This window comes from Mesocricetus auratus, unplaced genomic scaffold (genome assembly GCF_017639785.1).
Source record: "Mesocricetus auratus isolate SY011 unplaced genomic scaffold, BCM_Maur_2.0 Super-Scaffold_100027, whole genome shotgun sequence".
Lineage (NCBI taxonomy): Eukaryota > Metazoa > Chordata > Mammalia > Rodentia > Cricetidae > Mesocricetus > Mesocricetus auratus.
Window position 1 is genome coordinate 2998897 of NW_024429208.1, and position 61113 is coordinate 3060009.

The window sequence follows — 61113 nt, forward strand, 5'->3', positions numbered from 1 at the left end:
CGCGCGTTTCTCGGTGTCCACGCCGCCGGGCACGAAGCCCGAGCCGGAGTGGGTTGCACGGTGCCCAGCCGTGACCCTGGGGCCTCCAGAACCCGTTTTTGTAGCGCTGGGCCGCGCGCATCGCCGGGCAGGCGCTGTCATCCGGCCGTGTGCACCCCAGACCTTTGGGGCTTTTTTTTGTCTTTTCTTTTTTTTTTGGCGTTGAGCCAATGGTGTCCCCCTCCCCCGCGCCTACCGTTAGTGGCAGCGGGCCTTCCTCCCCGCCCACCGCCCTCCCTGCGTCTGCTCCCCCGGGGCTGGGGTCGCAGGTGTGCGTGCGCCTCCAGGGCCGGGCCCCCGGGTCTCCCGAGCCGGTGAACGGCAGCCACATGATGTCCGCAGTTGAGAAGTGAGCGCTCCGCGCAGTGCTGACCTTCATCTATCACCCTTGGCTGATGGCTGCTGGCCTGCAGATAGGGAGGGCGAGCCCGAGGCCCCCTCCTAGCTCCTTCGCGTTGTCACCCTCCCCGCGGGTCAGGCTCATCTTTTCACGGTCTCTGGAGTTGGCTCCTGGGGGGGCGGTCAAAAGCGCGAGCCTGGGCGTCGGTGACGCACGCCTTTAATCCCAGCGCTTGGGAGGCAGAGGCAGGTGGATCTCTGTGGGTTGGAGGCCAGCCTGGTCTACAGAGGGAGTGCCAGGACAGCCTCCAAAACAACACAGAGAAACCCTGTCTCGAAAAACCAAAAAAAAAGGTGCGAGCCTGGCTCTGGCTATCAGTCCCCACCTGAGGCCGCTCCGCTTTTCCCCCACGCCGAGTTTATGTTGCGTGTCTCTTCGTGACTCTTCTCCCGCGGCAGGGGTTTGTAGTTTAGGGAAACTGGGAGGGGGTGGACAAGCAGCCGTGGGTCCGGCAGTGACTGATGAGTTGTTCTGTGTCGTTGTTGTCCTCTCTCCCAGCTCTTCTGTCGGGAACCTGGTGCCGTCCCTCGCTGCTCCTCAGCCCCCTCTCTTTCCCCTTGCTCTGTCACCCGCTCTGGGACCACTCACCCAAAGACCTCCCTTCTCCCCCCGCCGGCCCAATCATGGCAGAGAACGATGTGGACAACGAGCTCCTGGACTACGAAGACGACGAAGTGGAGACAGCCGCAGGGGGAGATGGGACCGAGGCTCCTGCCAAGAAAGACGTCAAGGGCTCCTATGTCTCCATCCACAGCTCGGGCTTTCGAGACTTCCTGCTCAAGCCAGAGTTGCTCCGGGCCATCGTGGACTGTGGCTTTGAGCATCCGTCAGAGGGTACATTTTATTGCTGGGCAGAGACCTCGTTATGCTTCTTAAAGATGGGGTTTGTGTTTGGGATGTATAGGTCAGGCGAGGAGAGTGTGCCAGATGATAGCTCTAGAAGACGAGTGCTAGCTTTGGTCAGAAAGCTGCTGTTTGCCCTGCGCCCCGCATTTCTTGTTTGCTTTGTCTTGGTGTTTCAGAGAGGGCCTGGCTGGATCTTTTTAGTTCCTGTGTTTTGGGCCAGGCCAACTGAAGTCTTTTTTTTTTTTTTTTTTTTGGTTTTTCGAGACAGGGTTTCTCTGTGGCTTTGGAGGCTGTCCTGGAACTAGCTCTTGTAGACCAGGCTGGTCTCTAACTCACAGAGATCCGCCTGCCTCTGCCTCCAGAGTGCTGAGATTAAAGGCGTGCGCCACCAACGCCTGGTGCCAACTGAGGTCTTAATGATTGCTCTAAAGGTGCTGGCTTCTGGGGCAGGTACCAAGTCCTTCATTTTGTCCAAGGTTGCAGGGTTGTGTAACCGGGTAGGAGAAATGGCCTGTGGTTCATGGGTTGTTAGGAAAGTAGAGACAGCCAGGCACATTGAAGGTGAGCTGTTGGGAGGTGCAAGAGGGTTTTAGTAGCACCAGGGAGGCCTGAAGCTAGGGCACAGCTGAGGCTTGATTTGGGTATAAATGTGACTGGGGGGGGGTAGAGAGAGAGGAGGGGTCGGCCTGAAAGGTGACAGGGACCAGGTAAAATCTGGAGGATCAACTGGGAGGACAGGGGTTTGGTGTGGTGCAAAAAGTCTCTCCTTTTCTCTTGTAGTCCAGCATGAGTGCATCCCTCAGGCCATTCTGGGGATGGACGTCCTGTGCCAGGCCAAGTCGGGCATGGGGAAGACGGCCGTGTTTGTCCTGGCCACGCTGCAGCAGCTGGAGCCGATCACGGGGCAGGTATGTTTGAGGCCACATAACGCTCTCGTGGCTTAATGGCTTAAACCTGAGTTGATGTTGCTGACAGTTTGGCAGATGCTCTTGTGACAGTCACTCTGGAGAGGGGGACAAAGGACTGATATGGTGTTGTCTTCCATTTGTTCCTTGAAGGTGTCTGTGCTGGTGATGTGTCACACTAGGGAGCTGGCTTTTCAGATCAGCAAGGAATATGAGCGCTTCTCAAAGTACATGCCAAATGTCAAGGTAAGGGGCAGGAGCCCGGGACAGGGGAGGTACTGGGAGCTTGTGGGGTGACAGTTGACTGTCCTAAAGCATAGAGCGGCTGTAGGGGACACTGCTGTAGTTGACGAGTTCCTGCAGGCTGCAATGGAACCTTTGTTATGATGACAGGGTCGTCTGTAGCTGTCCTTGCAGGTTCCATGCTGTGACTACATCTGCGTCCCTGAGAGTTCAGTGACACTTTAGGTGATGTTGCTGCTGGTCTCGAACTCACAGAGATCCTCCTGCCTCTGCCTCCCGAGTGCTGGGATTAAAGGCGTGTGCCACCAACGCCCGGCTTTTTTTTTTTTTTTTGCAGAATGTTTTTATTAAATTTTGTGGTATTTAAATCTGATTCCAGGGCCTTGAGCTGCTACAGGAACAGCCTGCTACTCCTGTACCTTGTTTTGGGTTTTTTGTTGTTTGTTGCTTTTCGAGACAGGGTTTCTCTGGCTTTGGAGGCTGTCCTGGAACTCGCTCTGCAGACCAGGCTGGTCTCAAACTCACGGAGATCCGCCTGCCTCTGCATTAAAGGTGTGCGTCACTACCACCCGAATTTTTAAATTTTTATTTTTCTTGCATCCCTTGTTGCGCTATCTTTATTGTTTCTCTTTTTTAAGTTAGTTTTTCAAGACTGGGATTTTCTGTGTGCCCATGGCTGGTGGTGGGGGTGAGCCTGTTATGTTGAGTGCCCTATGCTGCGCCCCCCATCCACAATCAAGTCACCTACATAGTTATAAGTCAGAATTGTCTTACTTTCCCTTTGGTTTGCAACAAAGTGTCCTGGTGGGGCCTGCCTAGTCACTACAGGGTTGTCTGGCTCTTTCCTCAGTAGTCTCTGCAGGGTAAAACCTAAACTAAAGCTAAGTGGATACAAGGTAAAGCTTTTGGGCAGGAATGGTCTGTTATCATAAGCTGTGCTGCCCATTGCTGGTTTGGAATCAGAGTGGGGGAAAGGTCATCATAGAATAAGCTTCGTGGAGACTGGAGAGCTTCTCAGAGGCTTCTCTTCCAGAGGTCTTGAGTTCAATTCCCAGCACCCACATGGTGCCTCACAACCATCTGTAGTGAGATCTGGTGTCCCCTCTGGTGTGCAGACATACATGAAGGCAGAGCACTGTATACATAATAAATCTGTTTTAAAAATAAGCATGTGACAGTGTGCTCCTGGATGGTCCTTCCCCTTGAAACTGGAGGCGTCTGTGTGACACTTGATGTGCTGTTAAAGCTCAGATCCCAGCATTCACCTGGTGGCTTACACAAGGCAGGACTTTAAGGAAGCAGAGGCAGGCATGTTCTCCAGGTCAGCCAGAGCTGCGTAGGTTGGTTTACAGTCAGCTAAGAGTGGACAGTGGTGTCCGGCAGGGTGCACTTGGGCTGCAGAAACAGTTCCAGATAAGCCAGGGCTACGCAGGGAGAGGAAGGAAAGGAGGCTGGGGAGACTGCATCCGTGTCCTTTCCTGTGACACCCCCCCCGCTGGCCCACAGGTGGCGGTGTTTTTTGGCGGTCTGTCCATCAAGAAGGACGAGGAGGTCCTGAAGAAGAACTGTCCGCACATCGTCGTGGGGACGCCTGGCCGGATTCTAGCCCTGGCTCGGAACAAGAGCCTGAACCTGAAGCACATCAAACACTTTATCTTGGACGAGTGTGACAAGATGCTTGAACAGCTCGGTGAGGAGCGGGGCGGGGCCTGGGCTCGGGTGGTTGGAGGGGCCGCCCCTTGGAGCCAAATGATGTTTGTTTGACACGGGAGCACTTGTGTGCGAGGACGACTTGTCATCTATCACCCATGACTGATGGCTCCGCGTCTCTCTCTTACCCTGGTGCAGGAGGTGTCCGCCTGCCACCCCAGCAGCAGTGGTTCTCAGCTTCCCAGTGAGGCAGCCTCCTGGGGCGGGCTGATCCCAGCCATAGATTATTGTTGCTGCTATTTTATAACTAAGTGTGTTACTGTTACGAATCATGTAAATATTTGATAGGGGCCTTGTGAAGGGGTTGTTCCACCTCCCCCCCACCTGCCCGAGGGGTCTCCACCCACAGTTGAGAACCTCTGCAGGATATAGCCTGTGTGGTCAGAATTGGTAGACGAGCAAGTTTCTAGAGTGCAGGTCTGCCATTCATCTGCTGAGTGTTCCCAGGAGGTCATGTCTTCTGGTGGTGCAGTGTGCCACGTGGGGTTAAAGGACAATATTAAGAATTTTGGCCGGGCATTGGTGGTGCACACCTTTAATCCCAGCACTCGGGAGGCAGAGGCAGGTGGATCTCTGTGAGTTCAAGGCCAGCCTGGTCTACAAAGTGAGTTCCAGGACAGCCTCCAAAGCCACAGAGAAACCCTGTCTCAAAAAACCAAAAAAAAAAAAAAAAAGAATTTTGTTGGGGGCTGGAGAGATGGCTCAGAGATTAAGAGCACTGACTGCTCTTCCAGAGGTCCTGAGTTCAATTCCCAGCAACCACATGGTGGCTCACGGCCAGCTGTACTGAGATCTGGTGTCCTCTTCTGGCCTGTGGACATACATGCAGGCAGAACACTGTATGCATGATAAATATAAATTAAAAAATCATTTTGGGCGGCATTGAAGAACTGGCTCATCAGTAAGAGCTCTGGCTGCTCCTTCAGAGGACCTGACTTTGATGCCAGCACCAACATGGCCACTCATAACAGTCTGTAGTTCAAGATCTCATTCCTTTTGGTCTCCATGGGCACCATATAAAAGTGGTGCACAGACCTAAAAATGTGAGCAGAATGCCCCTGCATATTAAACAAATAAAGATTTTCATGGGCTCAGAGCTGGAGAGATAGCTCAGTGACTGAGAACTGGCGCTCTTCAGAGCTGGAGAGAGAGCTCAGTGACTGAGAACTGGCGCTCTTCAGAGGCCCTGGCTCTCATCCCCATACATCCCTCAAGACTGAATGACTGTGACTCCAGTTCCAGGGTCCAAAGCTTCTTGTGCTTCTCTGCAGTAGGCACGCGCACTGTACATAGACATAACATGCCCAGAGCACCTACATACATACTGAAGGTAACTTGGTGGTGGTGCACACCTTCAATCTTGGCATTAACGTGAGCCTGTGGGTCTCTAAATTGGAGGACAGCCTGGTCTCCAGAGCAAGTCAGTGACAGCCAGGACTAAACACTGAAGCTCAGTCTCTAAAAACAAAAGAGCTTTCGTGCCTTTAATCCCAGCTGGATCTTTAGGAATTGCAGGCCAGCCAAGGGCTACATAGTAAGACCTTATCTTTATTTTTTTTGTATTCCAATCCCAGTTCCCCCTCCCTTCTCTCCTCCTGCTCCCCCCTCCTCCCATCCGCTCCTAGTAGAGGGTAAGGCCTCTCCTAGGAAGTCTACTAAGTCTGTCCCATCGTCTCTTTGAGACAGGACCAAGGCAGCACCTGTGTGTCTAGGCTAGGCAAGGTATCTTTCCATATGGAATGGGCTCTACTAAGTCAGTTTGTGCGTTAGAGTTAGATCTTAGACCCACTGCCAGTGGCCTCATATATTGTCCCAGCTGCACTATTGTCACCTATATTCAGAGAGTCTAGTTCAGTCTTATGCAGGTTCCCCTTTGTCAAACCTGAGTCAGTGATCTCTCACCAACTCAGATCAGCTGATTCTGTGGGTTTCCCCATCATAAGACCTTATCCTTAAAACAAAAAACCAGAAAAGGATTTGATTAGTTGAATTTTAGCTGTTCAAGATGTCTATCAGACTAATGGTGCCTGGCCAGACGGGTGTGAGACCAGAGGTGAAGGTGAAGGCCAAGCCTGGACTGACGGCTAGAGCGAGCGAGTGCTTTGTGGGCTGCGGTGTAGGAAGAGCTGGTGGAAGGAGACAGGGCGTGCTGTGTACACACCTCACTGTAGCTCTTAGCCTGGAACCTGCAGTGTGGACCAGGCTGGCAACTCAGATCAGCCTACCTTTACTTCCTGAGTGCTGGGATTACAGATGTGTGCCACCCCACCTGAGAAAATAATTTCAGGGTTAAGTTTATTGTTACTATTTTTATAAGCAATGCTTCATGAATTTTTGTGCCTTCTGTAAGGACCATGCTAACCTGTATAGCTCCAATTTTAGTATGCGTGCTTTCTGTTGTTGTTTTGAGACAGGAGCTTTGGAGCCTGTCCTGGAACTTGTTCTGTAGCCCAGGCTGGCTTCAAACTCAGAGATCTGTCTGTCTCTGCCTCCCGAGTGCTGGGACTAAAGGCATACACCACCTCCTCCCGGTGCAAGCTCTGCGTTTTAATTTTGTGTGTGTTTCCGTAGAGGCCAGTGTCATTGGATTTCCCCTGGAGGTTAAGTCACAGGCAGTTGTGGAACTGGGAACCTAACCCAGTTCTTTTGGAAGAGCAGCGAGTGCTCTAATGACTCGGCCCCTCTCTAGCCGCATACCCCATGTTTCAGGACTACGTTCCTGAGCCTATGGTACATTTTATCCCCATTTTATAAATTTTTACTTAGGCTCAGTTACATTTCTTGACTGAAAAAAGGTGTGGAACCTGACCCCAGTACTTTCCTACAGTCATTGATTTTTCCATGTTACTTTTGTTTGTTTGTTTGAAGCAATCTCAAAACTCAGTACATAGCTCCTGACCCTCCTGCCTCTGCCTCCTAAGTGCTGGGAATACAGGTGTGCACCAGCCAGCCTTACTTGTTCCCGTAGGTAATGGAGAGGAGGCCCACCCTTCCAGAGGGACTTACTGAGTTCCCGTTGGCTGTGGCCTCACTGCACTTAAGTCACAGACTCATCTCCTCCTGCAATTCTTTCCCTGCAGACATGCGTCGGGATGTCCAGGAAATTTTTCGCATGACCCCCCATGAGAAGCAGGTCATGATGTTCAGTGCTACCCTGAGCAAAGAGATCCGGCCAGTCTGCCGCAAGTTCATGCAAGATGTAAATACCCTTCTACCTTCTCTCCCTCCACTCCCCGCCCGCTGCCTCCTCCCCTCGCCCTCCTCCTCCAGACTCCCTTGTCCTTCAAGCACAAGAAGGGAGCTTGTGTCCATCTGGGAGTGACGGCTCCTTGAAGAAAAACACAGAGGCAGAGACAGTTAGTGATAGGGTCTGTGCGCGTGCCAGGGAAACTCCGGAAGACTTGGTCGGGTTAACGTGAGAGCGGGTAGCGTTTGACATTTTTTAATCACAACATTTTTGAACCTCTTCTCCCTGTCGGGGTAGGGCAAGATTTTGTGCCCTATCGCCTGCCCATCGTCTCCTACACCCCCCTCAGCCACACACCTCCAGGTGGCATGGAGCGTTCAGCTGAAGCCTCTGCTCACCGAAACTCAGACATCTCAGTGGCAGGAGAGCCAGAGAGGGACAGTCAGGTGGCAGGGCCTGTCCAGAAGAAGAACAAACAGACAAACAGACAGCACCATGAACCTGCCCCTCCCAACCTCCAAGGGCGGGGGCCTTTGGCCCCTCAGCCCCAAGCCCCCACTCCTTCCTGTCCATACCTCCTTGCGCCCATCGGAGCCTTGGTTGATGTGAGCTGGCAGCAGAGAAGCCCTGAGGCGCGGCGGGGGATTGCAGACCTTCCAGCAGAGGATGGCAGCTGCGGAGGCCACGGGGAGCCTGACCAGGACGCTGAGGACCAAGCCAGCCTCTTTTTCTGTTCCCGGTTTTTTCCTGAACCTAATGTGCTGTACCCCGTTTCCCCATACCTGTTGGGAAGGGTGTCCTGAATGGGGGGTGGATTTTTTCCTCTTTTTACGTTTTTTACGATGGGAAGAGTCGAACGGGAGGCCGAGTGGGTCTCGGTGCCTCCTGCGGTGGGAGGGGTCTCCTTCCCTTGAGAAGATGGCTTTCTCTTGGGCCGGGCTGCTTGGGGCTAGAGTTAGGAGGAGGCTGTGAGACTTATTTGGGGAGTTTCCTTGCCAGTCTGCTTTCTGGAAGAGGCTTCTGTGACCGCACAGTAGTCCATGCTCTGTGTGGGCTGTCTCAAGGCAGAATGGAGAGTGGGGGAAGTCTGTCCTGCAGTTAGCTGGCGTCTGTGTCAATGCTTCTGTCCTCTTCCCTTCCAGGGTTAGGGGTGGGCATACAGATTATTTATAAATGTAAGGTCAAGAAAAAGAAGAGGGCTGCTGGGTGGAGAGGAAGAGAGAAGCCCTGCCCTTAGAGTCCAAGAAAGCAGACGTCCGCAGGGGTGAGGGCTCCAGAGAAAGGGAAGGCCCGAGGGTCAGGAGTCAGAGCTCAGAGGTGCGGGTCCGCAGGGGTGAGGGCTCCAGAGAAAGGGAAGGCCCGAGGGTCAGGAGTCAGCTCAGAGGTGTGGGTCCGGCTGTGGGAGCCCGCACTTCTGTTGTCCCTCGGCTCCAGTGGAGACGGCTCGCTCTGAATTTAGGGAAATCTCTAAAACGGACGTGGTGGTTTGAGTACAAGGTGTCTCTCACCTTGAGCAATGTTTGCCTGTCTTTAATAGCGTTTTAAAGATTTGTGCCCCAACTTCCCGAAGTCCCAGCTTTTGAATGGCTTTTTGGCTGTGTCCATTGCAACCTCCTGGCCTTGGACATTTGCTCAAGTGCAGAGAGGACAGTGGTTGCCCGGGCCGCGTCACTGCCTCTCCTGTGTTGTCCGTGCTCCCCTTGAGCACCATCTCCCATTGCTAGCTCCCTGTCACCTGACACTCTCCTTGCAGCTGGGAGTTTCACCGCTCTGTGCAGAGCTCCTTTCTCCTGCCCGTTCTCAGTGGAGCTTTGGGAAGTTCAGCTGATGCAGGTGCCACAGCATCTGACTGGAAAGGGACCTCCGCAGAGTGTTCTTGTGATGGGGAGGGTTTCAGTCTTCTCCCCATCAGTCCATGGGGTGAATTGGAGATCAGCGCCCTCCACCCCCCAGGTTTAACCCCCCCGCTCTGCCCTCCTCCTGCCCCCACCCTCCCTCCCTCAGCCTATGGAGATCTTCGTGGACGATGAGACCAAGTTGACGCTGCACGGGTTGCAGCAATACTACGTGAAACTGAAGGACAACGAGAAGAACCGGAAGCTCTTTGACCTTCTCGATGTCCTCGAGTTCAACCAGGTCAGTGTCGAGGTCTGTGTGGGCCTGCGCACAGGACGTCTTCAGCCGTGCAGAGGCCTGTGTAGACATAGCCTGTGGTTGAGGAGCCAAGTGTGTGAAGACGTGAGAGGCGCTGAGGTAGAGTGCATGACGACGTGAGTGAGTGGAGGCCATTGGGCTGGGTGCTGGCGTGGTGGCTCTGTGTCTCTTAGGGGCAGCCTGTGCTAGGCCGGCTGCAGAGCCACTGTGGGGCTCTTAGTGTCTGAAGAGGCTCATCTGCCTTTCTAGACTGCAGTCCACATTCCTAGCATTTTCCTGAGGGCGCCTCACCCTTGCGTGTGCCCGGTTGAGGTCTTGTGTCCGTGGCAGCTCGGAGGTCAGGCTGCTGAGAAGTCCAGTTAGGTTCAAGAACAGAAAAAGACATTATGAAGGGACATTTGAGACGGAATAAGGGACTGAGGAACTCATTAGAAATGGGGGGGTGGTGGTGCCACCCACCTTTAATCTTAGCTCTTGGAGGCAGAGGCAGGCAAGCCTCTTGAGTTCAGGCCAACCTGATCTACAGAGTGAGCTCCAGGAAAGCCAGGCTATACAGATTAACCAAAGAACTGACCATGTGTACTCCGGGTGTGCTATTAATACACATGCCTTTAATCCGAAGCACTGTGTAGTCAGAGTCGGGTGGATCTCTGTCAGTTCCAGTATGGGGCCAGCCTGGTCTACATAATGTGTCTTCTGTACAGCACACTCTTCTGGCCTTGGGGCACCTGCATACGTTCACGTCAAACAATCACACACGTACATGCATTCAAAACTTGAGAAGTAAGATCACTGGGGCGGGGCTGGAGACGTGGCTCAGAGCCAGGCAGTGGTGGCTCAAGCCTTTATTCCCAGCCCTCTGGAGGCAGAAGCAGGCAGATCTTTGTGAGTTCAAAGCCAGCCTCAGCTACAGATCAGAAGAAACTGTCTCAAAAAAACAAAACAAACAGTGGCTCACAGGTTAAGAGCACTCTTGTTCTTCTAGGGTTCCCAAGTTCGGTTCTCGGGGCCGACATGTCAGCTCCCACTCCTGTGAGACGCAGCTGCCATGGGGGGAGGATCCAGTGTCCTGGCTCTCCATGGGCACCAGGCATGAGTGTGCCTGCACATACATGCACGCAGAACGAATGCGCGCAGACTTTGAAGAACAGTAAAAGGTGTGCTAGCTCTGGAGCTTGTGCTGACATCACGCCCGTGCCCCCCAGGTGGTGATCTTTGTGAAGTCTGTGCAGCGATGCATCGCCCTGGCCCAGCTTCTGGTGGAGCAGAACTTCCCAGCCATTGCTATCCACCGTGGCATGCCCCAGGAGGAGAGGTGGGTGAGGAACAAGGGTGTGTGCTCTGGGCAGGAAAGGGTGTGGTGAGAAGGAATCTCAACGTCTCCTCTCCTTCCTCACAAAGGCTCTCTCGGTATCAGCAGTTCAAGGATTTCCAGCGGCGGATTCTTGTGGCCACCAACCTGTTTGGCCGAGGCATGGACATTGAGCGTGTGAACATCGCCTTCAACTATGACATGCCAGAGGACTCGGACACCTACCTGCACCGGGTAAGCTGCCCCTCACCCCTTTTGTGTGCACGTGCGCCTGCCCACTTCCCTGTGTCTGTCTCCCCCTAGAGCTTGTGATTTTCCCGTTGTCTGCTCCAGGTGGCCAGAGCAGGCCGGTTTGGCACCAAGGGCTTGGCCATCACATTTGTATCTGATGAGAGCGATGCTAAGATCCTCAATGATGTGCAGGACCGCTTCGAGGTCAACATCAGCGAGCTCCCTGATGAGATCGACATCTCCTCCTACAGTGAGTGCAGTGTGTGAGTGTGTGTGTGTGTGTGTGACTCCCAAGCGTATATTCTGAACCTACAATGCATCTGCGAGTGGGAAGGAGGGAGAAATTTAAATTTCCCTTGTTGATTCTTATTGTAAACCTGGTGTTTCTTTCAGTTGAGCAGACACGGTAGAGGAGAGGAAAGACCCGCTCCGGACTGTGGCCGTCTGTCTCATTAGAAGACACCGGGGATCAGGGTGGAGACAGCTTTGCCCCTGCCGGCCCTCATCCTATCTTGTCCATGCTCCCCTGAGTCCCCATGACTCATACCTGTTCCTGATTTATCATAGTTGTTTGTTTGTGTTTGGTTTTTTTTAACAAAACTAAGAATGAAACAACTGTGTCTGGTGTTTTAAGTCCATCTGTTACGTTGAGGGCTTGACTGGGAGCCTTGTGGGCAGGGTCACAGTGAGGATAGCCCAGACCCAAGAGGCTGTGGCTCCCCAGCTGCCTTGTCTCTCAGGGACACCAGGCTGTGGAGGGAGGGATGGGACAGGGCGTGGGGTACAGAGAACAAGGTCCCTGTCCCGGCCTCTTGTTCGCTCCTTGAGCTTCTGGTTGTCAGGGACCAGGGCCTGGTGCAGCCTCAGCATCTCTTCCTGGGCAGCTCAGCTACGGAGAGGCTGGGGTCCCTGCCTGGGGAGACCAAAAGACACAGCTTCAACCAGGGCAGAGGCCTGAAGCCTGTCTGCATTTCTCTGTTTTGATCTGAGTTCAGAAGGTCATGTGTGATGTTCCTTACCTCAGACAGGGATCTGTATCTGTTCTGCGCTTACTGTGAAGTTCTGGCAAGGTCACTGGGTCCCCTGCAGGGACAGGGACAGGTGGCAGTGTAACAGGCTGGAGGGCCTCCGTGGTAGCTGCCCATCGGCTTCAGGGCCAAGCCTGGATGAAACCCAACCTCAACCCTGGTTTGAGATTCCACACCCTGGCAGTTGAGTTGCTTTAGCTTGCTGGTGTGCAGCCAGGCTCCTCAGCACTAGCAGGCATTCTGAGGGGATGCTCACACCCACGTCCTCACTGGAAGGCTCAGGCTGCCCTGCCTCATAGTGGTTTATGCTTGCTGCGTGTTCCCAGAGTGACCGCTTCCCCTGCTGCACTGTCTAAGGGACTTCCTTGTCCAGTAGGCCTGGCACATGTGTCCTCGTAGCCTTGGCGGGACACTAGTGTGAGGGTCACGCAGTCCTGGGTTGCTGAGCCCTCCACACATACACAAAAGGCTTCCAGATGGATGACGCCAGCTGATAATGGAGGCAATAATGGAGGGGGTACCTTAACTGCCCTTCCCCTGTAACCAGATTGATGACTGCCTTAATTGCCATCATTGAGCCTTCATTCAGTAACTTAAGGAAGCAGATGCAGAGATTCACAGCTGAGCACTGGGCGGACCTGGAGTCCTGTCACAGTGATAATCTGAGCAAAGGGGTCAAGGCCATGAGGAAACCCACAGAGACAGTTCATCCCACCTAGGGAGCTCACCGACTGGACTGAGCGGGGGAACCAGCATAATGTGCATGTCAGTTGGGGGCTTGGGCGGTTTATGGGGCTGCTGGCAGTGGAGCCAATATTAATCCCAAGGGCATGAACTGACTTTTGGATCCCATTCCCTATGGAGGAATACTCAGCCTAGGTACAGGGGGGAGGGTCAGGGTCCTATCCCAAATGATGTGACAGACTTTGATGATTCCCCATGGGATTCCTCATGGGGGTGATGAGGATGGGGTAGGAGAAGTTGGGGGACAGGAGGGAGAGGGAGCTGGGTTGGTATATAAATTAAGATTGATTTAAAAATAATAAGAGGGGCTGGAGAGATGGCTCAGAGGTTAAGAGCACTGACTGTTCTGCCAGAGGTCCTGAGTTCAGTTCCCAGCACAGTTGGCTCACAACCACCTGTAATGAGATCTGGCGTCCTCTTATATGCAGGCAGAACACTGTATATACATAATAAATCTTTTTAAAATATATAAAAAGAAAAAATGCTGGTTTTCTTGTGACTGGGAGCCCCAGTGGGCAGGTGTGGCTCAGAAGGGACAGATGGTATTAATTACTCTTGGTCACCTGGGGGAATGTATTCAGAAAATTGTGCCCCAGCCTGGTCTACAAGAGCTAGTTAGGACAGGCTCCAAAGCCACAGAGAAAAAAAAATTGTGCCCCAGAATGAAAGATTGCTGACAGCCTCACAGCTTCGGTACCCATCCCTGCGTCTCTCTGTACTCCTCTCTGGGTTGGCAAGGGGGACGGTCTCTGCACAGAAGGTCAGTCCAAGGCAGTGGAGAGTCTTTGCCAAGGTCAGGGTCCTCACTGGATATGGCCAAATGCTTCAGGGTAGGTTCTTTTGTTTTTATTCCCGGATTATTGTATGTGTGTGTTGACAGCCATGTATGTAAAATTACCACATGTGTAATGTCCATGGAGCCCAGAAGAGGGCACTGGAGTTACAGATTGTTCTAAACTAGACATCAAACACCATGACCAGAGAAACTTGGGGAGGAAAAGTTTTATTCAGCTGACTTACACAGCACTGTTCGTCACCGAAGAAGTCGGGACAGGAGCTCACACGGGGCAGGAACCCGGAGGCAGGAGCTGACGCAGAGGCCATGGAGGGTGCTGCCCTGGTCACCATGGCTTGTTCAGACTGCTTTCATTTTCCACCCTGTGGTTTTCCAAGGCAGGGTTGTGTTTCTCTGTGTCTGTGCCTAGATGTCTGGGTACTCACTCTGTAGTCCAGCCTGTCCTTGAACTCAGAGATCTGTCTGCCTCTAGCTTTCAAGTGCTAGGACTAAAGGCGTGGACCAGTCTGCCCGGCTCTCATTGTTGGATGTTTTTGCTCTTTTTACTCTTTGGCCTTTTTTTGGGAGCCCACCACCCAGCTCCCAAGTAAATCACACAGGGAGGCTTATTCTTAGTTATGTGTGCCCGGCCTTAGCTTAGCTTGGTTCTAGCCAGCTTTTCTTACCTTACAATAACCTGTCTACGCCGGGCTTTTATCTTTCTTAGTTTCCTTTTCACTCCATAGCTGACTGGGTGCCCCGGTGCCCAGGGGGCTTGGGTGGCCAGGTGGCTGGGTGTGTGGCCCATCTCCCTCCTTGTTTCTTCTATTTATAGCCCCACCTGTCCTTGCCCCGCCTCGCTTTTGGCCGTTTGGGTCTTTATTAGGACCATCAGGTGTTGTAACAGGCAAAGAACCACAGCTTCCCAGAGTTAAATGCAGCATAAACGAAAGTCACACACCTTAAAGTAATATTCCCCAACAGAATTGCAAAGCTTTCCTTGGGAGTCCAAGTACCAGCGTCTGTGAACTCTTGATCAAGGTGCGCAAAGATCACCAGCTGTGGCTTCCTGCCCCTGGACGTTTGTAGCCTGAGAATCACTCGGAACCTACAGAGACCTCGAACCCCGATTAGCTAGCCCCTTCCTCCGCTGTACGTTAAACTTGTGAAGGTTCCAGGTTGCGGAGGTGTCGGTGGCGTTAGGGACACACACCGTACCCCAGCTTCACTGTGTGTGCCCGCCCAGGGCTCCAGGACCAGAGCAGCAGGTGCTACACAGACGATACGGGCTGGCCCAGTCAGGGTAGACACTCCCACCCTGAGGCAGGTGCCCCTGGGTCTTACAAAAAGCAGCTGGCAGCCAGGTGCTGGTCCTTTAATCCCAGCACTTGGGAGGCAGAGGCAGGAGGATCTCTGTGAGTTCGAAGCCAGCCTGGTCTACAGAGCGAGTTCCAGAACGGCCTCCAAAACTACAGAGAAACCCTGTCTCGAAAAAACCAACCAACCAAACAAAAAACCCCAAAAGCAGCTTGCCCAGAAAGCCAGTGAGTGCCAGCCAGTGAGCATGTCTCACGGTCTCTCCGTCAGGCTCTGCCTCAATCCGAGGATGGGCTGGAACCTGCAAGTCAAATAAACCCCTCCCACTCCAAGACGCTTTGGGTCACTGTGTCCAGCGAGGACAGGGAACTGATGGTCAGCTGGGTTGGAGCACTGTCTCAGTCAGGGTTTCTATGGCTGCAGTGAAACGCCAGGGCCAAAACCACGATGGGGAGGAAGGGGTTTGTTCCGGTTACACTTTCCCATCACCGTTCATCATCTAAGGAAGTCAGGACGGGAACCCACACAGGGCAGGAACCTGAGGCAGGAGCTGATGCAGAGGTCACAGAGGGTGCTGCTTCCAGGCTCGCTCCTCATGGCTGCTCAGCCTGCTTTCTTTTCTTTTCTCTAAGATTTATTTATTTATTATGTGTACAGCATTCTGCTTGCATGTGTCCCTGCAGGCCACAAGAGGGCACCAGGTCTCATTACAGATGGTTGTGAGCCACCATGTGGTTGCTGGGAATTGAACCCAGGACCCCTGGAAGAGCAGTCGGTGCTCTTAACCTCTGAGCCATCTCTCCTGCCCTCAGCCTGCTTTCTATAGAACCCAGGACCACCAGCCTAGGGATGGAACCGCCTGCAATGGCCCAGGCCCTCCCCTATTGATGGATAATTGAGAAAGTGCCTTACAGCTGGATGTCCTGGAGGCGTTTCTAATTGACTCATCCTTTCAGATAACTCTAGTTACTGTGTGAAGTTGACACCAAACTCGTTAGCACACATCAGGAGAAGAGTTGCCTGGGCCTGGAAACATCGTCCAGTGTTGGAGAGCACCTGGACTTCTCTTCAGAGGACCTGCGTTTGATTCCCAGCATCCACAGTGGGCTAATGCCCAGACCATGCGTAACACTGCTTCCAGGGGACCTGCCCTCCGGGATACAGCTTATATGTGGCGAACAGACGTGCACGCGTGCAAAACTCCTATAGACACAGAAATAAAAGTGTAAGCATACCAGGCAGTAGGTTAGGAGGCACCTGAGAGACCGCGGGCGTCCACGGAAACAAGGCCGACAGTGCTGGGCTTTTCGTCTTCTCGTTTACACACTTTCAGAGTTGAACTCAGCTCACTTCAGCGCTCAGCCAGGTGAACAGAACACCCTTCTGGCCGAGGCTGTTCCAAAGATGCTGACAGGGAAGGCAGGCGGTCGCAGTCAGCAAAGGAGCATCGCCCACCACACTGCACCTCAGATACAAGTTCACCGACATTTATTTTACCCCGGAAGCTGCCCCGTGAGTGTCGTGGGACATGGGGATCAGTGCAAGCTCTCGCTATACAGTCCTGAGCCGTATTGTATTGTGCTCACAGGGACCTGGGAAGCTGCTCAGAGCCCTGGGCCACTTGGAAGACTCTTAAGGCTCTAAGGCGTGTTAGCCATCAGCCGCTAAGGTGCACGCAAGTACTTCAGTAGTTTGTCGTCATGGCAGCTGTTTTCAGTGCCCTGCTGCTTCAATTAATTAGCTAGTTAATTAATCAATCAATTAGCTAGTGTATGTCGGCACATACTCAGGCTGACAAGATGGTGCTGTAATTAAAGTTGATTGCCACACAAGCCTCGATGGGCGATGCCTGAGTTCCAGTTCTGTTGCCACAAAAAAGATGAAGGGGAGGGTTGGAGAGATGGCTCAGAGGTTAAGAGCACTGACTGCTCTTCCAGAGATCCTGAGTTCAATTCCCAGCACCCACATGGTGACTCACAACCATCTGTAATGAGATCTGGCACCCTAAAGTGTGTGCTATAGTTTATGGGTTTTGTTTTTTTGTTTTTGAGACAGGGCTTCTCTGTATTGTTTTGGAGGCTGTCCTGGAACTCGCTCTGTAGACCAGGCTGGCCTCGAACTCACAGAGATCTGCCTGCCTCTGCCTCCCGAGTGCTGGGATTAAAGGCGTGCGCCACCAATGCCCCGCTGTGTGCTATAATTTTTTTAAAAATGTGAAGGGGAGAACGGGTCCATAGTGCCCTTTGACCTCACACATGCTCCATGACAAGCATACACACGCACATGCACACACACACACATGAGCACACACACACACACACACATGAATTTGGGGTATGGTTTTATTTTTATCTTGTTGTAAATATTTTTGAGACAAGGTTCTGTGTAGCTCCAGTTGTCCTGGAACTCCCTGTGTAGACCAGGGTGGCCTAGAACTTAGAAAGACCTGCCTGCCTCTGACCCCGGGGGCCGAGGCTTTAACAATGCTGATACAGGCTTTAGTAATTCTTTAAAAGTTGTCGTTCCTGATCTAGAATTTCCCAAATTGATTGTAACATTTTGCAATTGTCATGAAAGAGGCACAATCATGAAGGTGTACTTCTGTGACCATGCCCCACGGACCAGAAGAGAGCCACCTGCAGGCCCCCTGTGGAACTGCAGCCACATTTCCAGACCTGTGTTGAGCCCACCTGAGGCTCTGAAGGGCAGCTTGGAGGAAGCAAAGACAATAAGGAGCACTATCAGGGAAGAGGGAAGAGGGTCGCCTTGCCTCTGCCGCGTGATCTTTCCGGAGCTTGCACCCTTTTATACAGCAGGCAAACTGATTCCTAGTTACCTTGTTTTTTTTTTTGGTCTTTTTGTTATTTTGTCTTTTTTTTTTTTTTCCAGAGCTGAGGACCGAACCCAGGGCCTTGCGCTTGCTAGGCAAGCGCTCTACCACTGAGCTAAATCCCCAACCCCAGGCAAACTGATTCCTCCCACCCAGGGAGTGAGGGCGAAGGTGGGCTGTGAGGTTCAGGAAGTAGAGAAACAGCACATTGCTGGGAAAAGTGAAACCGGCAAGATCCACATGTGCTGTCCCCCAGAGTTCCCCTTGAGTCACCGGGTGGCCCAGAGGAGGGTCCTCAGAGTTCAGGGTCTCGGCTGTCATGTCATCACTCGGGTGGGGTGGGCTGCCTTGGAGTCCTGTAAGTAACCCACCGCCCCACTCCTGTAGGTAACCTGACAAGGTTATAATGCTATCCGAAAAAGGAGGTCTATGATATTTATTGAATATATGAATTACTTACAGAAATAGGAGCTCTGGGAATGTGGCTAGCTTCCAAGAGAGACAGAGGGCTTTTGCTCTCTTCCCCTTATATCCTCAGCTGTCCCAGGTGTCCCTGTCCACGCCACAAAGGGGACAGTATTGTGGGCTCACCCCTACAATTCCCCTTTTAGTTTAAATAAAAGTTTTAAACTTGATACAAAGCTCAAACATATGCAACGTATATACATAGAAGGTGATAAACAAGTTATAATCTACTTACATCCTAAACATATCTATCCCATCTAAATCCTAAACTTATCTGAAAGAGATGCCAAAGTCTGAATATCTCCTTCCAATCCCAATCCTAACATAATTGAAAACTAGCACTAACAGGTGTAAACTATCCTGTAATATCAACAGTATGGAAAGGAGGCGTAGTATTCTCAAAATTACTTCCTGCTGAAATGGGACAACAATCTTACAGGAACCTGTAGGAAGAAAATGTTAGTGTAACAAGAGTCTTTTTTTTTTTTTTGGTTTTTCGAGACAGGGTTTCTCTGTGGCTTTGGAAGCTGTCCTGGAACTCACTTTGTAGACCAGGCTGGCCTAACAAGAGTCTTAAGTAGGTTAAATAGTGTCTGTTTGTCAGGAGATGCTGGATTGAAGTTCTTGACTGGAGTTCTAATTTTTTTTTTCGAGACAGGGCTTCTCTGTATTGTTTTGGAACCTGTCCTGGAACTCCCTTGGTAGACCAGGCTGGTCTCGAACTCACAGAGATCTGCCTGCCTCTGCCTCCCGAGTGCTGGGATTAAAGGCATGCGCCACCACCGCCCGGCTGGAGTTCTAATTTTGATTGAAGCTCTTGTCTGAAGCTCTGGCCAGACTGTAGAAGGTGCACTGTATCAGTTCCTTGGTCCAGAGTTGTGTCGAGTGATGTAGTTCCAAGCCGGTTTCAGGATGGTACTCATCAGGTGGAGTTGATGATGTGGGGCAGTTCAGATGTATCAAGTCGAATCAGGTGGAGTTGATGATGTGGGGCCCCATTTTCTTTCCGAAGCGGTTGAAGATTGCTGTCAGGAAATTCCTTGTTCTCTGGAACACTCAAACATTAATTTTTTAAAAATATTTTATTTATTTATTATGTGTACAGTGTTCTGCCTGCATGCCAGTAGAGGGCACCAGAGCTCATTCAAGGTGGTTGTGAGCCACCATGTGGTTGCTGGGAATTGAACTCAGGACCTTTGGAAGAACAGTCAGTGCTCTTAACCTCTGAGCCATGTCTCCAGCCCTCAAACATTAATGTTAACAGAGAAAATTTCAACTTTTTTTTTTTCGAGACAGGGTTTCTCTGTGGCTTTGGAGAGTTCTCTGTGGAACTCACTTGGTAGTCCAGGCTGGTCTCGAACTCAGAGAGATCCGCCTACCTCTGCCTCCCGAGTGCTGGGATTAAAGTCGTGTGCCACCAACGCCCGGCTGAAAATTTCAACTTTTATATGTATGCATACCGAGAAAGACAACCATAAGGAAGATAGTAAACATGATGGAGATTAGACTTTCAGGAAAAACAAAACTGAGTATAAACAGATGACAGTCCCTAGTTTTGTTTTCTTCTGTCTTATATCAATGGCTCTTTGACATAATACAGAAATTCTGAATTTTCTTTTAACAATATGCTTGGATTTAGAGGATAGCCAACCCAACTCCAAAGCCAGCTCCAGTTAAATGAATTGGGACCAAAAGAGTATTAACAAGCAAGGAGAAATGGATATTATAAGAACAAAATAGAGGGACTGGAGAGATGGCTCAGAGGTTAAGAGCACTGACTGCTCTTCCAGAAGTCCTGAGTTTAATTCCCAGCAACAACATGGGGGCTCACAACCATCTACAATTCAATCTGGTGCCCTCTTCTGGCATGTAGGTGAAAGACCCCTACCCAGGGCCCCCTAAAGAAAAACAAGGCCAGGCCATTTCCTAATGGAAAAACCCAGACCAGGTGCCTTGCCCAGCTGGTGCCTCAAACAGGATCTGTGGTCACCAGAGCAATCATGGAACCCAGATACTTGTGACTGTGATCACCAGAGCAGTTATGGGACCCGGATAATAATTGCTGAAGCGTGCCAGGGTATTTGATGTGGCAATACCAGGAAACCTAGTCTTTAGCAACTACCCCTGCCCCCAAGATGACCTTAGCCCGAGTTTAAGTAGCCAATGAAATGCCTGTGGCTATGCTGATACTTAAGTAACCATTAATATTCTATAAATATTGTGCTCCTTGCAAGCCTGGTATGCTATGCACCCGTGTTGCAGTAGCATCTGCAGGTGCCTGTGTACTCAATAAATCACCTCTTGCATTTGCATCCAGTGTTCTGGCCCCGGTTCTTGGGCAGAGGATTCGGTTCAGTGCCTGGTGCTTTGATGCCGAGGTCTTTCATTTGGAGGTCCCACCGAGATTTCTGCCCCAGAACCGCCAGTGCCACCGGGAGGTAAGCTAGCTAGCACCTTTTTTTTCTTTTTCTTTTTTTCTTTTTTTTTTTTTTTTTTTTGGTTTTTCGAGACAGGGTTTCTCTGTGGCTTTGGAGGCTGTCCTGGAACTAGCTCTTGTAGACCAGGCTGGCCTCGAACTCACAGAGATCCGCCTGCCTCTGCCTCCCGAGTGCTGGGATTAAAGGCGTGCGCCACCACCGCCCGACCCGCTTTGTTCTTTGTTATATATGTGTATGGTGATTGGTCTCTGGGCAGCATTCGAAAGGTTGGCTACGTAGTCACTCAGTAATTATGGTGGCTTGAGAAGGGGCTGACGAGCCCAGACTTCTCCCCTCATCACCCTGGCAGACATGCCAGGGATCTGGGGAGCTCAATTGTTTGGAGCTCATGGCCTTGAAAAGGGAAAACCGGACCACTACTCCTGTTGGCCCATCTGAATTTTTACTTTCGGTTCTCCTCCAAAAGCACACAGTGTGTCTGGTCATGAGTTGCTTAATTGTGTTACTTGTCTTGTTTGTCTGCTTGTCTTTGTATTTTGAGTTTTCTGATTGAAGCATGGGACAAACCATAACCACCCCTTTTTTAGATCATTGGTATGAAGTGCAGATTCGTGCCTCTAACCAGTATATACTGCACATCTGCGTGGCCAAACTTCCATGTGGGTTGGCCACGGGAGGGGGCCTTTAACCTAGAAATTATCTTACAGGTTAAGGATCGGGTCTTCAACAAGGGACTCCATGGACACCTGGACCAGATAGCATACATTGTTATTTGGGAAAATTTGGCTACAGACCCCCCGACATGGGCAGCCCCGTTTGTGACTCTCCGACCTCCTCTGAAGGCGGTCTTGGAGAAACCGTCGGCTCCTCCCCTCCCCCCTTCTTCACCCTTGGTCCCTGTCTCAGCTAAGTCCCTCTCTAAACCCCCTAAGTCTAAACCTGTACTACCCCCAGATGATGTGGTTCTCATAGACTTGCTCACCGAGAAACCACCACTGTATCAGCCAGCTCCACCCCTTCCCGCCCAAGCTGCTCCGGGGAAGGAGGAAGGAAAAAGACCGGATAGCACAACCTCCACACTGGGCGAGGAGGAATCAGACTCTCCAGTAGCCGGGAGGCTGAGAGGGAAAAGGGAACCCACCCAGTCAGGAGGAACCTCTAGAGCTTTCCCCTTGCCCCAAACGTTGGGCAGTATTGGCCTTTTTCCGCCTCTAACTTATATAATTGGAAATCTCACAATCCCCCTTTTCCCAAGGATCCGGTGGTTCTCACGAACCTGATTGAATCGATCCTTATAACCCACCATCCCACATGGGACGATTGTCAGCAGCTTTTACAGACACTCTTAACTTCGGAAGAAAAACAAAGGGTGTTCCTGGAAGCCAGGAAAAACGTCCCAGGCGATGATGGGCGACCCACTCAACTCCCCCAACGAAATCGACACCCTAAACCCGCCCCGAGTGGGACTTCAACACAGCTGAAGGTAGGGGACACCTACGCCAGTTACTGATAGTGGGCCTCCATGGCGCTGGACGCCGACCTACCAATTTGGCTTAGGTAAGACAAGTTAGTCAGGGAATGGAGGAGACTCCCACTGCCTTTCTGGAGCGTCTATACCTTGCCTGATTTATTGAAAGAGGCAGAGAAGGTTTTCAATAAAAGGGAGACTCCTAAAGAGAAGGAAGAAAGACTTAGAAAATTGCAGGCGGAAAGAGAGAACAGACTAAAAAAAAGGAATTAGAGGATTAAAATAAAAGAGAGAGATCAAAAAATGCCATAGGGAGCTTAGTAGACTCTTGGCCACCGTAGTACAGAATAACATAGGCACAGGGAGACAGGAAAGGAAGGGAGATATAAGGAGGCCCCGGGTGGATCGAGACCAGTGAGCCTATTGCAAAGACTCGGACCCCCTGGAGGCGCCCTATTGCATACTTATCAAAAAAGCTGGACCCAGTTGCATCAGGATGGCCTCCATGCCTGAGGATGGTAGCCGCTATTACAGTTCTCACCAAAGATGCCTCTAAATTAACCTTGGGACAGCCATTAACTATCCTGGCACCGCATGCCATTGAGTCTCTGGTCCGCCAGCCTCCCGACCGCTGGCTGTCCAATGTTCGACTGACCCACTACCACTACCAATCCCTGCTCCTGGATGCTGACAGGATCCAGTTTGGGCCAGTCGTCACCCTCAACCCGGCGACCCTGCTGCCCTTGCCAGTAGGGCCCGCATCTCACGACTGCCACTTCACCTGGTATATGGATGGCAGCAGCTATCTATCGAATGGAGAGCGGCGGGCCGGAGCAGCAGGAGCAGAAGCCGGCAGAACACTGTATATATAATAAATAAATAAATAAATAAATAAATAAATAAATAAATAAATCTTAAAAAAAATGGCCAGGTGGTGGCGCACGCCTTTAACCCAGCACTCGGGAGGCAGAGGCAGGGGGATCTCTGTGAGTTCGAGGCCAGGCTGGACCGACAGCCTCCAAAACAATACAGAGAAACCCTGTCTCGTAAAACCAAAAAAAAAAAAAAAAAAAAAAAAGAACAAACTAGAGATTTAGACATTGATACCACACAGTGGATTCTTGTTTGTTTGGTGTCCTCTGGGTAGCTATCCTTTCTTCTTCAGGCATCCATATGTCCAGTATTTTTTCGCTGTTTGGAGCTGAGTTTTCCTGTGAAGACAAAAACAAAACACTTCTCTTTCCTTTTATGAGGTCTCCTTACCCATAGTAGAATATGACCTTGTAGATGAGCTGTCTCCTCCTGAGGTTTCTTCTGTTCTGATCGAATCTTGACTAATTTTGATGGAATCCAAACTTTTTCTTCTCCTTTTTCACTAGCATTAAGAAATTTCAGCGTTAGTTAGTAAAGCCTTATGTAACCTGTGATTGGGGGTCTTTGTTCCCCCTGGCTGTTTATGAAGCATTTCTTTTTTTGTTTTTGTTTTTGTTTTTTTTGAGACAGGGTTTCTCTGTAGCTTTGGAGGCGGTCCTGGAACTCACTTTGTAGACCAGGCTGGCCTGGAACTCACAGAGATCCGCCTGCCTCTGCCTCCCGAGTGCTGGGATTAAAGGCGTGCGCCACCAACGCCCGGCTGAAGCATTTCTTTTAAGATACGGTTAGATCGCTCAACTACTGCTTGTCCTGTAGGATTGTGTGGTATACCAGTTACATGTTTTATATTATAATATTTGAAAAACTTTTCCAATTTGTTGGAGACATATGCTGGAGCATTGTCAGGTTTTATTTGTGCAGGTATACCCACAACAGAAATCACCTCTAAGAGTTGTGTGATAACAGAATCAACCTTTTCAGAGCTGAGGGCAGTAGCTCATTGGTAGCCTGAGAATGTGTCTATGGTATGGTATACATATTTCAAACTTCCAAATTCTGGAAAGTGAAGCACATCCATTTGCCAAATTTCATTCCTGTGAATACCTTTGGGATTACTGCCTGCTGGTAATGGAGTTTAATTATAGACTGAACAGGTGGGGCAGTTTCTTACTATTGCCTTGGCTTGTTGCCAAATGATAAAAAAAATCCTTCTTTAAGCCTTTGCTATTTACATGGTGTTTCTTATGAAATTCTGAAGCTTCCAACACACTTCCTGTTAATAATTGACAATCTCATCATTACATTGTGCTAGAGGACCTGGCAGACCCATAAGGGATCTGATGTGTGTTTTATTTATATAGGATGAGTCCTATTCCTGATAGTTTCCTATAATTGTATAAACAATGAAGTTAATTCTGTATCAGCAGGAACAAATTCTGCAGTCTCAATGTGTAAGACGACTTTCTCTGCATGCCGAGAATCATTGAGAGGCTCTGTAAAGTCTTTAAGTACCATGAGAGTGGCGTGCAACTTTGTCTTTTGCACAGAACTCTAAGGGCTTTGATCTATTTTACTTATATTTCCTGATTTATATCCTGCCTTACCTGACTTATTTGCATCAGTGTAGAATGTAAGAAATCCAGAGATAGGTGCTTTTCTAACAATACTAAGAAGAATCCAAATTGTTTTCTTTATAAACTTGGTTCTTTCTGTTTTGGGGTAATTGTTACTAATCATTCCCAAAAAGTCACTTCAGGCCCTTTGCCAATATTCATTATCCTTCCATGAGGAGGAAATTTCCTCATTTGTTTAAGGTACAATAATCTCTGCTGGGTTCTTCCCAGTTAGGTGACTAAGCCTTAACTTACTTTTTAATATCAAATCAGAGATCTTTTCTATATATCAGTTTTCAGACACTATAGAAAGTGTAAAGGCCAAGATCCAGGCTAAGGCAGGAATTCCTCCTGACCAGCAGAGGCTGGTCTTTGCTGGAAAGCAGCTGGAAGTTGGGCGTGAGTTGTCTGACTACAACAGCCAAGAGGAGCCCACCTTCACCTTGCGTTTAGTCTTCGTGGTGGTGCGAAGAAGAGGAAGAAGAAGTCTTACACCACTCCCAAGAAGAATAAGGAGAAGAGAAAGAAGGTTAAGTTGGCCGTGCTGAAGTACTACAAGGCGGATGAAGATGGCAAAATCAGTCGCCTTCGTCGAGAGTCCATCTGACGAACGTGGTGCTGGAGTTTTCATGGCTAGCCATTTTGACAGATGTTACTGTGGCGAGTGTTGTCTGACTTACTGCTTCAGCATACCAGAAGACAAGTAGTTGTGTATGAACAAATAAAAATACAGGAACTGAAAACCACAGCAGTATGGTGTAGTGGGTGAGAGGTTGGACTCCCGTGTGAAACCTTCCAGGCTCAAATCCCACTTCTGACACCAGCCGATGAGGTAATAATGCTATCCGAAAAATGAAGTCTAAGATATTTATTGAATGTATGAATTACTTACAGAAATAGGAGCTCGGGGAATGTGGTTAGCTTCCAAGAGAGAGGGCTTTTGCTGTCTCTTTCCCTTATATCCTGTCCCACGTACCCCTGTCCACACCCCAAAGGATTGTGGGCTCACCCCTACAGTAACCCACCGCCCCACTCCTATAGGTAACCCTAGTAAAAACTGACAGGTTTGGGCTCAGCGGCTTTCCTTAATTGTGGGGGGAGAGTCCACACCCCGCTCTTCTATCCTCGTCTCTAAAGCCAGACTCACGTGGCCAAAGATGCCAGGGTCTGCTGCGTGCTGGGGCTGGACCCCACCCAATTACATCTACACCGGCTTTCTGTTTCTACCTTCACTAGGCTTGGCTGTCCTGAAACTGGATGTAGACTAGGCTGGCCTCAAGCTCAGAGATCCACCTGCCTCTTCTGTCCCACCCCACAATCTCCAAGCTTTTCTTTAACTCCTTTTCACAAGAGGGAGATCTAGCTGGGTGGCATCTTGCCTACTCTCTTGAATCCGTTTATTAATCTGTTTATCTCCTTGCACACAGGGCTCAGCTCCAATCCACTTCCTGTGGCTCCTTTTCTCCTCAAATTGTACATTTTGTATTTTTCCTTGCTCAGCTTGCTTCTTTGCATTATAAATCTTTGTAAGCTTGAACACTAGTAACCACACACGAGCCTGTACTAGGCTATTTAGAGATTTCCTTTGCCAGTGCAATTGATCCAAATCTCTTCACTTTAGCCTCAGACAGGCTTTTTGGACAAGGTAAAAAGGCAGCCACATTCTTCACCACAATATCACAAGAACTGTCTCTAGGCAATGTCCTAAAATTCTTCTCCTCTGAAAACTCTTGAGTCAGCTCCGCAGTTCAAACCATCCTCAGCACCACTGTCTTCCATGCTCCTACTAGTGTGGTCCATTAAGCAGGGCTTAAAGCATCCACTGCTTTCCCAACACAAACTCCTAAAGTTCATATTCCTCCAAACAAATACATGATATGACAGCCTGTCACAGCAATGCCCCAGTGCCTGGGATGAACTTCTGTCTTAGGGCTTCTTCTGTTTGTTTTCTGAGACAGGGTTAGATTGTGTGACAGCCCTGGCTGTCCTGGAACTCACTTACTCACTTAGTATACCAGACTGTTCTTGAATTCACAGAAATCCACCTGCCGCTGCCTCCCGAGTGCTGGGATTAAAGGTGTGCACCTCTCTTATAAAGGAAAATGTTAAATTGAGTTTCAGAGGTCTGGTCCATTACCATCACAGTGAGGAGCATGATGGCCCCCAGGAGGACACGGCGCTGGTGACATCTTGATCCGAAGGCCACAGGAATAGACAGTGGGTGGGAGCTGGGTCCAGCCATTAGGGAAGTTAGATTGTTCTGTGGGTGGAACCTGGCAGTTACAGGTCTTCAGGGGAGAGGCCTGCCCACTCGTCTGCCCCCAGAGCCTTACAAGTAGACCCTAACTAAGACAGAGGTCACACAGGCCTGACTGTGTTCCCTGCAGGCACCATGCTCTCCTGAAGCTCAACCCCTGCCTCCCTTGTCCTCAACCAGCTCCTATGAGGCAGCTCACAACCTCCTGAAACTCCAGCTCCAGGGGAATCTGATGACCTCTTCTGACCTCCTAGGGCAGCCGGCATCATGTGTTACACATAGCTGCGTTCAGTCTAAATACTCACATTCATAGAATAAAATAAACATTTATAAAAACTCGAAAGTGTCATTTGATTGTAATAGCACACCTGAGAGTCCAAAACCAACTTAAGACATTGAACATGACAGTTCTCGTGTGTGACCAACCTCCTGTTGGTAATATGGGTCAATCACCCTTCCTAACGCTGCTACTCCTTTCTTAGACGGCTGGCTAAAGGACATCGGAAGCCCTAAGTGGCCATGGAAAAGTCTGAGCTCCCGCTTGGCGGGAATGTGTATTGTGGATTCTGGTGGGAGCGCTCCTCACTCTGGATCCAACACTTCTAGGCCAGCAGAACTTAAGGTGCAGAAACAGGAAGCAAACGTTTTCCACCTGCCCTTTGGCCCCTGCTACCTTTGAGCCCAGTTAAACCCATTCATTCATACAACTGACCAGAGCATCTCCAACTCAACCTCTGGCTCAAGGAAACCATGAGCGCAAAGCTCTTCAAATGCGCTGACGCCCTCTGAGGGATCGGGGCTTTCCCCAGTGTACAACTGGGCCTGAGTTTCAGCTTCCTAAAAGGACAATGAGGGAGACAGCATGTACCTGGCCTAACTCAAGGCAGTGGATCTCCCTAAACCATACCCTGCCAGGCCCAAGTGTGCCCCAAAATGGTAAAAGTATAACCACTGCAAATTAAAAGTGTACTAATGCAGCTACAGTCTGCTTAACCAATTGTGGTCTCAGATTTAACAGGAGCCGCCCACACATCCAAGTTACAGGATCCCATTCTTGTCAGTCAATGCTCTTACTTTCACTGCTGGGCCTTGAATTTTCGCTGTCATTCAGGCAGCCTTATAATGAGGGCTTCCGTTTGATTTTCCACAGCGTGAGCTCTGTGGCTGCTGGAGAGAAGATTCTCTCCCAGGGCACCTTAGAAACCTTCAGATTGTTCATTTCCATCTGGAGCAAGTCAGTTTCATCGCTAAGTGAACTGTTGTCACTCACCGTGTTCTGAGGTACTAAAATTGGCTAATTTTTTTTTTTTTTTGGTTTTTCGAGACAGGGTTTCTCTGTGGCTTTGGAGGCTGTCCTGGAACTAGCTCTTGTAGACCAGGCTGGCCTCGAACTCACAGAGATCCGCCTGCCTCTGCCTCCCAAGTTCTGGGATTAAAGGCGTGCGCCGACGCCCAGCAAAGTTGGCTAATTTTATCACAGAGTTCATTCCTTAACTCAGTCACTTTATCCAGAGATGCTAAGAGCAACAGACCAGCACCGTCATTTTCCTTATTTTTCCACAAGCTGCCAAAATGTTTTTAATATATAGTGAATAATTTCATTGTGGACCACAATGGGTGTATCAAGATAAATCAGGAAAATCAAGTGCATTTATCTTCTTAAGTTCGTAAAACAGTTCACACCATGAGCCTCCAGTGCTCTCCCAGCCCCCAAGACATGTGTCAGGAACAGAGAATGCTTTGGGAGCTGTAGGTGTTGGAAAATTGGAAACACTAAGCCAGATATTTAAAAGATTCATGTTTATATTTCTGTTGCTCCAGAACCACTTCAGTTATAAAAATCTGTACTAGCTGGGCGGTGGTGGCAAGTCCAGCCTGGTCTACAGAGCGAGTTCCAGGACAGCCTCCAAAGCCACAGAGAAACCCTGTCTCAGAAAAAAGAAAAAAAGAAAAGTCTGTACGCATCGGGGTTCTGTAGAGTAAGAGAACTAAATCAATGAATATCTATCTATCTATCTATCTATCTATCTATCTATCTATCTATCTATCTATCTATCGATCTATCCACTTATGATATATTAGAATGACTATCATGCTGTGGTCCACTTAATCCAACAGTGGCTGCCTGTGAACAGAAAGTCCAAGAATCCAGTAGTTGTTCAGTCCACGAGGCTTGATGTCTCAGCTGGTCTTCAGTAAATGCTAAATCCTGAAGTAGTCGGTTCTGATGCCAGTGAAGGAATGGACCTGCTAGCAAGAACAAGAGCAGCAGGCTTGGGGAGCAAGCTTCCTCCTTCCATGTCCTTGTATTGGCTGCCAGCAGAAGGCGTGGCCCAGGTTAGAGGTGGTTTCTCAAGCCTCAAGTTCTCGACTAAATGTTGTTGTCTTCCCACATCAAAAATCTGCGTCAGAAGTTGATTTTCCGGATTCAACTTAATCAAAATCCCTCAAATTGAGCAAAAACACCCTTGTTTGGGGCTTTTAGTTAATTCCAGATGTAGTCAAGTTGACAAGAATAGACATCAGAGTCTATTTCAGAGATCAGGAAACTTCCCTGGGTCCAGGCTTTGTAGCCTCTTTTGGTTTTCATGGCTCTGCCTCCTCCCTGAAAACAAGCAAAGATGTTCTCTTCTCACAGGTGGAAAAGGATGTTGAGTTCCATCTGGCTGTAATTTTGATGAGGGCAGGTCAGCCAGAGATCGTAGAGCCTTGGAGTAGTGTAGACAGGGCCTGTGAGGCAGCTCAGCCAGGCATGGTTACTCTTCAGCTCAGATTTAGTCCTGCATCTCTTTCTACAGGAGGCTGAACTATGGCCCTAGACTCTGAGGCTTCTCTGTCACATTAAAAAGATGAGGCTCTGGCTGGCTGAAGTAAGAGGAAAGATGGGGACAGGGGACATCACTGGCTGCAGGAACTCTCTGGATGTTGGCTATGTCATGGACTCTTACAAGTGATAACCTAAGTGACTTGCTAGAATGTTTCTTTTTTTTGTTATTTAGGTTAGAAACGATCTTGTTTCACATGTCAATCCCAGCTCCCTCTCTCTCCCCTCCTCCCCTGCCCTCCCCAACCAGAACCCCCAGCCCCCCACCCAATCTCCACTCTGATCACCAAGGAGGGTGAGGCCCTCCATGGTGGATCTCCAGTGACTGTCATTTCATCCAGGGCAGGGGCTAGGCCCTTCCCCAAGAGTCCCAGCTGAGAGAGCCTCCCATATTGTGGCATGGGCACTCAAAGTCTATTTGTACTCCAGGGATAAATACTACCCAAGGCCCCATAGATTACCTAGGTCTCCTCACTGACACCCACATTCAGGGTGTCTAGGTCAGTCCCATGCTTTCCACACAGCCATCAATCTGGTGTCCAAGAGCTCCCCCTTGTTCAGGTCAACTGTTTCTGTGGGTTAAACCAGCCCAGTCTTAACTCCTTTGCCCATCAGTTCTCTCTTTCTGACACTGGATTCTAGTTCAGTTCAGTGTTTGTCTGTGGGTATCTGCCTCTGCTTTCATCAGTTGCTGGATGAAGGTTCTGTTTCCTAGACTCTTTGGAAGTGTTATTGTATGCTGGCACTCCCATGATTCCTGTCTAAAATCTATATATGAGTGAGTACATACCATGTTTCTCTTTTTGTGCCTGGGTTACCTCACTCAGTATAGTTTCTTCTAGTGCCATCCATTTGCCTGCAAATTTCAAGATTCCATTGTTTTTTTTTTCCGCTGAATAGTACTCCATTGTGTAAATGTACCACATTTTCTCTATCCACTCTTCAGTTGAGGGACATCTAGGTTGCTTCCAGGTTCGGGCTAGTACAAATAATGCTGCTATTAACATAGTGGAGCAGACATCCTTGTATGAATGTGCTCTTTTGGGTATATGCCTAAGAGTGGAATTGCTGGGGTGCCTTTTTGTCTTGCTGACTGTGTCCTTTGCCTTACGGAAGCTTCTCAGTTTCAGGAGGTCCCATTTATTAATTGTCGATCTCAGTGTCTGTGCTACTGGAGTTATGTTCAGGAAGCTGTCTCCTGTACCAATTCGTTCAAGGGTGCCTCCCACTTTCTCTTCTAGCAGGTTCAGTGTGGCTGGATTGATGTTGAGGTCTTTGATGCACTTGGACTTATGTTTTGTGCATGGCGATAGATGTGGATCAATCCGCATTCTTCTACATGCCAGCATCCAGTTATGCCAGCACCATTTGTTGAAGATGCTTTCTTTTTTCCATTGTATATTTTTGGCTTATTTGTCGAAAATCAGATGTTCATACATGTATGGTTAATATCAGGGTGTTCAATTTGATTCCATTGGTCTACCTGTCTGTTGGGGAAGTCTTATGTCAATAAAGTACTGTTGAGCCTATAGGGAACCAAGATGGGAGGGACTAGGAGTCGAGGAGGATTCTGGGAAAGAGAAAGACAAGAGAGTTCGAGATGTAACCGCATGGGGTAGGAAGCCGGGAACTATTCTCCGGTAAGAAACATACTTAGATTAACAATTATGGGGTAAAGCAGAGCTAGCCAGTAAGAGACAAGCAAGGCCAACAGCTTCATAATTAATATAGCCTCCTGTGTGTTTATTTGGGACTCATGCGGATCTAGAAACAGGCTGGCGCGGCAGAGCCCAGGCGACTGGCGGGGGATAAACCAAAGCGGCTAGCAAAAGAAAAAGCTTCTCATAACATAATGGTGTCAGGAGTGGGATTGAATTTCCACGCAAAACAACAAAAGCTTTAAAGGAATTTTAGAAACAGAAGAACGGAGAGAAGCACAGATTTTTGGTAGCAGCATTTTTCTCAGGTGTGCTCTGTTTTGCTAACGACAAGCCGAGATTCACGTGGCTTGCTTACCGGAGTCTTCCTGACTCGGCATAAAAAACAAAAAACAAACAAACAAAAAAAACAGCAAGGTTGTTTTAAAAGACTCTGCTAACGATTGAAAGGTGTGTACGTACAGCTGGAAGTGGCAGCTTTTGCTGGAGGTCAGCATGGACTGAGGCGGTAAGCTGGAGTCATGCTTACGCCCGCCATCTTGACGGAAAAAAAAAAAAACACCGGCAGTTTAAAACAGCCGCGGTTTTACAGATAAGACACGTGGCCAGAAAAACATTACAGTAAAGTCAGACTTGGATGAAGAAAAACTTCTAAAGGTTTACAGTGTGTTTAAAAATATATGTGAGATTGAGAGAGAAACTGAAACGACAAAGTGGTAAATAAATACAAAAGCCGGCGTTGTGGTGGCGCATGCCGGTAGGATTGCTCCAGAGGCAGAGGCAGGCAGGTTTCCACAGAGAAACCCTGTCTCAGAGAAAAATAAATAAAAGTGAAAGAAATAAAGTAATATTAGATAAATAAATAAGCCACGTAAAGATGGAAAATACACAGAGAGTCTGGATACTGTACGCTATTGTGTTTTTCAATTTTTTAATTGCTCAGGAAGGAACAGCTGCTAAAGTACACTTGATTATAAATGCTGCTAAATTAATCCAACTTCTATCTTTTGAAAATGACTTGACTTCAAAATTTAAGTATAAGGATATGTTACTCGGAAAAGGAGTTTTTGCTTATGTTTCTACAGAAAATGAAAAGCTGAGAATTCCTTCCAGGCTTCTGTGGTTTCACGAACCAAGACCCCCGGAAGCAGTGGACCAGGTGTTTCAACGACTGAGACAGCTAAGATGATACAGCCTTACAGACCCCGAAAATACGGACTTATACAGGTTTCTGAGTTTTGTCATGATCCCCATGGTATGAACAGCGCCCCCTTCCAGCAGGAAGCAGTTTGGAATGAACGACGTCCCAATTCCCATCTTGTTTATAAATCTTTGTTTTCATCTAAATGGGATTGTTTATAATTGGCTAGTGATCATAGCCAATCTTTTTTAATGGTAAAAAAGGGGAATTATGTTATGGGTATTATTTTTCATTTATTGATACAAATTCAAAGTCAATTTTGTGATGCTTATATTTCTCCTCTTGATTAAGTATTGTGCTTATACTGATCTTTTACAACGTAATGCATAATTGAATACAGACTATAGTTACTTATAATAGAATTTCTAGTTACATAAGCTAGGTTTTCTAGATATACAGAAATATATTTGAGACAGATAGACAGTCTTCAAACCTCTCAAAGACCTTCAGAACATGGCATTTAAAATGGTCTAAGGTTTTTTTTGACAATGAGAATTGTCTGCTCCTGGCAGCACCAATTATGTCTGAGAGGAAGATGGGCATCGAAGAAACTTGTTATGGAGTTTGCTTTCAACATGGCAAGATTAGCCATTTGGGCAAGAAACTGCTCTTGCCTAGACTGTTTGACTATTGTTGTATAATCTGGACATGCAGGACCCATAGGGATGTGACTGCTGAACTAAGTCTTACAGGGTTCCTGCTGCATGAAAGAGTCTACGGGACTTTCTGCAGGACACAGAAAAATGACTGACAGACTGCTGATGCAGATGGACAGTTTGAAATTTCCTGCTTTGCTGAGAAGTGTTCCAGATACATTGTGGCCTATGGGCTGAAGATGGATGCCCCAACGTTACAGAGGAACTTCGGGTGACTGTCCAGGCAGTAAGATATCTCTGCCAATCCTAGTGTTTATATATTACCCTTCTGTGGTCTTTGATAGAGTTGAAGACAGATAGCTATAATTATAGTTTTCCTTAGTTATGATAAGAGATAAGCTACATATAGAACTTTAGACTCACAAGGATGGGATGGATGATATTTTCTTTAGATCTTGCTAAATGTTAATAGACAAAATGTTGTAACTGTGTTCTTACTTGATAACTGTTCTGTCATATACAATTTGACTATGTTAAAGTTAAGACCTTTCTTTTTGTTTAAACAGAAAAGAGGAGATGTTGGGGAAGTCTTATGTCAATAAAGTACTGTTGAGCCTATAGGGAACCAAGATGGGAGGGACTAGGAGTCGAGGAGGATTCTGGGAAAGAGAAAGACAAGAGAGTTCGAGATGTAACCGCATGGGTAGGAAGCCGGGAACTATTCTCCGGTAAGAAACATACTTAGATTAACAATTATGGGGTAAAGCAGAGCTAGCCAGTAAGAGACAAGCAAGGCCAACAGCTTCATAATTAATATAGCCTCCTGTGTGTTTATTTGGGACTCATGCGGATCTAGAAACAGGCTGGCGCGGCAGAGCCCAGGCGACCGGCGGGGGATAAACCAAAGCGGCTAGCAAAAGAAAAAGCTTCTCTTAACACCTGTCTATTTATTTTTGTGCCAACACCAAACTGCTTTCAGGACTACAGCTCTATAATAGAGCTTGAAGTCAGGGATGGCCATGCCTCCAGATGTTGCTTTTTGAATAAGGTTGTTTTGGGTATCCTGGGTCTTTTGTTTTTCCATACAAAGTTGATTATTGTTCTTTCAAGGTCTGTGAAGAATTGTGCTGGGATTTTAATGGGGATTGCATTAAATCTGTACATTGCTTTCTGTAAGATTGCCATTTTTACTATGTTGATCCTACCTATCCAAGAGCATGGGAGAGTTTTCCAACTTCTGGTGTCTTGTTTAATTTCTTCCTTTAATGACTCAAAGTTTTTGCTATGCAGGTCTTTCACTTGTTTGGTTAGCGTTACTCCAAGGTATTTTATGTTGTTTGTGGCTATTGTAAAGGGTGATGTTCCTTTGATTTCTTTCTCAGCCCTTTTATCGTATGTATATAGTAGGGCTACTGAATTTCTTGAGTTGATCTTGTATCCTGCCACTTTGCTGAAAGTATTTATCAGCTGCAGGAGTTCCCTGGTGGAGTTTTTTGGGTCATTTATGTAAACTATCATATCATCTGCAAATACTGAAAGTTTGACCTCTTCCTTTCCAATTTGTATCCCCTTGATGTCCTTTTGTTGTCATATTGCTCTAGCTAGAACTTCAAGTACAATATTGAAGAGGTATGGGGTGAGGGGACAGCCTTGTCTTGTTCCTGAACTTAGAGGAATCATGTTGAGTTTCTGTCCATTTAGTTTGATGTTGGCTGTTGGTTTGCAATATATAGCTTTTATTATGTTGAGGTAAGTTCCTGTTATCCCAGATCTCTCCAAGACCTTTATCATGAAGGGGTGTTGGATCTTGTCAAAGGCTTTTTCAGCATCCAGTGAGATGATCATGTGATTTTTGTTTCTCAGCTTGTTTATATGGTGAATTACATTGCTGGGTTTTTGTATGTTGAACCAACCCTGCATGCCTGGGATGAAGCTCATGGTGGATGAGTTTTCTGATGTGTTCTTGGATCCAATTTGCCAGTATTTTATTGAGTAGTTTTGCAACAATGTTCTTGAGTGATATTGGTCTGAAGTTCTCTTTTCTTAGTTGTGTCTTTGTGTGGCTTGGGGATCAAGGTTATTGAAGCTTCATAGAAAGAGTTTGGCAAAGACCCTTCTGCTTTTATTGCGTGCAATACTTTGAGAAGAATTGGTATAAGCTGTTCTTTGAATGTCTGGTAGAATTCTGCACTGAGGCTATCAGGCCCTGCGCTTTTTTCAGTTGGGAGGCTAGAATCTTTCTTGTTCAGCAGCAATTAAACACCAGCACACAGTTCAGGTGCAAGGAGGAGCACACAGTGTCTTTTTCCTGGAGTGAGGCTGTGATCCACTGTGCACAGTAGGTCCATAAGGTGACATCTTCCTGTGCTTTTAGTTTTACACTGTTTTGCTAAAATTCATTTCAGCACAGTCTATTTCAGTCACCAGTCCCTGTTCTGATCCAGCTCTGGCTTCATTTGCTGCTGGTTTAATGTTGACCACACAGCCCTGTGCCCTCAGCCCCCCCCCCCGGGTGTCACGCTCCAGATGTGTAGGAGAGGGAGCTGTTGGAGCACTTGAAAAATGTATTCTTTAAGTTTTACTTCATTTATTTTGAGACAGTGTTTCTCGGTGGCTTTGAAAGCTGCCCTGGCATTTGCTCTGTAGACCAGGCTGGCCTCAAACTCACAGAGATCCGCATGCCTCTGCCTCCTGAGTGCTGGAACTAAAGGCGTGAGCCACCACTGCCCCGATAGTTTTATTTTATTAGGTGTATTTGTTTCTTCATATATTACAGAATTATACCAGACATTGGATGCCTTGAAACTGAAGATTCAGATAGTTGTGCAACACCACGTATGTAGGTGCTGAGAACTGAACCTGGATCCTCTGCAACAGGAACAGGTGCTCTCAACCTCTGAGCCATCTCTCTAGCACCATTGGAGCTTATTTTTTTAAATAACTTTTTTATTTTTTATTTTAGTGCATTGGTGTGAGGGTGTTGGGTCCCTGGAACTGGAGTTACAGTTGGAAGCCACCATGTGGTTGCTGGGAATTGAACCCAGGTCCTCTGGAAGAGCAGCCAGTACTCTTAACCACTGAGCCATCTCTCCATTCCCAACCATTGGAGATTTTACAGAAGGAAACCACACAGCCTGGCTCACAGCAAGACAGCTGACAAGATGGCTGACCACAGAAACTGGAAGCAAAGGAAGAGGCAGGGTTAGTGCAGAGCTCGAGTGAGGGGTGCTGGGCACTGATGGGGTGAGGCCTGAGGACAGAGAAGGGCTGAGCAGGAGGTGACAGAAGAAAGGGGGGATCCTAACACAGTGGAGTCCTCCTGGTTGAGGGCGTTTGTCTACAGATCACATGCACACATCTGCAGAACCCTGCAGGGCATCTCACACTCCACACTGCATGCTGGGATGTTTGAATGAGAATGGACACACAGGCTCACAGGTTCAGACACTTCAGCTCCAGGTGATGGAACTGTGTGGGGAGGATCGGGAGGTGTGGCCTTGTTGGAGGAGGTGTGTCACTGGGGCTGGACATTGAGGTTTTAATAGACTCCCACTATTCCCAGTGTCTCTGACATTTGCTTGTGGATCAAGATGTGAGCTCTCAGCTGCTCCAGCCACCATTCCTTTCTTCTGCCACCATGGACTCAAACCCTCTGGAAACCTAAGCCCAAATTAAATGCTTCCTTTTATAAGATGCTGGGGTCACAGTGTCTTATCACAGCCATAGAAAAGTAACTAAAGTCAGATGTGGTGACTCAAAACTTTAATCCAGGACATGGGCTGCAAACGCAGGTGGATCTCTGTGAGTTCAAAGCTAGCCTGGTCTACACAGTAAGTTTCAGGACAGCCAAAGCTGGGGAGATAAACGTGATCTCAATAAACACCAGGAGAGACCCACAGGCCAGACCCATTTCACCATCTCCTCACCCTTCCTCTTCCTTCTTCTCTTCAACAGTCAGGCCCTGGATCTCCCAGTAGAGAAGTCACTTCCGGGAACACAATGGCAACAACACTCGGGTCAGGATACAGGGGAGAGATGATTTCTCTCTAAAGCAGAGGCCCTGGCCTGCAAGCACCACACAGACACCAGGCTCCTGTGTCCACCTGCAGGGGGCGCTCACACTGCCAAGCCTGGTGCTCGGGAATCTCCCCTGTAAAATAGAGACTTTGCTCATCACTCAGGATCCAGTCTTCACAGCCTTGTGCTTACACTCAGACTCCTAGTGTTTCCTCCCAGATGACCGTCTGTGGTTCCAGGTGGTTGTGTTTTACACGGATCTTCACTCCATAGTCCTCAGATTGTCTGTGTGGACCTGGGTCATCATCTCAGCACAGTTGACCCCTTCCCCACTGGGGAGACCCTGTGGAGACCGAATACATCAGGGCACTGATCCTGTCTACACAGCACATTTCCCTGTGTCCACACACTTCCATGCTACAGTTGCTTTAGTGAATAAAACACAGTGAGAGAGGAACTGTAAAGCAGAATAATGATGGTAGTGTGGTAGAAGTTACATAACCTGTGACCTCTCATTTTCTCTCTCTCTCTGTTTCTCTGTCTCTGTCTCTCTCTGTTTCTCTGTCTCATTCTCTCTCTCTCTCTCTCTCTCTCTCTCTCTCTCTCTCTCTCTCTCTCTCTCTCTCTCTTCCTCTCCCCATCACTCTCACACTGTATGAGATGAGAGAGATGAACATCACCGGATTGTGGGGCCCTGGACCTGATAACCATTTGGCACCTGAGTTTCTCAGGCCTGTGCAGTGTGGACACTGGACAGAGGGTGATTCTCATGGCAGAGATACACACTGGGGATTCTTGTCCTAGCGTGGAGTAAAATTATGTTTATAATTCTTTTTCGTTTCTGTGGATTGTGACTGATGTCTCCAAACCCCAGCCACACATAACTGAAGTAGAAAGTGAAAGCAGAGGAGGGTAGAGAGTCCTTCCTGCACGGAGTCACGCATGACACAGTGTGTCCAAAGGGCTTGACCAGAGCTGTGAAAACTCCAGTCACCTCCCATGCAGGTGTCCACGGCGGCCCCACGCACTCACCAGGACTGTGACAGCGTCTGTTTCCGTGAACATTCATTTTAACGCTGCCTGTGTTTCACCCGCAAACGTCATGCTCTTAGGTTTCATCCTGATTTGAGGAGCAGGTGGCCTTGGGCCGCCCAGAGACCCCGGGACAAACGCGATCTGCCCCCAGCTCAGGGTCAGACAAAGTCTTGGTCCCGGGCGGTGAGGTCCGGGTGGAGAAGCCCAGAGCTGGGGATTCCCCTGTCCCCAGTTTCACTTCTCCAGCTCCTGACCTGTGTCAGCTCCTTCTGCCCGGACACTGATGACGACGCGGCGGTTCGCACCCCCATTGGCTGTCGAAATCCCGGGGACCCAATCAGCGTCGCCGCGGGCATCGGGTATAAAGTCGGCGCGGGGAACCCGGACGCCCAGATCCGAGATGGGGGCGATGGCGCCTCGCACGCTGCTCTTGCTGCTGTCGGCCGCCCTGGCCCCGACCCAGACCCGCGCGGGTGAGTGCGGGGTCGGGAGGGAAACGGCGTCTGCGGGGAGGGCGGGGGCGGCACCGGGGAAGCCGCGTCCCCGCAGCGCCCGGCCAGACCCTCCCGCCCCTTCCCCTCCCGGCCGCGCACCTGCCCGGGGTCCCGGGAGGAGGTCGGGGTCTCACCGCGCGCCGCCCCCAGGCTCGCACTCCCTGCGGTATTTCCACACCATCGTGTCCCGGCCCGGCCTCGGGGAGCCCCGGTTCATCTCCGTCGGCTACGTGGACGACACGGAGTTCGTGCGCTTCGACAGCGACGCCGAGGATCCGAGATATGAGCCGCGGGCGCCGTGGATGGAGCGGGTGGAGCCGGATTATTGGGAGAGGAACACGCGGATCGCCAAGGGCAATGAGCAGATTTACCGAGGGAACCTGAGGACCGCGCTCGGCTACTACAACCAGAGCGAGGGCGGTGAGTGATCCCGGGTCGGAGGTCACGACCTTCACATCCCTACGTGCAGACCGGAGTCGCCCCGGGTCCCGAGTCCGAGGTCCGGGAGGAGGAAGCGGGGACCAGGACTCGGTTTCCCTTTCGGTTTAGGGGATGCGCGGTTGGGCGGGGCCTGTCGATGATCGGGGGCGGGGCTGACAGCGGGGCGGAGCCTGTGGAGGAACAGATGGGCGGCGCTGACCGCGGGGTTCCCCCCCCCCCAGGCTCTCACACCATCCAGCGCATGTACGGCTGTCACGTGGGTCCGGACGGGCGCCTCCTCCGCGGGTACAGTCAGTATGCCTACGACGGCAACGATTACATCGCCCTGAACGAGGACCTGAGGACGTGGACGGCGGCGGACACGGCGGCGCAGATCACCCGGCAGAAGTGGGACCTGGCTGGTTTTGCAGAGACACAGAGGGCCTACCTGGAGGACACATGCGTGCGGTGGCTCCTCAGACACCTGGAGAACGGGAAGGAGCAGCTGCTGCGCACAGGTGCAGGTGCCCAGGGCGACTCCTCCTCCTGCCCTCGGGCTGGGCTCAGTCCTGAGGAAGAAGAGACCTCAGCTGGGGTCCCGCCCCTGTCTCTGAGTGACACAGGGTCCCTGGGGCTCCTGATCCAGCCTGGCAGGGACTGCACTGATCTCCCAGGGCTCAGCCTTCTCCCTGGAAGGTTCCAGGTCTGTCTCAGGAGGGAGGAGAGAAGATGCCCACATCCCCAGCCGTGGCTCCTTCAGTCTGCAGCCCTGGGTCAGCCATGGCCTCTCCCAGGCCGGGTTCTCTGCCCAGACCCAGTGTCTGAGTGTGTCAGCCTTACACACCGGGACCGGAGTCTCCTTTACCTGATGGGAGAGGAGGACGCCCTGCCCTAGGCTGGTTCCCCAGTTTCTAGGACCTTCCAAAGAATACATTCTCCCAGATTCCTGTGTGTGAGGTTTTTTTTTTTTTTTTTTTTTTTTTTGAGTCAGGGTTTCTCTGTGGCTTTGGAACCTGTCCTGGAACTCGCTTGGTAGTCCAGGTTGGTCTCAAACTCACAGAGATCCACCTGCCTCTGCCTCCCGAGTGCTGGGATTAATGGCCTGTACCACCAACGCCCGCTTCCTGTGTGTGAGGTTTACATCCCTCCCTCACCCCAATTCTCTCTCTTCCTTGAATGGTCACATGAGCACTTATGGGGTACCCTGGAAAAAAACCTCTAAAATATGTGGGTTTTTAAATTTTGTCTTTTTTTTTTTAATTGTCATTTTCCTTAAGTTAGTTTTTTCTTCCTCACTGGGGTGACACTGTTTTACCCTCCATTTTTATTATCATCTGTATGAGTCTCCACAGGTGTCATGGGGGACTGCTAACTGGATAATTAGACAACTCAGTGTTCCCTTTAAAGAGTCGCATGAGCTTAGACTATTTTCTGCCACAATTAACTATCCAAACCCACACTAAGCTCCCTCAGCCCCAACAAGTTTCAGTGTTGCCCCCAGTGAATTAGGAGTTGAGCTTTCTCAGAGACAGGGTCATCTGCAACTCAAGATCTGGAGTGACAGAGAAAATCCACACACCCCTGTGAGCACCGCTGTGTCCCAGTGAGTGCTGCACTGGGCTCCACAGCAAAGTCCAGGGGTCCTGGGTGACAACACCTTGTATCTTGCCCCAGTGTCAGAGGTTCACCCCTTTTCTGCTGTTCACTTGGACAGACAGTTATGCTGCTCAGCAAGATGGCCACAGTGGTTGTGATTCAATGGTAGCAGCAGTAGTTGGTGGCACCCTTTATGTATCCCATTCTTCATAATTTCTTATTTTGATATGAATTTAATCACATATATAAATTAATTATTTTCCATCCCTTCTTCCATTCTTTTCCCACCTAACTTATGCTATAGAACATCACATAAGGAAGACCATGGGACCTGCTGGGTCATGTGATTCCCTCTTAGCTTCTGGGTCCCCCAGGAAAGTGTGCAGATCTGTGATGAGGGGGACCAGCTCCACCTGCAGGTCACTAGTGGGATGACAGTCAGAAGTGTTCAGACACATAGTTCAGTGTCATCATTGAATTAACTTAGTCTATGCAGATTTCAGTTAATCTTGTTATGGTGGGATTTCTTAAATCTTCCACACAGATCCCCCAAAGGCACATGTGACCCATCATCCTGGACATAAAGGTGATGTCACCCTGAGGTGCTGGGCCCTGGGCTTCTACCCTGCTGACATCACCCTGACCTGGCAGAGGGAGGAGGAGGAACAGACACAGGACATGGAGCTGGTGGAGACCAGACCTTCTGGGGATGGAACCTTCCAGAAGTGGGCATCTCTGGTGGTGCCTTCTGGGGAGGAGCAGAAATACACATGCCATGTGCACCATGAGGGGCTGCCTGAGCCCCTCACCCTGAGATGGGGTAAGGAGGGAGTGGGTGCAGAGCTGGGGTCAGGGAAAGATGGAGCCTTCTGCAGAGCCTGAGCAGTATGAGGGCTGAGAGCTGGGGTCATGACCCTCACCTTCCCTTCCTGTGCTTCCCTTCGCAGAGCCTCCTCAGTCCACTGTCCCCATCATGGCGGTCATTGTTGTTCTGATTCTCCTTGGAGCTGTGACCATCATTGGAGCTGTGGTGGCTGTTCTGAGGAAGAGGAAGGGAAAAGCAGGTAGGAAAGGGCGGGGTCTGAATTCCCTCCCATCCCCTTTTAGATGTGTGCTCTGCTCATGGAAACATCCACACCCCCATTGCTCCTGTCTCTAACCTGGGACTTTTGTTGGTTCTGGAAACTTCCTAGGGTTGGGCTCCTCCCTGATCTCTCACGGCTTTTCTTCTCACAGGTGGAAAAGGAGGGAACTATGCTCCAGCTCCAGGTAACTGTGGGGAGAAGTATTGTCCCTGAAACGGGTGATGTGAACCTGGAGTGCTTAGGGGGGCTCTGGAAATCCATAATAGCTCCTCCAGCAAAATATTCTAGGGGTCATGTTTTTACCTTCTTATGAATATATGTGTTTTTACCCAAGGCAGGGACAGTTCCCAGAGCTCTGATGTGTCTCTCCCAGACTGTCAAGGTGACACTCTGGGACCTGATATGGGGTGTGGGAGGGACAAAGTGGACATGATTGTATTTCAGGGACCCCCAGAATCACCTGTGAGTGAGTGGCGGGTTGTTGGGATGTTGTCTTCACAGTGATTGTTCATGACTCTTGTTCTGTAGCTTAAAGACAGCTGCCTGGTGTGGATGGAGTGACAAGACAGTGTGATCAGGCCTCTGCTGTGACATCCAGAGCCCCTCAGTTCACTCTCAGCAACAGTGTCTGATGTTCCCTGTGATCCTATGGGCTCAATGTGAAGCTCAGCCCAGCCCCGTCCTGCACACCAGGACCCTGTCCCTGCACTGCCTGTGTTCCCTTCCACAGCCAACCCTCATGTTCCAGCAGACAGGAGGGGACATCTCCATCCTGTCACCTCCCTGATGCCCTGAGCTGTAGACCCTGACTTCCCCAATGAAAATAAGGATCTCAATTTGAACTTGATTGTTCACGTTGTTGATCTGACAGGTTGATTGGCAGTTAAATAAATTATTGAGATACTTAGAGATTGTGGAGGAAATAAACATTAATGTGGAGAGCCTCCCAGAATCTGTGTTCATTGTATTGGGTGCATCTGGTGGGACAGAATGAGACTGTGTGGGAACTGAGTGTGAAAAAGGGTGTGTCTACATGGACCTCAGTCCACTGTCGGCTGTGACATGGTCACTCCTCAGCTCTGTCACCTCCTGGCTCTGTTCTCTTCATCACTTAGAACCACATGCTGAGTTCTGTGATCACAGGGACACAGGGATGGCCAGAGCTTTGTCTTGTCCCAGGATTGTGAGCAGCCAGGGCAGCTGTGACATGTCGCCTGGGCTATGACCTGGCTGTATCTCTTACCCCATATTTGCTGTGTATTGTAGTCTTTTTAGTTTTTGTGGAGCACTGGGCCTGTTCTGGTTCCTGTGGGTGGTGCCTGCCTCCTTATCCCTTATGCCCCCTGAGTGACAGCATTAAAATGTATTTCTCCTTCCTTTCCCATCAGGACCCAACTAGATCCCTGCACTCAGGAGACTGTGGCCTGAGAACATGAACTTCTGTCTCCTGCCTCCTTCCAGGACCCTCCCTGGAGGTTCTCTCCTTCTCTCCCATCTTTCAGAATCTAACCCAGGTTGTAGGATGGCAGAAGGAGGGATCACAGGGTCTCATCTCAGATCTGTCCTGTTGGATCTGTGTTCTGCCCAAGGTCCCCTCTCCCTCCTTGGCTCTGGGAATCCTGGTGCTGCCTCCAGTGGAGATTCCAGGATTTACAGGCTGAGTCTACCTTAGATTTGTGTTTGTTTAAAAGACATGATCCAGGGACTGAAGAGATGGCTCAGGGTTTCAGAGCACTGGCTGTTCTTGCAGAGGAACCATGTTAGACACCAGCACCTACACCGTGGCTGATAGCCATCCGTAACTCCTGTTCCATAGCATGAAATGCCCCCTGTGGACACCAGATAGACACATGGTGCAAATACCTACAGGCAAGAATTCATTCACAGATGTAAAATAATGAATGTTTAAAAATAGGTTGTGGGGGGCTGGAGAGATGGCTCAGAGGCTAAGAGTACTGACTGCTCTTCCAGAGGTCCTGAGTTAAATTCCCAGCAACCACATGGTGGCTCACAACCATCTACAATTCAATCTGGCACCCTCTTCTGGTATGTAGGCAGAACACTGCATATGTAATAAATAAAATACATCTTTTAAAAAAATAGGTTGCGGGAACACCAGAGATGGAAAGTACTTCATCCCCTGCTCCAGGTTCTGGCACCTGTGTTTTCTCTTCTAGCCTCGTGCCTTCAAGTCATGAGCTCCAGGAGTCTTAGCAGAGATGTTTGATGACCAAGGAGGTGATAATCTCTGTTGTGATACAGCTATCTTTGTCTTGTGAGGGACGATGACTTCTAGTGCCTGGGACCCAGCAAACATTCATACCCAAAAAATGTTTGATAAATGAAGTAAAAAAAAAAAGGATGATAGATCATAGACAGAAAGGCAGGTAGGTGGGGGGGGGGTGGGAGGGAGAGGTGGACTTTGCTGAGTGGAGAGCTCAGGTGACCCTGACCTCAGTGTGAGGGGACCTGGTGCTGCCCCTGACACACCAGCACTTGGCTGAGGTTGTATTAGCAAAGGGAGCTCCTGTAGAAGAGGGAGGTGATGGTGTGAATTTTTCTCTAGAGTGAAGGAACCTTCCTTCTGGAGTCAGGAGGAGGCTGATGAGGCTCAGGAAACACAAGAAGCTACAGGTTCACGGAGCTGACACAATGTAGCACTTCCCTCTCAGGGTTAAACCAGCTGTGGTTCCTGAGAGAGAGGAGTCTGTTAAGCGGAGCAGCTGGGAGCTGTGCAGGGGACTCAGTGATGCAGCTGCCTGAGTGACATGCACACTGGGGTGGGATGTCAGTGCTTATCCCTGACTCACCCAGGATCCTGTGAGTGACCAGTGAGCTCAGGGCTCACTGAGCTGATGGTGAGTGTATGTTCTCCTTGGTCTGCTGTCACTGTCTCCATCTGGGGTGGAGGAAATCCACTCCTCAAGCAGGGGACACAGTGGTCTGTTCCAGATGTGAGATGTACACTCTGTTTCTGAGACTCACTGGGTGGTGATACGGTGTTGCTGGTCTCCTGGAGCCAGCACTGTGGTGGGCAGACACCTGTGATACAGTGAAGGGAATAAACAAGGACAGGTTGTCTCCGGAGCTGGAGGGCAGAAGGGGAGATGCCCAGAGGGCAACTGTATAGACCAGTGCAAAGATTTATTCTCCTGGCTGCTGGACCAAGTTCTTGACAGGCTGGGGATCCTGCAATGAAGATGCTCTGAGGCAGGAGCATGGCTATGTGTTCTGAGAAGACTAAGGATGCAGATGCCTGGAGCAGAGTCACAATCTGTCTGCTCCATGAGGCCCGGGAGAATGCTGGAAACTTCCAGCTGTTCCATAGCAGCTCCTTCTGAGTTGAAACCTTCTGTCTTGGAGGAACAGGGAGGTCCATGACACTCAGGAGGTAACGAAAGGTCATGTGTCTGGGAGAACAGCAAATGGGAAGAGGGTCTGGAGTGCTGGCTCAGTGGGGAAGAGCTTTCACTGCTCTTCTAATGGACATGAGTTCAATTCCCAGCACCCACACGACTGCTCACGGCCATCTGCAGCTCAGATCCTAGAGATCCAACGCCCTTCTCTCACCTCAGTGGGTATTACACACGCATGGTGCAAACACAGACACGCAGAGAAATCACCATACATGTAAAGGAAAACAAGTCTTAAAAAATTGGTTCAGGTGATGGTATTGCACTCCTTTAATACCAGTAGAGGCAGGCGAATCTCTCTGAGTTTGAGGTCAGCCTGATCTACAGTGAGTTCCAGGGACAGCCATGGCTACACAGAGGAAGCCTGTCTTGATAAAAACAAAATAAAAATAAACAAAAACTTGAAAATTTCTCAATGACTCCTCCCCAACAGTATAAAAGGAGTATCACATCGTGACCAGTCCATTGTGGAGAAGAGAGTTCTCTGATTGTCTAGCTGCCTGGAAGCTGTGCAGAGAGCTCCAGGGAGAAGTTTCACGAGTCATTTCCCGTGTTGGAGTGGGCTATTCAGTGATGCAATGGACTGTGAGTTACCCCTCTCCCACACGCCTGTTAGTGACCCACTCTCCCCTCTCCTATTCAGTATAGCACTCCAAGACTTGAGCTCAGCAAACAGGAAAAGGAAGGTGATAACGGGACTCACATGCACGGAGAAAGGATTCAAATCATCATACCCGCAGGTGACACGAGTCTATATAGAAAGGACCCCAAGACTCCTTCAGAAAACTCCACAGCTGATGGCCACCTCGAGCAAAGTGTCAGGTCACAAAATCAACATGCAGCCCTCAGTAGCTACCTTGTTTACAAGAAAACCACACTGAGAAAGAAATCAAGGAGGAAAAGTTCCATCACGACACCCCAAAACCAAAAAAGCTTGGAATAAGCCAACATGAACATTTCAAGATGACAACTATAAAACACTGAAGAAAACAGTTGAGGAAGACACTGGAAGGTGGGAAGATCTGCTAGGCTCATGGATTGGAAGAATTAATGTTAGAAATGGTCGTCATACTAAAAGCAACCTACAGATCTAAAGCCATCAATCAGAATTCAGTGCTGTTCTCACGGATATAGGCAGAGAAGTCAAGCAAAAGCATAAATACCCTGGACAGTCAAAGCAATCCTGAGCACTGGAATAATGCTGGAGCCAGGCATGGGGGTGCACACTTTTAATCTGAGCAGTTGGGAGACAGAGGCAGGAAGATCTCTGTGACTTGGAGACCAGTCCAGTCTGGTCTGCAGATAGAGTTCCAGGCCAGCCAGGACTACACAGTGAGACCCTGTCTCAAAACAGCAACAACAGGGGCTGCTCTTCCAGAGTCCTCAGTTCAATTCCCAGCACCCACATGGTGGCTCTCAGTCATCTGTAATAGGATCTGATGCTCTCCTCTGGCCTGTAGGCATGCATGCAGAACATTCATATACAAAATATAAATAAATAATGTTTTTTTAAAATATTTTATTTATTTATTATGTATACAATCTTCTGCCTGCATGCCAGCAGAGGGCATCAGAGCTCATTCAAGGTGGTTGTGAGCCACTATGTGGTTGCTGGGAATTGAACTCAGGACCTTTGGAAGAACAGTCAGTGCTCTTAACCGCTGAGCCATCTCTCCAACCCATAAATAATGTTAATAAACAAAAAAGCTCCAGCAACAACAAGCCAGGAAGTGGTGGTGCACATCTTTAATCCCAGCTCTCTAGAGACAGACAAAGGCTGATCTCTATGAGTTCAAGGCCAACCTAGTCTAAAAAGTAAGTTCCAGGACAGCCAGAGCTGTTATACATATAAACCCAGTCTGGAAAAACCAAAAACAACAACAGCAAACTAACAAAACAACAACAGCAAAAACATATGTCATTTCAAGTTGTCCGTCACAGACAGTCAGCATGGCACTGAGACAAAACTTTTATGTTTTGCGTGTTCTGCATCATGTATGTATGTATGTATGTATGTATGTATGTATGTATGAATGTATGTATGTGTGTAATGTATGTATGTATGTATGTATGTGACCACATGGGTGTCTAGTGCTCTAGGAGGTCTGAAGGCCTCAGAACCTCAGAATTACAGTTATGGATGATCATGAGCCTCCACGTATGTGCTGGGATTGGAACCTAGGCCGTCTACAAGGGCTGTAAACACTGTCAACTTCTAAACCAGTGATTCTCAAACCTTGGGTCATAACCCCCATGGGGGCTGCATATCAGAAACTTAAATTACAATTCATAACAGTAGCAAAAATTACAGTTATGAAGTAGCAATGAAAATGATTTTCTGGTTGGGGGTCCCCACAACATGAGGAAATGTATTAAAGGGCTTCCCCATTAGGAGGGTTGAGAACCACTGTTCTAAACAATCTCTCCACTTCCCAGACACACTATTCTCCACAAAAGTGCCAAGTCTATATATTACAGAAAATAAAACATCTTCAACAAATGAGCTGAGAAAACGGTGTCTCATGTGGAAGAATGAAACTCAGGCCTAATCGCTCACTCTGCACTCAAACCAGCCCCAGATGCAACGGACACCCCAGTGTGAGAACAGGAACTCCACCTGACTGTGGTGGCACACGCCTTTAATCCCAACACTGGGAAGGCAGAGGCAGGTGGATCTCCAGGAGAGCCAGGGTTATAGACATACCCGGTCTTGAAAAATGAAAAAAGGGAGCTGGAGAGATGGCTCAGCCATTCAGAGCACTGACTGCTCTTCCAGAGGATCAGGGTTCAATTCCCAGCTCCCACATGACAGCTCACAAGCATCTATAATGGGATCTGATGCCATTTTCTAGTGTGCAGACATACATACAAATTGAGCACTCATACAAAAAACAAAAACAATAGAAACAAAACTCTGAGAATGTTAGGAGTAAAAGCAGAGGAAACTCTTTAAAATAAAGGCAGGGGCTAAAAGCAGTGGCCAGGCACAGGGGCACATGCCTTTAGGCAGAGGCAGGGGGATATCTGTGAGCTCGGTCAGCCTGTTGAAGGTTCAGGACAGCCAAACTGCATCGAGAGACTCCACCTCAAAACAAAAACAAGAAAGACAGAGGCAGAGAAAAGCGTTTTGTCAAATGGGACTCTAGTCAGCCAGGAAATAAGACAATGATCACCAAACAGGACTTCATGGAATTCAGAGTCTCTGAGCAGCAAAGAGAACAGTGAACAGAGTGAAGAGAGGTCACAGAATGTCTTCACCAGCGCTGCATCAGACAGAGACTAACACCCAGAGCACACAGGAACTCAAAAACTAGACACTAAGAAAGCAAATAGCCCAATCACACAGTGGGGCATGGGGATGAACAGAAATCCCTCAAAAGAAGAAATGCACACTCAGGAGTCAGAGGCAGGGGGATCTCTGTAAGCTCGAGGCCAGCTTGGTCTACATGGCAAGTTCTGAGCCATCTAGGACAACTAAGTGAGTGCTTTCTCAAAAGGCTATTCCCCAAAGCCATGGGTTATTAAAATAAAATGGCACCAATTCCAGGTGTGAGCCATGACCCTGTGAATTGTCTGGCAGATGGCCCCAACAACAACACGGGGAATTACCAGTGCTCCCAGTTGCCCACAAGAAGCAGGTTACAAGACCCGTTGCTGAGGACACCGCATACGTTAATTACAGGACATAGAGAAATTAAGCCATAATTAGACTGAGAGCATCCCCCCTGCTGTGGAGTGTTCTCAGTGCTAGAAGGGGCTGTGGGGAACCCCCGTGTGCCACACTACCCACTGGGACATCTATGCCACGCCCCTCACGTCCCAGGAGCATGGCAGGTTGTCAGGAGGGGTGGAGAACTGTGAAAGGAGCTCCCGGGTTTGGCATGGCCACTGCAGTCTGGAACCCTGCTGCACACTGACCCCTCACAACGCCTCATGCAGGAGGGAAACACTCCCTCCCTGAGGATGGCTAGACAGACAGTGGTGGCAGTAGACAGGGTAAGTAGACTGCACTCCTGTGAGCAACGCTAATTAAACACATTGGACCACCAAAGCTAAACAAACAAACAAGTAAGACACATGTTAGGGTCTCTATTGCTGTGAGGAAACATGGCCATGGCCACTCTTTTTTTTAAGATTTATTTATTTATTTATTATGTATACAGTGTTCTATCTGCATGCTTGCCTGCAGGCCAGATGAGGACATCAGATCTTATTATGGACTGTTGTGAGCAGCCATGTGGGAGCTGGGTTATGAACCCAGGGGCCATGGCCACCCTTATAAAGGAAACATTTAATTGGGGTGGCTCGCTTACAGTTTATTATTATCATGATGGTAAGCAGGGCAGCGTGCAGGCAGACTTGATCCTGGAGGGGCAGCCAAGAGTCCTATCTTGCATGCAACAGGAAGTCAATTGAAACACTGGGTCGTGTCCTGAGCATAGGAAACCTCAAAGCTCCACCACCACAGTGATACACTTCCTCCAACAAGGCCATACCCATTCCAACAGAGTCACACCTCCTAATAGTGCCACTCCCTATGAGATCACGGGGACCAATTACTCTCAAGCTACCACAGCATAGAATCAATATATTATTTTTAAAGAAGAAACTGCTTTTCTCCAAGGCTGCTGGAGAGGTGGTCAGGGATGAGTAGGTGTGCTGACTGCTCTCCCACAGCACCAGGTTCAGTTCCCAGCACCCACATGGAGGCTCACAGCCTCCTGTAACTCCAGCTCCAAGGGACCCCGATGCCCTCTTCAGGAACCACGTGCACATCCATACATCCATGCAAAGGAAAAACAATCACACCCATAGAACAGAAATAAATATGTTTTATAGAAATCTGATCCTGGTGTTGTGGTGCCTGACTTTAACCCCGGGAGTCAGCACTCGGGGGAAAGAGTCAGGCGATCTCTGTGAGTCTGAGACCAGCCTGGTCTACATAACAAGTTCCCGGTCAGCCGGGGCTACATAGTAATGTACTGTGTCAAAAGAACAATTCTACAAGTATAGTTCACGTCGTCATGGTAGGAGACAAGAGCTCAGCCGCTCAGCCAGTTCATGGCCCTGAATACTGAACTCCTAAGAAGTGCTAACATCCTCTGCTTGTCCTGAGGGCCACAATGTGAGAGTCCTTGTCCCAAGCCTGACTGGCTGGTGTCTCAAGTCAGAAGACAGGGAGAGGGCTGCCTGGAGAATACACCACAAAGCAGGCCACAACCTGTCCATCCTAGAGAGCTCACCAACAATGACAGACACTCGGGGAGGGAGCAGGCGTGGAGTCAGAGATCAACCAGAGGCAGGGACTTTTCACACAGCACAGGGCACTGTTTCTGGTTAGTGACCTTCTGCTTGGCCTTGTATTGTCGCTGTCGGGGCTACAATGTAACCAGGGGGACTCCTCTCGCCCTCAGATGGAGTGACATAGTTTGAGGGGTTTGAGAAAATTACAAGGTTAACAGAAGGGGCCATAGTGACTCTGAAAATTTGGTGACTGGCTTCAAGCTTAACCAGGTATACCCTAAGTACAATCAGGGTTTCCCACCGATAGTGTGATGGAGCCTAGGGGACACTAGAGGGCGCGCTGAGTTCGCGGAAGCCGCAGTCCTGGGACCCTGTAGAATCCCTTGCAGGTGAGTTTAACAAATTGTCCTTTGCCACACTGAATTTGCTTATTTATTGTGACAATTATCTTCTGCTTTCTTTTTAAATTTTATCATATTACTTTACGGTTATGGGTGGTTTGTCTCCATATACGTGTCTGGTGACCCTGGGAAGCCAGAAGAGAGAACGGGATTCCCTAGAACTGGAGTGAACAGGCTTGTGGGTGCTGAGACTCAAACCCCAGTCCTCTGGGAGAGCAGCTGGTGCTCTTAACCACTGTGCCATCTCTCCAGCCCTCGCGTTTTCTTTTGTTTTGAAAGGGAGTGGGTTCTGAGAAAGGATCTCACCTGTAGCCCAGGCTAGCCCGGTTCTCTATGCAATTCAAGGTTGGTCTCAAATCCAACGTGATCCTCCTCCCTCAAGCTTCACAAGTGCCAAGTTGATTAGGGTGAGTCTCTGCCTTCCGCTTTAACGCACGTGTAAAGAGAGATGATGAAATTATGGGGAAAAACTATCAAAACTGGTAGGAGGCATCTCCACTCGAGAGATGCTATATTAACAGTTCCACTCGTTCTGGTTAGGTTTTACCATTCGTCAGTTTGTTAGGTTTTTTGTTTTGTTTTGTTAGTGCTTCAAGACATGGTTTCTCTGTGTAGTCCTAGTCGTCCTGGAACCTTGTCTGAAGACCAGACTAGCCTGGAACTCCCAGAAATCCACCCAAGAGCTGGTATCGAAGCTGTGCACCACCACCCCAGGGCTCTTTTTATTTTTTTAAGATTTTAAAAAATTTTTTATGGCAGGGCTTCCTGAATGTGGTACTGCAGCCCCAAAAGACAAGTCTTGGTCCAGGGCGGTGAGGTCCGGGTGGGGAAGCCCAGCGCTGGGGATGCCCCTGTCCCCAGTTTCACTTCTCCAGCTCCTGACCTGTGTCAGCTCCTTCTGCCCAGACACTGATGACGACTGGATTCTCATCTCCACTGGGTGTCGAGACCCCGGGGAAACAATCAGCGTCGCCTGGGGCACCCAGTATAAAGTCCAAGCAGGAAACTGGGACGCCCAGATCCGATATGGGGGCTATGGAGCTGTGCGCGCTGCTCCTGCTGCTGGTGGCCGCCCTGGCCCCGACCCAGACCCGCGCGGGTGAGTGAGGGGTCGGGAGGGAAAGGCGTCTGCCGGGAGGGCGGGGGCGGGACCGGGGAAGCCACAGCCCCAGATCGCCCGGCCAGACCCTCCCGCCCCTTCCCCTCCTGCGTCCTGAGCCCCGAGCCCCGCGCCCCGCTCTCCTCCCGGCCGCGCACCTGCCCGGTGTCCCGGGAGGAGGTCGGGGTCTCACTCCCTGCCGCCCCCAGGCTCGCACTCCATGTGGTATTTCTCCACCATCGCGTCCCGGCCCGGCCTCGGGGAGCCCCGGTACTTGGAAGTCGGCTACGTGGACAACACAGAGTTCGTGCGCTTTGACAGCTTCGCAGAGAATCCCAGAATGGAGCCGGGAGGGGCCGGAGTATTGGGAGAGGGAGACACGGAGAGCCAAGGACAACCAGCAGAGTTTCCAAGTTGACCTGAGGACCCTACTTGGCTACTACAACCAGAGCGAGGGTGGTGAGTGACCCAGGGTCGGAGGTCAAGACCTTCTGGTCCCTAAGTATGGGCCAGAGTCGCCTGGGTCCTATCCGAGGTCAGGGAAGAGGAGAACGGGGACCAGGACCCAGTTTCCCTTTCTGTTTAGAGGATGCATGGGATGCAGGACCACAAGTGGGCAGGAGGCCCCTTTGCAGGGCAGGTGGGCGGGACTGACCGCTGGCTCCCACAGGCTCTCACACCTTCCAGTGGATGTCTGGCTGTCAAATGGGGCCTGATGGGCGCCTCCTCCGCGGGTACAGTCAAAATGCCTACGATGGCAAAGATTTCATCGCCCTAAACAAGGACCTGAGGACATGGACTGCAGCGCACATGGTGGCGAAGATCACCCAGAGCAAGTTTGAGAGGACTGATTTTGCAGAGAGATTGAGAGCCTACCTGGAGGACACGTTTTTGGAGGGCCTCAGCAGATACCTGGAGCATGGGAAGGAGCAGCTGCTGCACACAGGTGCAGGCGCCCAGGGCAACTCCTCCCCCTCGGGCTGGGCTCTGTTCTGAGGTTATTCCTTGTATCTTGTCCCCCAGAGGAAAGGTCTGGGGAGTCATTTTCTCTGCCCCAGTGTCAGAGGTTCACCCCATTTCTGCTGCACACTTGGTGTTGTCTGCTCATTTGGACAGACAGTTATGCTGGTCAGCAAGATGGCCACAGCGGTTCTGTCTCAATGGTGGCAGCATTGGTAGGTGGTACTCTTTATGTATCCCATTCTTCATAATTTCTTATATTGATATGAATTTAATCACATATGTAAATTATTTTCCATCCCTTTTTCTGTTCTTTGACCATGTAACTTATGCTATAAAACATCACATAAGGAAGATCATGTGACATACTGGGTCATGTGATTTTCTGGTAGCTTCTGTGTCCAGAATGCAGATCTGTGATGACCTGCAGGTCATTAGTGGGATGACAGTCAGAAGTGTTCAGACAAATAGTTTAATCATTAATTAAGCTTTGTCTTTGCAGATTTCAGTTTACCTTGTTATGGTGGGATTTCTTAAATCTTCCACACAGATCCCCCAAAGGCACATGTGACCCATCATCCTGGATCTAAAGGTGATGTCACCCTGAGGTGCTGGGCCCTGGGCTTCTACCCTGCTGACATCACCCTGACCTGGACGAGGGATGAGGAGGAACAGACTCAGGACATGGAGCTGGTGGAGACCAGACCTTCTGGGGATGGAACCTTCCAGAAGTGGGCATCTCTGGTGGTGCCTTCTGGGGAGGAGCAGAAATACACATGCCATGTGCACCATGAGGGACTGCCTGAGCCCCTCACCCTGAGATGGGGTAAGGAGGGAGTAGGTGCAGAGCTGGGGTCAGGGAAAGATGGAGCCTTCTGCAGAGCCTGAGCAGGGTCAGGGCTGGGAGCTGGGGTCATGACCCTCACCTTCCCTTCCTGTCCTTCCCTTCCCAGAGCCTCTTCAGTCCACTGTCCCCATCATGGCAGTCATTGGTGTTCTGATTCTCCTTGGAGCTGTGACCATCATTGGAGCTGTGGTGGCTGTTGTGAGGAAGAGGAGGAGAAACACAGGTAGGAAATGTCGGGGTGTGAGTTCTCTTAGTGTGCTCTGCCTCATGGAAACACATCCACACCCCCATTGTTCCTGTCTCTAACCTGGGTCTGATATTGTTTCTTGAAATTTCCTAGGGTCAGGTTCCTCCCTGGTCTCTCACAGCTTTTCTTCTTACAGGTGGAAGAGGAGGGAACTATGTTCCAGCTCCAGGTAAGTGTGGAAAGAAGGATTGTCCCTGAGACCCTTGGGGTGGACCTGGAGTATTTGCAGACCTCTGTCACCAATATTAGCTCCTCCAGCAAAATTTCCTAGGGGCCATGTTTTTTACCTTCGAGAGAGAGAGAGAGAGAGAGAGAGAGAGAGAGAGAGAGAGAGAGAGAGAGAGAGAGAGAGAGTGTGTGTGTGTGTTGTGTGTTTGTGTGTGTGTATTCAGTGACAGTTACCAGAGCTCAGATGTGTCTCTCCCAGACTGAAGAGGACACTCTGAGACCAAACTGGGGAGGGGCAAATTGGACATGATTGGGATTCAGAGACCCCCAGAATTGCCTGTGAGTGAGTGGTGGGTTGTTGGAATGTTGTCTTCACAGTGATTGTTCATGACTCTTCTTTGTAGCATGAGGACAGCTGCCAGGAATGGATGGAGTGACAGACAGTGTGTTTAGGCCTCTCCTGTGACATCCAGGGCCCCTAGGTTCACTTTTAGCAAAAGTGTCTGATGTTCCCTGTGATCCTATGGGCTGAATATGAACAACTGGGAGCCCAGCCCAGCCCTTCACACCAGGACCCTGTCCCTGCACTGCCTGTGTTCCCTTCCATGGCCAACCCTCCTGTTCCAGCAGGCAGGAAGGGACACATTATCCTGTTACCTCCTCCTGCTCTGAGCTTCAGGTTCTAAGTTCCTCACTGAAACTAAGGATCTCAATTCGAATTTGATTGTTCACATCCTTGAGCTGACAGGCTGATAGCTGTTAAATGTATTATTGAGATACTTAGAGTTTGAGGAGGAAGTGAAGGACAGCATGGAGAACCTCCCAGAAATGTGCTCATCATGTTCTGTGTCTCTGGTGTCACAGGATGAGGCTGTGGGAGCTGAGTGAGAGCAGGGTTGTGCCCAGGTGCAGCTCAATTTGACATTGGCTGTGACATGGTCACTCCTCAGCTCTGTCACCTCCTGGCTCTGTTCTCCTCATCACTTAGAACCACATGATGAGGTCTGTGATCACAGGGACACAGGGATGGCCAGAGTCCTGTCCTGTCCCAGGAGTGTGAGCAGCCAGGACTGGTGGGACAGGTCAGCCTGGGCTCTAACCTGGCTGTAGCTCTTTACCCCATATTCGCTGTTTATTGTTGTCTTCTTACTTTTTATGGAGCACTTGGCCTGTTCTTGTTCCTGTAAGTGGTTCCTGCCTCCTTATCTCTTGTGCCCCTGAGTAACAGCATTCAAATGTGTTTCTCCTTCCTTTCCCATTAGGACCCTTCTAGGCCCCTGCACTCAGGAGACTGAGACCTAAGGACATGAACTTCTGTATCCTGAGCTCCTGCCTCCTTCCAGTCCTCTCCCTGCAGGCTCTCTCCCTCTTTCCCGTCATTTAGAATTTAAGCAGAGTTGTAGGATGGCAGAGAGGAGGGATCCACAGGGTGTCATCTCAGATCTGTCCTGTTGGATCTGTTCAGCACTAGGTCCCCTCTCCCTCCCTGGCCCTGGGAAACATGGTGCTGCCTCCAGTGGTGACTCCAGGCTTAGTCTACTTTAGATTGATGTTTATTTAAAAGACATGATCCCTTTTGTCTTGTTGACTGTGTCCCTTGCCTTACAGAAGATTTATTAATTGTTGATATCAGTGTCTGTGCTACTGGCCTTATGTTCAGAAAGTGATCTCCTGTACCAATTAGTTCAAGGATACCTCCATATCTATATCTATATCTATATATCTCTATCTATCTATATATATGGTTTCTCTCTGGCTTTGGAGACTGTCCTAGAACTAGCTCTTTCAGACCAAGCAAGTCTGGAACTCACAGAGATCCACCTGCCTCTAACTCCTGAGTGCTGGGATTAAAGGCATGTGCCACCACTGCCCACCCCCACTTTTTCTTCTATGATATTCAGTGTGGCTGGGTTTTGATCCATTTGAACTTAACTTTTGTGCATGGTGGTAGATATGGATCTATCTGCAATCTACATGCAAACATCCAGTAATGCCAGCACCATTTATTGAAGAAGCTTTCTTTTTTCCATTGTGTAAGTTTAGCTTCTTCATCAAAAATTAGGTGTTCACAGGTGTGTGAGTTAATATCAGCATTTTGAATTGGATTCCATTGGTTGACCTCTCTGTTTTTGTGCCAGTACCAAGCTGTTTTCATTACTATAGCTCTCTAGTAGAACTTGAAGTCAGGGATGGTGATGCCTCTGGGAGTTCCTTTATTGTACAGGGTTGTTTTGATTGTCCTGGGTTTTTTGTTTTTCCATATAAAGTTGAGTATTGTTCCTTCAAGGACTGTGAAGCAAGACAAAATGGCAGTCAACAAAACGGGAAAAGATCTTCACCAACCCAACATCTGACAGAGTGCTGATTTCCAAAATATACAAAGAATTCAAGAAGCTAGTCACCAAAACACCACATAATCCAATGAAAAACTGGGGTCCAGAACTAAATAGAGAATTCTCAATAGAGGATTCTAAAATGGCTGAAAGACACTTAAGAAATTGTTCAACATCCTTAGCTATCAGGGATGTGCAAATCCAAACAACTCTGAGATACCATCTTACACCTGCCAAAACACCAGTGATAGTTTGTGCTGGAGAGGATGTGGAGAAGGGGAGCACTCCTCCATTGCTGGTGGGAGTGTAAACTTGTACAGCCACTTTGGAAATCAGCATGGCAGTTTCTGTGGAAAATGGGAATCAGTCTACCGCAAGATCCAGCAATTCCAGTCTTGGGCATATACCCAAAGGATATAAAATCAAATACCAAGGACATCTGTCCAAATATGTTCATAGCAGCATTGTTTGCCATAACCAAAACCTGGAAGCAACTTCGATGCCCCTCAACTGAAGAATGGTTAGAGAAAATGTGGTATTTTTAAACAATGGAGTTTACTTAGCGGGGGAAAAAAACAATAAAATCTTGAAATTCCCAGATAAATGGATGGAACTGGAAGAAACCATACTGAATGAGGTAACCCAGTCACAGAAAGACAAGCATGGCATGTACTCACTCTTATATGGAGATTAAACACAGAGAAAAGGACTACCAGCCTGCAGTCCACAGCTCCAGAGAATCTAGGAAACAAGGACCCTAAGAGAGACATACAGGTCCATGGGTTGTGGAATCTCTCTCTCTGGCTAAGGAAAGCAGCTGAAGCCAGCTGTGTCAGGGATGTCCCTGCATGAAGGCCCAGAGAGGCCATTGTATGAAAGGATGACACAGTCGTGGGACACATCTCAAAAACAGGGGCTAAAACTCTGTGGACTCAGCCCAAGAGAGAAGGGTGTAGCGGTCAACAGAGCTAAAAGGAGTTAGAGATCTGAAGACTGCTTTGACATCACACATGGAGATGCATGTTGGAGTTTGCCCAGCTGGAGTTTGGTCTTCCTTTTGTCCAGTATTCCCCCACTGTGCTCACTGTTCTGTCTCTTGGAACAGTAATGTGTATCTTGTGCCACACTGTAGGTTGGAAATATGTGCTTTACCCCTTAATTTTGATTTTAGTGAGAGTTCAGTTCAGACTTTGCCAGGATTCTCATAAGATACTTTGAACTTTGGACTTTTTTTATTGATTTATCTATTTATTTACTTATTTATTATGCATACAATGTTGTGTCTGCATGTGTGCCTGCAGGCCAGAAGAGGACACCAGATCTCATTGCAGATGATTGTGAGTCACCAAGTGGCTACTGGGAATTGCACTAAGCTCCTCTGGAAGAACAGTCAGTGTTCTTAACCTCCGAGCCATCCCTCAAGCCGGAACATTAGACTTTTACACAGGGTTGAGACTGTGATTGACTCTGGGGACTTTTGACGTTCAACTGAATGACTCAAGAAACAACAAATATATAAAGTTGTCTGTTCTCATGTGAAGAGCTGGGGAGCCCAGCCTAGCACACCATTACATACATCTGGACTTAAGAACTAAACTGAAATAAGATAGCTCAGCAGAGGAAAATGATGCAAATGTAGTTAATTCAAGTTTTACCAAGTGTGCACCTTCCTGAGGAACTGAAGACTTAAAGAAGCAGTTAGCATCAATACATATATACACTGGCTTGTATAGAAAGTAGTGATCTGTGAAAATGTGGTAAGACAAGTGAAAACAATTGGGTAGAGAAGTGACCAGGAATGTAAGTGTTTGTATAGTTTTTCCTCAGTCTCAGCTACTTTCATGACAAGAATGTCATTGTCCTTCTGGTAAGGAATAGGTGGGTGGAGAATCTTACAAAAGGGAATTTCATTTGGGGCTTTTAGAAGCAACAAGTATCAGAGTGATCTTCTTGCACTTCCTGTTTGTTTAGTGTCTTTAGCTTAAGATAATCCTGATGTCAAAGTAACATATTTGGGGATGTGTGTACTGAAAGAGCTCCCAAGGGCAGAAGCTTTCTTTTTGTAGGACTATCCCAAGTCTGTCACCCACAGAGGTTTGGTAAAATTGAGGTGACATCATTTTGTAATTCCAAGACACTGAAGGACCCAGGCAGTGATCCTCAATGACATCTAGACATCATTAAAAGAGAGAAACAGCTCTAAATCCCTAGAGGAAAGGTCATACACTACTTATGTAAGACTGTTGGGTTATTGTGTGCCCTGAATGTTTGACTGTATGAAGTATATGCCTGTCAGTTTTCATTGTTTCACTTGACTACACTTAGAATTGCCTAGAAGACATGCCTCTGTCATGTCTGTGAGGGTGTTTCTAGAGTTCAAGAGAGGAGGAGCCTCCATCTTGAACATGAACACCACCAATCCATGGGCCATAAACACAAATGAATAAAATGAGGAGAAATTGGGGAAGCCTGCTGAATTCCAGTTTCCTGAATGCATATGTAATGTGACCAGCTACAGTATGTTAATATTGTTATACCTTCCCCTACAAGGAAGCACTCCCCTCCCCTACAATGTAAACCCTTCCTTCCTTAAGTTGCTATGTGTTCGGTGTTTCATTCTAGATATGAGCAAATTTAGTAATACAAAGTGTGTCCTGAGCTTTTAATTGATAATGATAAAGGATGAGTTTCCCACTTTTTTGGTATTATGTGATGAAATTATTATAGTATATAAAACTGCCTTTTAAATTATCAGAAGGAATAGTTTAGATAATATGATACCTATACATTATAACTCTAATATATATATACATGTTTATATTATACACATATATAATTGTATTATATGAATCAGTGTACCATTTTTCTTCCTCTAGGAATGGACATCTTTCCAGTTAAAAAGTTTTCTGAACTAGCTTACTTTCTGTTGTTTGGCAAACACCAAGAGCAACAGTAACGTTGGGAGGGAAAGGTTATTTGACTTCCTCCTCCAGAAAATAGTCCATCACTGAGGTAACTCAAGTCAGGAACCTGGAAGCAGGAGGTGCAGCAGAGAACATGGAGGCACCTTGATTGCTGGCTTGCTCTCTGACTTCTGTTCTGCTGGCTTTCTTATACAGACAAGGCTCACCTGCCTAGGGATGTTGCCCCAAAGTGGGCTTGGCCCCCATGCATGCATAGACATATAGAGGATTCCCACAGATACTCCCACCAGCCAATCTGATCAAGGCGGTTCTTCAGTTCAGGGTGCCTCTTCCTAAGGTACTCTTAGTTGAATCAAATTGATAACAGAAACCAACCAGCACATTTTCTAGACAGTTTCACAGTAACTATTAAAATACAATATTTCAATTTCTCAAATATTTTAGACTGATTAGACAAGGCAGAATGCTTTTCAACTCAGGGGTAATATTATATTCATTTGATATTGGTTTTTGTATACATCCCAGATAATGACAGACAGGCTCTTATGGCTACCTAATGAATCCTTCTCCTGCAAGCCAAGCAGTTTCCACCATCTTGTTTTCAACAAAAAGGAAGGAAGTCAGTTGTATCCACTAATGAAACATTACAAATTAATGATAGACCTCCATACTGTCTAGGGCATTTTATCTTAACTTAAAGAGGTGCAAATAACTAACTGGCATCACCATAGCAAGACTGTTCCCATTCCTGTGGATTTACTTATGTGGAAAAATTGCTCAGTGTCAGCAATGGTCAGACCAAGAGGAAAACACAGGAATAGCATTAATGCCAAACGTCTCATTCTAGAACAGTTTAACATTGTCTCTCTCATCTGTGTCCTCTCTGTCTCTGTCTCTCTGTCTCTGTCTCTCTGTCTCTCTCTCTGTCTCTGTCTCTCTCTCTCTCTCTCTGAGTGTTTGTGTGTGTGTGTGTCTTTGTGTGGTGTATTGAAGCCATTGAGGTACAATTCCAAATTATTTTACAAATGTTCTCATAAATTTTGTCTTTTTGATCAATTGTGTATTAACTAAAATGAGGAAAATTTCACACTTAAAGACACAAGATCACAGAAAAAGATATTTAATGTTATAATTTATTGTAAAATGGTGTAGTAAGGTAAGCAGACTTTCAAATATAAAAACCCATTATGACCAGTTAAATTCTGTGGGGTATTAAATGGATAACCAAGGGAAAGGGGGTAGGAGTTGGGGCAAGTCCCTAGGCTCAATTTTTTTTACTATGGGTGGGGGAGGGAGAAGAAAGGAGTAGAGAAAAAGAAACAGTAAAAATTCCTAGTATAAGAAGGCATGCTCATTTTTTAAATAGGAGTTTTCAATTTTTATGCATTTGTATTATCTGGAAAATATGTTTTGATGGTCATCTTTTTATTTAAAAATATTAATATGTACAGCATGCTTTAGAAATTAAATACTTTGAAAATGCTCTTGGTGAATAATTTTAGATTCAATAATTGCTTTAGTAAATGCCCAAGAGCTATAAAAAATCAGAGGTTTGGAGAAACCTTTATGAGTCAAATGACAGAGCATTTTTTGAAAAAGGTTTAGGGCAATAGAACTCTGGAAAACAACCCAAATATATCCTCCAGCCTTGGTCGTCTGAGTGCTGGGATCACAGTTGTGTGTCACCGTCTTGGCTCCGTAAACCATTTTTAGACG

General features: G+C 48.6%; 2 protein-coding genes, 2 long non-coding RNA genes, 2 other non-coding genes and 2 pseudogenes across 8 annotated transcripts in view; all 8 read left to right on the forward strand.

Moving 5' to 3' along the window:
- The window catches only part of Ddx39b (DExD-box helicase 39B), a 12203-nt gene extending 564 nt beyond the window's left edge, over positions 1-11639 (forward strand). Inside the window, exons 2-11 of the mRNA XM_005086794.4 lie at positions 938-1273; positions 2066-2193; positions 2344-2436; positions 3940-4123; positions 7224-7342; positions 9335-9466; positions 10690-10799; positions 10886-11030; positions 11130-11277; positions 11421-11639. Of these exons, the coding sequence (XP_005086851.1) occupies positions 1063-1273; positions 2066-2193; positions 2344-2436; positions 3940-4123; positions 7224-7342; positions 9335-9466; positions 10690-10799; positions 10886-11030; positions 11130-11277; positions 11421-11437 (1287 nt within the window). The 5' untranslated portion in view covers positions 938-1062 and the 3' untranslated portion in view covers positions 11438-11639. The remainder of the gene's footprint in view (positions 1-937; positions 1274-2065; positions 2194-2343; positions 2437-3939; positions 4124-7223; positions 7343-9334; positions 9467-10689; positions 10800-10885; positions 11031-11129; positions 11278-11420) is intronic.
- On the forward strand, positions 364-440 carry LOC121134410. The gene has a single exon (XR_005871483.1). It is a non-coding gene; the product is annotated as a small nucleolar RNA SNORD83 (small nucleolar RNA).
- LOC121134411 lies at positions 4178-4254 on the forward strand. The gene has a single exon (XR_005871484.1). It is a non-coding gene; the product is annotated as a small nucleolar RNA SNORD83 (small nucleolar RNA).
- A 10968-nt stretch (positions 11640-22607) lies between the features above and the next one.
- Positions 22608-25285, forward strand: LOC101837845 (annotated as a pseudogene).
- A 5966-nt stretch (positions 25286-31251) lies between these two features.
- On the forward strand, positions 31252-36124 carry LOC121134398. Its single transcript, XR_005871472.1, has 3 exons — positions 31252-31299; positions 35891-35997; positions 36077-36124. It is a non-coding gene; the product is annotated as an uncharacterized LOC121134398 (long non-coding RNA).
- Positions 36125-36198: 74 nt separating this feature from the next.
- LOC110339467 lies at positions 36199-36805 on the forward strand. The gene is made up of 2 exons (XR_002381540.2): positions 36199-36315; positions 36677-36805. It is a non-coding gene; the product is annotated as an uncharacterized LOC110339467 (long non-coding RNA).
- A 1692-nt stretch (positions 36806-38497) lies between these two features.
- On the forward strand, positions 38498-42705 carry LOC101831377 (H-2 class I histocompatibility antigen, Q10 alpha chain). 3 transcript variants are annotated; one of them, XM_040732590.1, is made up of 8 exons: positions 38498-38639; positions 38811-39080; positions 39323-39604; positions 41221-41496; positions 41624-41740; positions 41913-41945; positions 42096-42143; positions 42290-42705. In XM_040732590.1, the coding sequence occupies exons 1-8, from the start codon at positions 38567-38569 to the stop codon at positions 42292-42294; spliced, it is 1104 nt and encodes a 367-aa protein (XP_040588524.1). In that variant the 5' UTR covers positions 38498-38566; the 3' UTR covers positions 42295-42705. The 3 variants fall into 3 exon arrangements, with proteins under 3 accessions (XP_040588524.1, XP_040588525.1, XP_040588526.1); XM_040732591.1 differs by having other exon boundaries at positions 39323-39598; XM_040732592.1 differs by lacking the exon at positions 42096-42143.
- A 9108-nt stretch (positions 42706-51813) lies between these two features.
- LOC121134265 lies at positions 51814-56702 on the forward strand (annotated as a pseudogene).
- The last annotated feature ends 4411 nt before the right edge of the window (positions 56703-61113 follow it).

What these genes read in the sequence shown, in the direction of transcription:
- LOC101831377 (XM_040732590.1), top strand. Translation starts at nt 38,567, where the DNA reads ATGGGGGCGATGGCGCCTCGCACGCTGCTCTTGCTGCTGTCGGCCGCC. An exon ending in CTACAACCAGAGCGAGGGCG is followed by an intron (nt 39,081 to 39,322) that starts GTGAGTGATCCC and finishes CCCCCCCCCCAG; the next exon opens with GCTCTCACACCATCCAGCGC. An exon ending in GAACTATGCTCCAGCTCCAG is followed by an intron (nt 41,946 to 42,095) that starts GTAACTGTGGGG and finishes TTTTTACCCAAG; the next exon opens with GCAGGGACAGTTCCCAGAGC.